We start from the raw sequence: 72089 nt of genomic DNA on the forward strand, positions 1-72089 counted from the left end.
GTAGCTCATCCAGCTGCTCAAGAAAATGAAGAAAACGCATACTCACTTTGTTCCCCGAGGTGTCCGGAAACAAGACACACCCAAAAAGCAGGAGCAACGCCAACCGAGTGTACCGCTGAATCCAAAGATGCTCTGTCTCGTGGGTAATATCTGGGTGCAATACCGCCATCTGATCTCTAATGAGTTCCAGGCTTGATTTTTGACGCCCGGTGCCACCGAATAATTCTTAATTATTATAAGTCTCAATTTCAACATTTTTAGATTTTTATTAACAATAAATTAAATTAAGTATGATTTTTGAAATTGGAGATAATAGTTATGTATGGGTTCCAGGCTTGATTTTTGACGCCCGGTGCCACCGAATAATTCTTAATTATTATAAGTCTCAATTTCAACATTTTTAGATTTTTATTAACTTAATAAATTAAATTAAGTATGATTTTTGAAATTGGAGATAATAGTTATGTATGGGTTCCAGGCTTGATTTTTGACGCCCGGTGCCACCGAATAATTCTTAATTATTATAAGTCTCAATTTCAACATTTTTAGATTTTTATTAACTTAATAAATTAAATTAAGTATGATTTTTGAAATTGGAGATAATAGTTATGTATGGGTTCCAGGCTTGATTTTTGACGCCCGGTGCCACCGAATAATTCTTAGAATTATTGTGCGCTACTGAATTTCAGTATTTTTAGAATGCTCTACATTGAACTACGCTAAAAGGCTCTACATTTTACTACGCTAAAAGGCTCTATATTTTACTTCGCTAAAAGATACTATATTTTACTACGCTATAAGGCTCTACAATATGAACATAACATTAACAATACAAATAAACAAAATAAATAATATTATTTAACAATATAAATTATTTATCAAATTTTAATACAAATTATATAAGAATACAAATTATTTATCAATTTTAAGCATTTTTGGTCACAAACATAATATAAATTCGGGTATATAAATCAAATATAACACAAACAATCCGGTAGCATTTTTGGTCACAAACATAACATAAATTCGGGTATCAAATAAATCAATCCGGGTATATAAAAGATACAAAATTAAACACAAACATAACATAAATTCACATGGAAACATGCTAAACAATACTAATATGCATGACTATACGAGTTTCGGCATAAACTAAATTGAAATACCTCGATGTAAATTTTTTGAATATTGTTGAAATTGAATTTTTGCACTCGAAACACGGTATCCAAAGCTTTTTGTGTATGTGGGACCTACACACCTTGCTCTTTATGGGACGGGTGGGCCCGAATTTTTTTTTTTATAAATAAAACGGGGGGTGGAGGACAGAAAGGAGCGAGTTTGTTTTTTAATGGAGGCTGTGTGAAATGTCGGGGAAGATGAAACGAAGAGCCTTATTTAATTAAGGCAATTCGCAGTATTGTACTGCGAATTGCCTTTATTAAATAAGGCTGGGCCCAACTCTTACATTAAACGATGTGTTTTGGTTAAAAAAATAATAAAAAACTACTTCGCTTTTTGTGACTTTTTTTTTAAAATATTAAAAAAGTAATTTTTGTACAAAAAAATTATCTTTTAAGTTTCGGACTCCCTGTATCGTTTTGCTCCATAAGGAAGTACAGAAAAAGCAATCCTTTTTTATTTTCTGTTATTTTAACAATCATTTTTCTCTTACCGAAAAAAGGAGAATCTATGGGACCTTGATTTAGGAACTATGAAAGCACCATTCATTAGCCACCTGATTGATCAGTACAGTCCACTTATAATGTGTCGTGCTTTACACGCGCTATGGATTTTGTGGGGTTAGGTCTAACAAACGAAAGAGATGCCAGCGTATTTATCCCACGGACAAAAATCAACGTTTTATAATTAATCATAGTTATTAATGAGTATTTCTTTTTAATTTATGAGTCTTAAAGTCAAATTACATAATGCAAACATTAAGTAGAAATAAAATTCTTCTTCCGATGCTAATAAATTGTACTGACTCTGCTTATTGAAATAATTGAGGTACAACCAAGATATACCAAAAAGAGTATATAATAAAGATGTGATAATTTCCAAAAGACAACGAAAGTAGAAATAAAGTCTCACTTATCAACTAAAGGTTATGATAGAGTGATAAATATATCTCTATTCTTTATTAAAATACGAAATCAAGTCTTGGAAATAAAATCGACTTTAGTAGAGAACTTTTCACCTCTAAGTGAGACTTTATTTCACTAATCTGAATTAATCGGACTCTAAAACAGATATCGGACCGATGCAAAACAAAAAAACCTTTCATATAACCCTCACTCTCGACCCTTTTTTAGCAACCAACCATAGCATAAGAACCTTTTAAAAAAAATTCTTTTTAGAGGAATGGAGTGGTGGAAATTTTGTAAGACTTTCTTCCATACTGTCAGACCTCTTTATAACAACATCCTTATATAAAAATATTTTACTATAAAAGTCAAGTTTTTCCGGAATCAAATTTTATATTCTGTTATAATATATATTTTTTCAATAACAACATTTCACTATAACATTCAAAAATATCTGGAACGAAGCTGTTATGAAGATGTTTGATTGTATTATTTGTGGTAAACTATAAATTTTTGGTGATAAGCACAAAGACCCTCAAAATTCCCAAATAATAAAATCATATACTCCCATACATCCACACAATACTTTCTCAAGTTCTCACCCCAAAATTTCCATAAAAACCGTGAGAAAAGCATGAGGAACAGAATCCATAATAAAAAGCTGAAAAGAAAAAAAACAAGATCCACCTCGAACACCCCTCCATCCTAACCCCTTCTTTCCAACCCCCCCTCCCCCCTCCCTCCCCCCAAACACATCCAAAATCACATCATTATTGCAAATTTACAAAGCTAAACTCATTTGTCTGCCTCTATTAAAGTAGACCTCCATTTGTCTTCCTCCTCTTCCTTCAACACCTAAATATCAAAGCTTTACTATAAGGGGTGAGGACAGCAAAAAAAAGACAAAATCCCATCTCAGAAAAAATCTAATCTTTCAAGTCTTTGCTCTCTCTATCACAATCCCATTTCTCAAATACACTCCTTTTTTCTTCTTCTACCTTAGTCTTCAGTTCATTTGTTAGAATTAGTCCATCCATCTGAATTTCCAAGAAGTAGAGATCATTGACCCCAGAAAAATTTTCAACCCCATCTCAGAAAAATCTAATCTTTTCAAGTTTTATACTGTCTATCACAATTCCACTCTCTAAAGAAGAAATTCTTTCTCCTCGTCCTACCTTATTTTAATCTGAATTTCCAAAAAAGGAGAGAACTTTCCCAGAAAATTTGCAACCCCATCTCAGAAAAATCTGATCTTTTTCTACTTTTCTACTGTCTATCTCCAACACCATCTGTTAAAAAGACTCATTTTTTCAGTTCAATTCAATTGGTCCAAAATCTTGTAATTTAGAATATTCTTGAAGGTCTAGTGAAATGAGGGAAGAAGATTCTAATTGGTTTGCTAAATGGGAAGAAGAACTGCCTTCTCCTGAGGAGCTAATGCCTTTGTCCCAAACCCTCATCACTCCTGATTTAGCCTTAGCTTTTGATATTCAAAACCCCAATAGCCCACTTCCCAAAACTCACCACCAACAACACCAGCAGACTACTCCACCACTAGGAGTTCATACACCTTCATCTCACCCTAACTCATCGGCCGAGTTTGACTCGGCCGAGTTGGGTGGCACTGCAGGTTCAGGGGGTGTTGATGAACCTGCCCGTACCTTAAAAAGGCCTAGGCTTGTGTGGACCCCACAGCTCCACAAGAGGTTTGTGGATGCAGTTGCTCATTTGGGGATCAAGAATGCTGTCCCCAAGACTATAATGCAGTTGATGAGTGTAGATGGCTTAACTCGTGAGAATGTGGCTAGTCATTTGCAAAAGTATAGGCTATATTTGAAACGTATGCAGGGACTTTCTAATGGTGGCAGTGGCAATGGGAATGGAAGTATACCGGGTTTATCCGGGGGAGGGATGGTGGATACAGCAACAGATCAACTGTTTGCTAGTTCACCAGTGCCTCCACATTTTTTGCATCCAGGGAGGGGTAATTCTGACCATTATATGCCGTTCGTGCCGGTGGCAGCAATGCATCATCATCATCAGATGGCTGCAGTTGTTGGACACCCTCCACAGCTTCAGCAGCAGTATAGGCATTTCGGGTCGCCACCAAACGGGCAGTTTGAGGTTCCATTCTTGTCGAGGCAGTCGCATCAGCAGGTTCAGAGAATGGGAACATCAGTGCATAGTAGTAGCCCTGTGGTGCCATCTTATGTTGAGGATTTGGAATCAGCTACAGCTGCTAATGGGAGGAAGGTTCTTACTTTGTTTCCAACGGGAGATGATTGATATTCAGGGTAACTGTTGATTTGTCATTTGCAATTTCCTGTTAATTTGTCTTAAAGATATATCTGGAGACTGGCTTTGGAATTATACTTAAGTCTTTGATTTAGAACCTTTTATTGGATAGGTGGTGTTTCAGTTTTTAGTATCTCTATATACAGTCATTTGTACTGGTCCTTATAAAACTGTGAATCCACTTTCCAGTCCATTACTGTCTTCAGGTCAAAGTCAGTTGTGTTTTTAAGAATTAGGATTTGGTGCATAGTGTCAGTGCTGAAATTGTTCACTTAGACGAACTTCTACAGGTGTAATTATGTTGTGGTTAGCACTGTGTTTCTCTTGTCAGCCTCCATGTTGCTATCTAATTTAACCCCTGTCGGCTACTAGTGATGAATAATGAAGGAAATGTCAATTTGGGAGCATTAATGTGGTTCTCGGAGTCAGTGGTAACAACATTGTCTAAGTATGCTGATCAATGTGGTTCTCTAAAAAAGCTGCTCTACTCCGTGGTTGCATAAGAAGCGCTCGACTTTCCTCAGTTCTGTATTTCTCATTGAGGTAAGCTGTTGTCTGTGAAGACATGATGGCAGCAGTCGCATTTAAAGCAAGATTGTTCGGATGAATATGAAATATCAAATAGCTGTTGGTAACAGGCTAACAGCATTGGGCAGCATGATGCAACTATCTTTGGCTATTTTCCCTAATCTTCTGATAAGAATTTATTTCTGATGTCTCCTGGTTTAGTGGCATGTACAGGTGAGTCCTGCTTGTTGTAAATTGAGTGATCTCATTGCGGACTTAAACACTTTGTTGAAAATCTCTCTGGTGCTAATGTTACTCCATTGTTTACTCCTTTCGGATGCTTATTGCTTTTTCCTGTTAGTGCTTGGCGGAACAGTAGTTGCCACATAAAATAACTGGATACATAGTATGTCTACTCCACTCCATATTGCTTCTATAGCTAAGTATGGGAAAAAGCACGAGGTAAATCTCCACTTCAAGATATGGAGCTGTTTATTTTTGTAAGTGTTCTGAAACTTGTCACTTAAAATGCGATTGTGTGAAACTACTTAAGAGCCTATAAGTTGTTACAAGGTAGGTATATATTGTATCATATTTCTGCCACCAAATTAAGGTTATATGTAACAAAGTTTATGTAGTAGAAGATCCTTTCTCAATCTTTTAAGATACTAAAGCTAGTTTGAAAATGCTATATTGCAAATGGATAGCTAGATAGCCTTTTAACTTTCTGAAGCTATTCATTCAGGGGTAAGTTTGACCATGTATTATTCTGTTTGTTTGGATAGAATGCATATCCTGTTGCAGATGCCAAAAGGAATTGGGGCCACCTGTTTTTAGAACCTGTGTCTTCAATTCTCTGGCTTGTAATGCATGAGCCTTGTGAACTCTTGTCTAAATTTATTGGTTTATTAAGTGTTGAAAAAGTATAACGAGTTCCCTTAAAGGTCGAACCTGTCAAGTTTAAATCTTGGATCCGCTTGTCTATCTTCCATTCTGTTTGTAAACTTTCACAATGCTGCTTTTGACATGCCTGATCAACACTGATTTATCTTTAGAATCATGTCTGGAGTTATTCTTATCCCATGGAAATGGATTTCTTTAGATATATTTGTTGATGTTGAATTTCAACTAGCAAAATAGTAGCACCAATTACTTCTATTTCACATTTTAAAACTATTTTCTTGCTGGCCATGTGCTGCTGCTCTGGCTGTAGCTTTTATATAATATATGTAGTTTGTATTGGGATTAAGAGTTGAGTTTTGTTTAATGCAGTAGTACTTTTGTTACCAAATCACTTTTGTAATAAGTTAACAACCCCCCCCCCCCCCAAAAAAAAAAAAAAAAACAAACAAGAAAAAAAGAAAAACCATTTCCAATAATTTTGCTTTTATGCTTCTAAACCTAGCTATCAGGGCTTCCTTCACCTTCTTTAGCCGAGGGTCATCCGGAAACAGTCTCCCTATTCTTCCAGGGTAGGGGTAAGGCTGCGTACGTCCTACCTCTACAGACCCCACTTGGTGGGATTATACTGGGTAGTTTTTGTTGCTTCTAAACCTAAATATTACATAATCAAAACCTAAACTATATGCCAAAAAGTTTTGTGTCCAAGAAAAGAATTCAAATATAGCTGCATTAGAAACTTAAGTAAATTTAATCATTACTAGAGATTATTGGACAAGATAAAGAGGAGAAAAGCTTAACCATTTTTAAATAGTAATCAAATGATGCATTAATTGAAGATGTGCCACCCCCTACAAGAGAGGCAGGAGTAAATATTTATTTGCGTATGTATACGGGTCTGATCCAGTAAGATTTGATTTTATATAAGAAAACCAAACGGCATGATTTATATGATTTTGAAATCAGCATTTGCATTATATTATATAACAGTTCATCCATTTATGCAATCTCTTTGATTTATGGAATCATTTTAAAATTAAGAAAAATGAAGGAGCGGACATGAATCTAAAAGGATTTGTTTTCCTCCTTGGTTTACAAATCCAGGAGACAAAAGGCAACTTGATAGATATTGCATAATCCTGTGTAACTTATATGAACAAAACAGATATTCATTTTAAGTACTAAATACATTTTAAGTACTGATATACATAATCCTGTTGCATTATTGGATTCTCAACCAGAGGCACATCCATGATTTAAATTTAATGGATTTAGCTTTTAAGATTTATAGCCTTAAACTCATTGTACTGTTAAACTTATAGGTTCAAAGTCTAATACTTATTGAGATTTTAATAAGGTTTTTACATATAAATTCATATTCTGTATCGAAAGTTACGGGTTCAATTGAACTCGTAATTAAAAGGACACATATTCTCAATGCACAACCAATTATTAGCTCATGACCCATGTGCCTTAGTTCCTTCAAGATCCGATTTAAAGCTCTTTAAGTTTTGAATCTTTAATGTTTAATTTAACTTAAGGTAAATGACTTTTAGCCGAGGTTGTGTTGGGACGAAGGAAGTTATTAATTTGTTTTTATTTATGAAAGGTCATTTTTTGTACGGAAGTCATTTTCGATAAAAATTAGAAAAATGACTTTCTTTACTTATTGGCAGATTCTTTACAATATTTAACTTTGAACATATTGTTAATCTCGACTACTCAAAAGTTTCATTTTAATGCTCTCTACTTTACTATTATATTATTATTAATATTTTTTTTTTATATATTATTTTCAACCGCCAACCAAATATTTAAAAGTATTTTGTTTATAAAGTATTTTCTAGGAATACAAAATTATCATGGAAAACGACTTTATAACTAAAATTTTACTTTTATATCAATTACTAACTCATCAAAAGCAACGAAATTAAAATAGAAAGAATTACAAGAAAATATACATGACTTCACACCATAATAAATGACCCGTATTTTTAAGTTTTACCCGACCTAACCCATATTGTATATATCTTGAAAGCACTAGCAAATTCAAAATCTGCGTTCTTACAACCATTGCTTCTAAAAGGTATGGAGTTAAATATGCGTTCTCACAACCATTGCTTTCACTCGCTCTTCTTCTCACATCTTCTACATGTGCTTCAAAGGCTTGTGTATTTTCTGCTTCTCCCCTTGTTTGCTGTAAGAAAATTGAAGACTAGAAGTCTATCATTGAAGGCGCCATTCAAAGCTTTGCTTTGGAAAATAGGATTTTTTGAGTTTGTTAGTTGTTTGAATTGAGTGGTTGTTCTAATTGATTGAAATCATCCAAAGGAGTTCAAAAAATAAATTTGAAGTGATTTGAAGTAGGTTTGAGCAAGATTTGAGTTAAATTTCAGAAAAGACGCAAGGAAGAAGACGTAGTCAACTTTTTGTATAATTATGTATAATCTTGTATAATGTGTATATGAGTGTATAAACACATCTTATATACTATTATACACTTTTATACACCTTTACACAAGCGTCTGTAGAAGAACTTCTTTCACGATTTTCAGTTACAATTCTTGTTCAAAACCAGTCCAAATCTCCATTAAATGTCTTCAAATTTTATATACAACCTCCTTATACTCTTTCTAACAAGTCTAAATAACACCCACTCCAAATTTCTCATAAAATCATATTCGGAATTTAAACCCACATCTAATTTTCACCACCCAAATGGATTTGATTTGTTGAACTAATATTTGAGTTACAGTTACTGATTCGAAAATTTACTTAAAAGCTTAGCAATATTTTTAAAAATTAAATAGTAATTTCGAGAACCTATTGGAGTTGAATGTTGAGTATTAGCCTATTATTTTTGGGCTAGTTGGTTGTAAATTTAAATATTATAAAATTAAAAAGTAGGGAGCCCAATTATTCTTATGTGAAATTTTTCCATTAAAATACTGCGTAAATTATTACGTTTCTTTGCAATAGTCGTGATCGATAAAACATACTTAGTAAATATCAATTGGTGATTGAATTAATAAGTGAGTTCGCTCCCAGAAATATAGCCATCCCTGCCCCCTCACGTCAATTCCACGAGCCTCTTATCCATTCTCATTGGACGACGACGGGGGAGACATTCGACTAATTAAACGTTTCACAATTAGGAAACTTAATTTAGTGTTATAACCTGAATTTTCCAACAAAATAGGCAATCTTGTATCAGGGTGCCTGTCTTTTTGTAGTTGGATCTCCAAGTTTTTGGAATGCTCCAAATTCGACTTGAGCATCTAAATCTGGGTCAAAGAAATCAAACAAAACATCAATATTCATATTTAGTGGAATTAGTTATAACGTTAAACTTTTTTTTTTTTTTTGGTCTCGCCTTTTGATAATTCTCAAGATTTCATTTTTTTCCACATTGGGGTACCCCCAAAAATATCTTTTATCCACATTTAGGAACAGTATTTTTCACCCTTGTACGGTCTCACTTGGGTCCTCTTCGACTCAATTATGACCTACCCCAATAATTGTGAGCTCCATATTGTCTCTTCCTGCAAATGAAAGATTTTATCTAAATAGGGTGCAAATTTTCAAAATCCGACGACCCAATTTCTCTCTTACAATTTCAAGATTTTCTTTACTGTAAGTATCAAATCCCTTACTGTTTCTTTGGTGGTTAAAGATCTCATAATTTCACCCCTATTTTTGTTAGATTAAATTGCATAGACGTCCGAAATCTGACTGTTAATGGAGGAGTGAGTATCCTAACTGACTCTATTGTTGCTAACCAATTGAACTATTCCACTCTGTTGGGGTATATACATGTATTAAATGGTATTGTGGAATTGACAATCTGCTACCCAATTAAAATTGTATGTACTGAGATTTAGAATGAAATTGCATATGCTGAGCTGAATTATTTGCTGGATTTTTATCTGAAATTAAGTGGGTTTGATTGACTTTTCTTTCTTGAATTATATGTTTGTTTGCTCAGCATTATATAATGTGATTATAACATTAATTATTTACAAGTGTTGGAACGAGAGAATCAAAATGGATATAGAGGGTCATATTGTTAGCTGATCCCAACTAGTTTGGGATTGAGGCGTAGTTGATTTTTTACTGGTTGAAGGTGCTAAACTTTAAGTATTTATATCCTTGAAATCTGTCTAAACAATTGAGAAAAGCTTTGAGATATTTCCGGCTATCAATACTAGAGGAAGTCAAATTGAATTGGGGATATCTCCAATTACTTTATATGAAAAATTCAAATAGGGAGGCTACAAAAGTTTTTTTCTCCCGATTGAGGACCTTTAAGTTTACTATAAAAACCTCATTGGCTTCTGTAGCATAATCAACTACCAGCATTGTTATCTAAACACTTTTGGACTTGAAAATGGACCTTAATTGTTGAATTTTCTAATTCAACCTACAGTTATAGAGCACTATGGTGCAAAGTTTTGCTTTTCTGAAAATTGTGCCTGTCATACTAAGTTGTTCTTTCTGCACCTTGCCTCTCTACGAACTATAACTATGACTGAGGTAATGAAAGTTTCAGTTTTAACTTTGGCTGAACAAGATTATATTCATGTCCAAATCAAAACAGAACCTAATTATCTTTAGTTAGGCGTCAAAATTGAAAAGACCTCTTATTCAATCATTAAGTTTGCAAACAAACACTCAATCAAATCCATTAGTTTTTCCACTCCTTTAAAAGCCCCATCTCTAAATGATTTTTTCTTCCTAATGGAACTTTAGGAAAAGTAGTGCACTTGTTCCTCTGAAGTAGGGAAAGAATTGTACTCATCAGTCCACAAATACACTTTAGTCAGACATATATTAGCCTTGTGAACGCCACACTCTTGTTAGGCACCACTAATCACAATACACTTTGAAATATCACTATAGCTGAAGTAAATCGATAGCTTCTTAATATGTTTTGGATTGGTGCTGATTTATGTAGTAGAATGTTGACTTTGAACATGCCTACTCTTACCCTAGTCCAACCTTTTGGTTTAACTTATCTTTTCTTTTATGAAACCAGCAGTCCTGAAATTATAGGGAAGTTATTTCTCGTTTGAAGAAACAATGGCATCGCCATCAGATCACAAGGCTACCATCATTGACGGTAAAGCAATTGCTCAAACTATTCGTTCTGAGATTGCTTCTGAAGTCCGACTCCTTTCAGAAAAGTATGGCAAGGTTAGTTCCCTGACATGTGTATCTTCATGCTTAAGCAAATGCATGTACGAAAATTTTCCTATTAATCTGGTAGTTACATCGTGGATTTTATGAAGATAATTCAAAGAGAGTATGTTCATACTTAAATGTGTATATGATGTATCTGAATTCCGAAGATGGTGAAGCAATGTCCTTCATCAGAAATTGTATTTTTTCGTGGGTTATGCAGTATTCTTGGTTGTTGTTGTTGTTGTTGTTATGCAGTATTCAAGTATCCAAATTCTTTGTTATTTTCAGGTCCCTGGGTTGGCAGTAGTCATTGTAGGAAATAGGAAAGATTCTCAAAGTTATGTGAATATGAAGAGAAAATCGTGTGCTGAGCTTGGCATTAAGTCTTTTCACATAGACCTGCTAGAGGACGTAGCTGAAGCTGAATTAATTAGCAAGGTCCACGAGCTGAATGCTGATCCTGATGTACATGGTTAGTCATTGGCGATATTACGAAGTTAATCTTTCTAGCCTTTTGCATTGTTATGCTTCTGTTGTTTGAGTGGGGAAATATAGCCTTTTTGTCTGTACTTGGTTTGGGCATATTGCAGATGTTATTTCGTCATACATGCTCCTACTTTTATTTTTGTACAACCTGGTTATTTTTTAGCCAACATTGTCCATGCCTGCGTAAGGTCAAAAAGAAAAATTTAAGGTCCTAGTAAAATATTTTGATACGAAATTTGCTCTGTTGGACAAACTCAATCGTGTTAATTGTTGGCAACATAGTGGTATCTATAGTAACCAGACATTATACATGCAATCTGCATATTGCTTTATGACATTGGTACTAAGTGGGTACTACATAATCAGTTAATATATTAAGTGTAATTTGACACATTGTTGAAATCCTCAGATTGGGTTTCTTATTTAATATGCTGTGTCGGGAAAGCACCGCCCATCTAATATCTCATTCCTACATTTTGGCTTTTGTAGGTCTGATTTCAACTTGGCCAAAACTTACCTGCCACAACTTCTATACATATGGGTGTTCTGGTGTTGCTGTATTTAGACCATCTATACATGACTATTTAAAGTAGGTTTTACCTTGGTAATATTAAAAAAAACTCATTCACTCTCAGTTGGTGGCTTTTTTCAAGTTTTGCCTGAGCCTGACTGCTGCATAGATGTTTAATTTCTCTCTTTCTCCATGAGTAAGCATTTTATTGCAAAGTTCTGCAAGTACATTTTTGTGAAGCAAATATGTGGGGTAGAATATCAAATGTCACATAACAAAGACAAGTGAACTAAAAGCACTCTGTGCATTGCTACAGGTATACTGGTACAACTTCCGTTACCAAAACACATTAATGAAGAGAGAGTTCTTGGTGAAATCAGTCTGGAAAAGGATGTAGATGGCTTTCATCCTCTGAATATTGGCAAGCTTGCAATGAAAGGCAGACAACCTCTGTTCCTCCCTTGCACGCCCAAGGTAATAAAGTGAGACACTTCATTGATTCTGAGAACTAATATTTTTGTTATGGAAGATAGAAACATCCAGTTCTCTAATTCTCCTGCCTAAATTAAGAATTTATGTTCATATCTTATACTATCTATATACAACAATCTGTTGTCTTCTAAAAGCACTCCTATCTGGTCTCTGCTAAACAGGGATGCATCGAGCTTTTGCATCGAAGTGGGATTAGCATAAAAGGGAAGAATGCCGTTGTGGTTGGTCGAAGTAACATTGTTGGATTACCAGTGTCTCTGCTGCTTCTGAAGGAAGATGCTACTGTTACTATAGTGCACTCACGCACCAAGGAACCAGAAAAAATCGTTCGTGAAGCAGACATTATTATTGCTGCCCGCAGGACAGGCTATGATGGTAACAGGAGCATTCATTTCTCCCTTCTCACCCTCTCTGGAAGCCTCCTTTTTGTACTCATTTTGGTTCTATTAGTTAATTAGTTAATTCCTTGTTTACTATTCCCTTGCAATGAAGCAAGTGCTGGTTTTTAGTTCATAGATGATTGGCCTCTGAACCAAGTTGCTAGCTTATTTTTCAGATCAAAGGCAGCTGGATTAAACCGGGTGCTGCAGTAATTGACGTAGGGACAAATGCTGTAGATGATCCTACTAGGAAATCAGGTTATAGACTTGTTGGAGACGTCAATTTTCAGGAAGCATGTGAGGTAGCTGGATGGATAACTCCAGTTCCGGGGGGTGTTTTGGACCAATGACTGTTGCAATGCTTCTCAAGAAACCTTGGATGGAGCTAAACGAGTTATCGAGAAGTAACACTTTCTTTAGCTCTTACACCTACAATAAGATGTCAAGGCTGCTAAGCTGCTGATATTTTCTTATATTTAAAGAAAACCATAATCTAGAGGTGTCGTTTTCATTCAAGAAATAGCAATGATACTGTTCCTGTGATGTGGAATTCGTGTTGGGAAGGTTATTTGCGTCAAAGAGCTTCGTGAAATCTAAACTTTTCACTAAACTGGTGAAGTTAAACACAACTTTTTGCTAGAGTAGCCTAAGGTCTTGAACTCTACAAGATTGTAGCAGTAGTTCTTTTTACAATTCACTTTGAAAATGCACTATACATCTAATGAAAAAAGGATCCCTTCTTCTGTTACCAACTTCAAAACCAATATGTTTTTATAAGTAATTCTTTTTTCTTTCGTTGATATGAACTTCTAATAATATAATTGTCCTTTGAAACCAACCATCCTCATGGCAGATATGTAGTCTGCTGGCTGCTGCTATTTCATTTAATCACTTCAACCAGAGGATTGTCCTTATTAGAATCTCGAACCGCAAACAAAATGTATCTTAGGCACGTGCATTTCCAACACAGCTTATGTGGCACCATAATGGGTAAAGATCACTTTTTAGCCACCGGCCGAAATTATTTACATTCGATAGTTTAAAAAGCTATATAAAATTTGTATATTATAACTAAAAAGAAGATATATATATATATATATATATATATATATATATATATTCGTTTATTACTTTGAGAGCAACTATACAGTGTCTAAAAGTGTTTTACGTAAGTTAATTAGGTGTTTATAGAGAAAATAAAAGAGAAAGAAAGTGACTTGGCTTATGGATTGAAAGAAAGTGAAGATTTCTCTTGTTTTCAGCCAATTATTCCAAAGCCAAGTACGCTTCATCTTTATGTGCTCATAATGTAAATTAAAAAAAAAAAAAGTTGAGGAAAGCTACCTAAGGGAGCTAGGCATGAAAATTCATCTTAATCTTGAATATGAATATGTCGAAGTCATCTTTTTATAGAATGAGATGGTGATCCCAATAACACACCAAAAGAAGGAATACAACCTCTAGATAAAAAGAAGAGAAATACCACCTGATAAAAGAGAGAAGAAAAACACCTGTAGATAAGAAAGCTCTATCATATCTTTTGTTCCCAACTTTGAACCGCACAATAAATTTTAACCATATAGTACACGCAAGTATCGGAACCTATTAGCCCGACTAATCTAGATTAATACTATTGTATAGGGTAAAATATGTTCATATTTAATGATTGCATGAGAAAGCGACACGTGGAGCCGAAGACAGAAGACAGTCGGGCCCGGAGGTAATGATCTCGCTTGTCATCGGAGAGAATGATATTCATAAAGACAGAATAAATGCTTGCCACCTGGTAGCATTCAATTAAGAATATTCTATAGCATTAAGTGCATAGCCCGTTACAGAGAATATGACATTTACTGCCCACCGTTACACAATCTTCAATGACCCTCATAATTGTCATTTAAGAGGGGCTTGATCCTATGACCTTGTTCCCTAAGTGTAACTATAAGTAGTGAGCTCTACCATCATTGTAATGACACGAATTGTCTGACAAGCATATAATATATTTTATCAAAAGCTCAATAACATTTTACTTTCTTGCTTATTTATATTGTTCTCACTGCCTCCGACAACTCTGCGCCCGGGACTAAGATATCTGCCGTTTTATTTCAATTTCAAGGCTAAGTCTTACATTTTTATCTAATTCATCTATTATTTTTTGGATCAAATCGTCTCACTTGTCTGTAAACCACGTTTAAATTCAACTGTATCGTTTTACGAGTAAACAATTTGGCGCTCACTGTGGGTCATAGACATTTGTATAATTGAATTGATCCCTGCATCTATTACTAACTTGTTTGATTCTTTGTCCTTAGCAAAAAATATTAAAAATGGCAGATAACAGTGTCAGTACCACACACAATGTTGAGGTCCAAGGAAATCAGCCTCAGCATGAAGATTCCATCAGCGATACCTGTAACGAGGGGAATGAGGTCACGCCGGTTCACGATGGGCAGTATCCACGACATGTTCGAGAGGCAACCCCTGATGATGCTGAAGATGAGCAGGTCGTTGAAATAGTAAGGATCCCGAGGGAACAACAAAGTGCCATTATGGGCCATCTCCTCCGGTAGAGCCAACAACCATTCAGTGAATTGCCTTGTGTTACTGAGTTTCAAGACGTTCACTGAATCCTTCACGATGTTTTGGTGGCAGGTACTAGTACATCGAAGCCTTAGAGAGACGCTGGACTCCAGACGAGCAGTTACGGAGATCTCTCATGGCAGGATCAGGTCATGACAGAATTAAAGCAGGCATTGTTGGGTGCTTCCAACAATGCAAATGGACAAGGTGCAGTTCCTCCCGGTGCTCCCGCGAATCAAACAATGCAGAGGGTCGATAACAACACCCCAAGGGGCGAATTCGTCTGTGACAGGACCGAGGGGAACGGTGGCGGATCCGGTAATAACAATGAGAATGATCCCTTTAAAATCGAATTCATGCGGTTCATGAGGGAAATAAACACCCGAATCGATCAAATTCCGGGTGCACCACCAGTGCTGAAAGGGCCGGACTCAAAGAAGGACACACAATTGTCGTTCAAACCAAGCACGACACCTGAATTGATCCGGAAGCGGTTTAGAATACCAGATATGCCGAAGTGTGATGGGACTTCAGATCCTCAGGAACACGTCACCACCTATACAACGGCGATGAAGGGAAACGAGTTAGCTCCCCATGAGATTGAGTCAGTCTTACTGAAAACGTTCGGGGAGACTCTTACGAAGGGAGCCCTAATATGGTATTCGCTTTTGCTAGACCACACCATATACTCATTTGAGATGCTAGTGGACTCTTTGATCAAGCCCTTATCGGGGCCCGAAAGGTGCAGGCCCGAAAGACCGACATATTCAGAATTGCACAAGGAGAATCCGAGTTGCTGCGGGAGTTTGTGACCCGATTCTAGAAGGAAAGGATGTTTCTACTGGTCGTACCAGACGAATGGGTAGCTAAACTGTTCACCAAAGGTCTCAATCCGAGAAGTTTCGATGCTTTCGGGAAGTTGAAAGAAAGTTTGCTTGAGTTCCACGACAACTTGGGCGGATGTTCACAACTGGTATGAGTCAAAGATAAGGATTGAGGATGATTAGCTCGGTTTCCCGGCGATGGCCATAGGTCAGGATTGGAAAAAAATAAAGAAAAATTAAAAGATGATTTCGACACAGATTGACGGTCTTCAAAGGCTCGTTTTTGGCCCTATGAACGGGACGAAGGACACGGTAGAAGTTATCGGTCGGCGGATAGATTCGCTACCGATAGGAGAACTAATCGCGACCGAAATAAAAGTTCATTGCAGGATAAGGAAACGTCAGGTTCTCGAGATTCTTTCTACCCCAGGCTTTTCGAATACAACTTCAACATCAACATAGTGGAGCTGGTGTCAGCTATGAGGAACATTAAAGAAGCATGATTCCCGAAGCCAATGAGATCCGATCCCAGCCTAAGAGATCCTAATTTGTGGTGCGAATATCACGGGACAAACGGTCACCGGACTGGGGACTGCCGGCATCTGCATGAAGAGGTGGCAACATTGCTGAAAAATGGCCATCTCAAGGAATTTTTGAGTGATCGGGATAAAAACAATTACGGCCGCAGTCGCGATAACACGGAGCCTTCAAAAACAGGAGAGGATCCTCCACGTTTGATGATCAATATGATTTTTGGGGGGAACGAGATTAATGGTGTGACATTTTCAGCGGCAAAAAAGACAAAGGTGTCGGTAACACACAGCAAGAGACTCTAGGAAGTCGTCGAGGACGACATAACTTTGATGGAAGAAGACATGGACGGACTATTGCTACCGCATAACGACACCCTGGTAATCTCTCTAAATGTCTTAGATTTTAAAATTATAACGTGTTCTGGTGGACCCAGAAAGTTCAGCCAATATTATCTAGTAGAGAGTGTTGGAGCAAGCTAAGCTTACCGGAAGTGTCATTCCAGCCATGAAACTTCTCGCGGGGTTCAATCTGACAAGCGTAACAACCTAGGGAGAGATCCTGCTGCCCACGAATACCGAAGGGGTGATGAAGACGACCCTTTTCGAGGTAGTAGACGGCGATATGGGTTACAATATCATCATGGGGAGACCATGGTTGCATGAGATAAAGGTTGTGCCATCAAAAATATCATCAGTTGCTGAAATTCCCAACTCCTGAGGAATTAAACAAAAAATAGGTGACCAACCGGCAGCAAGGGAGATAAATGCAATTTTAGTCTCTAGTAACAAAGGGAAGGAGCATGCGGTATAGCAATTATAGGAACCGGCGCCTGCTCCCGAGCCGAGCGAAGTCAACCAGGGGGAAGAGTCATCGGAATACTATCAAGTACCAAGGTATTTCCAGGTACTAGAAGAGATGGACGCAACAAAGTCCATAGTGGAAAAACTTGAACAAGACACATTATTCGAAAATTTCTTGCAGAGGAAGTTCCACTTGGGCACGGGACTGCACCCTGAACTCAGGCCTGGATTTATTGTATTTCTTAAATTGAATGTCGATTGTTTTGTATGGTCACATGCGGATATGAAAGGTATCACGCCAGAAGTGGACATGCACAAGCTAAGCTTGGACCCCACCATCCCTCCGGTAAGACAGAAAAAACATTCTATTGCCAGTGTCAGAAACAAATTTGTCAAAGAAGAGGTAACTCGCTTGCTTGATATCGGTTCAATCCGATAGGTAAAGTATCATGACTGGCTAGCTAACGTAGTAGTAGTTCCAAAGAATAATAATAAATTTAGAATGTGCATAGACTATAAGGATTTAAATAAGGCGAGCCCAAAAGACTCATTCCCATTGCCAAACATTGATCAAATGATTGATGCGACGGCTGGGAGCGATTTGATAAGTTTCCTCGATGCTTGCTCCGGGTATAACCAAATCAAGAACTCGGAGGATCAGGAAAAACTTTGTTCATAACGAACTTTGGCACATAGTGTTACAATGGATAGCTTTCGGGCTAAAGAACGCCGAAGCCACTTATCAACGGCTCATAATCAAAATGTTTGAGAAGCAAATAGGGAAAACTATGAAAGTTTACATAAATGATATGCTGGTTAAGTCTTAAAATGCAGGTGACCATATGAAACACCTGCAAGAGACCTTGACATCTTGAGAAAACACAACATGAAGCTTAACCTCGAGAAGTGTGCATTCGGGGTCAGCTCCGGTAAGTTCCTGGGATTCCTCGTGTCGCAAAGAGGGGGAATCGAGGTTAACCCTGATAAAATCAAAGATATCGAAGACATCCCGGACCAGCTATCAAGCGTAAAAGAGGTTCAAAGCTAATGGGAAGACTGGCCGCTTTTGAGCAGATTTATTTCCCGATCTTTGAAAAAATGCTATCATTTCTTCCTACTTCTCAAAAAGAAGAATAACTTTGAGTGGACATAGGAATGCCAGCGGGCTTTGAAGGATCTAAAAAGTATTTGTCAAGTCCTCCATTACTGTCAAAACTAGAGGAAGGCGAACAACTACTGTTATTTAGCAGCCTCGAAGGTAGAGATAAGTGCTATTTTGGTCAGCGAGGATGAAGGTACCCAATCCCCTATTTATTATGTAAGTAAAATTTTGACGGGAGCAAAAACTCGCTGCCTACATCTGAAAAATTTGGCCTTTGCCCTCGTAGCTGCCGCTCGAAAGCTAAAGCCTTATTCTCAATATCACCCGATGGTTGTGTGATCGGGTCCAAGCCTGCACTACTATTGAGTAGCGAGGATGGTCGATGCAGTTTTACCCAACAAGGTCGGGATCGAATCCACAGGGAGTTAATTTGTTTGGAGTTAAATTTATATCCGAGTCTAGATGTGGGTTATGCCCTTAATTACACTTCCACACATGTTTGGTTTGTTTTCTACTTCTACTTCTATTCTATAACATGCAATAGTTAAAACTAAGTACAATGTATTTGATGTTGATTTTCAAGGGTTTAAAGGGACTAGGGTAGTGACTTCCACCTAGGTGGATATCTAACAGGTAGCCAGAATCAAGGGCAATCATGTGATTAATTAGGGTCGTACTATAGCTATCACACCCGGGTACTCACTCTACACTTCTCGGTAGTTTGAGTGATTTTGCCCAATTTGGCTTTCTCAAGTCCAAATGGGTATTCATGCAATACAAGTGATATTAGCTCAAGTCGGGTATTACTATCTCTAGGTTTAACCTTTTAATTGGGGCTACCAATTTCTTAAGTTCACCCCAGTTCCTTGTTAGCCTAGTTTTCCTAGACTTAGTTCCTCTTTCTTAAGTAGAGACTAAGTCATAAAGGCATAAATCAGTGTTTGCAACCACGAATTCCATTGTTCTAGCAAGAACCAGGCTGAATACTACTAACCCAAACACATTCAAGACCTAAAACTCAAGACCTATCAAATACCCACAAGGGTTGGGTCACAACCCTAGCTATGAGTTTAGCTACTCATGAAAATAGCAGAATTCAAAGATAAAATTCATAACACTAGATTAAAAGATAAAAATCTAATATTGAAAGCTAATTCTAGTACACAATTGACTCAAATGGAATTTCCAGTTGTCTCACGTGCTCAACAAAAACATAACTTAACCTAAAAATTTCAAAAAGATTATACTAAGCTGAAATTTTCGGACAAAAATACCCCTGCGGAGGTTTCACAGCCGTGTAGTTCTTACCGCGGACGCGTAATACTAACGGCGCGCGTTCTTAACTTCTGGATCTGGGCTGAGGTTTGTTTTGCGGGCCGCATAATTTCCATCGCGACCGCATAGCTGAATTTCGCGGCCGCGTAATTCATCCGCGGACGGCACTCCTTATTTTTGCTTGAAATGTGAACTCTCTGAATCTCAGCCACCGCGGTCCGCATAATTCCAATCACGGCCGCGGTGAGACTTTCGCGGCCGCATATTTTTGGTGCGGACCTCGCTCAACAATTGGCCTTAAAATGCACTCTCTGACTCTTCACTTCGCGGACCGCGTATTTATGATCGCGGCTGCGTTGTGGCTTTCGTGGTCGTACAATATTTGTGCGGTTCGCGTTTCAGGTCTCCTGGCCCAGTCTTGGTTTTTGTTCCAGATTTGACTCCTTTATGAGTTGATTAAGCCTCCTTTGGCTCATTTTGATCAATTCCTGCAAGCAAGCATATTACATTAGTTTTCGGGAATACCTTCATGCATTTTAGGCTCAAAACACAAGTAAAAGAGAGCAAATAATAGGTTAAGATCCCCACTTATCAACTCCCCCAAACTTAAGCGTTTGCTTGTCCTCATGCAAATAAGGTAATTCCCACCTCCACTAAAACAAAACAGAAGGGTATTTCAGCTGCCCTAATGTGAATCAATCATGCATCAATTGGGACTAACAATTACCCTCAACAAAAATGAATTATCAACAACACAAAACCTTTTGAGTACTATAGTTCTAATGCAACACAAGAGCATCAAGAGTTGACTTAACGCACCAAGGAAGCTCGCTCTACTACGTAGGTCATTGTGGAAGCAAACTCTTCCTCCTCTACTTTCCATAAGCACATCTCACTTTAGATTGTATCACTCAAAACAAGGATTGTGGAGAAATACGCTCATCTCTTTCAAGGGAATTTCACAAGTCCGGCTCTAACTACCATAAGCTTGCCCCTTATATAAATCACCACTAATGTAAGCTCACTCAACTCGAAATCATATAGGACTTTTGCCGGAATGTAATGAAGGCTTTTGGATCAAGGTAGGACTTATTGGCATATGATGGTTTCATCTTTCCTTAAGCACCCCTTTTTCTCATTTCGGCTCATACTTTCTTGACTTTATGAGTCATTTTCTTCTTCTTTAGGGGAACTAGAGAGACACACTGTCACTCTTTCTTGCTCATGACGATCACTTTTCTCCTTTTCTAATCATTCCATGCCTTTCATCATTGCTTTCTTTGAATCCCTTCACTTTTCTATCTTATTCACTTTCTTTTTGGTATATTTCTTTTTGGCTTTTCTTTCTTTTCTTTTGCCTTCCCTTTTCTTCATTTCTTTTTGTGCTTTGTACCTTTTATCACTTTTATATTCCCCATCTCTCCCCCAAACTTATGCTTTTGCCAATTGTGAATGTTAAGGAAAGATCGGGTGCCAAGAGAGGGTCATTATAGAACGGATAAAAGCTTGTAACGTGGTTATTGAAATAAAAAGGGTTTCGGCTCAAAATTGTTGACTAGGGATATCATACTGGTAGGCTACGGAAGTTTTCAAGTTTCAAATTGGATCAAGGAGAGCCTACAATCATTTTTCAAGTCGAGCTACACTTAGAATTTCGCCTAGACAAACATTCAGGGCAAATTTTAGACTTGTTGGCGCCGTTTCCGGGGTCGATGCAGTTTTACCCAACAAGGTCGGGATCGAATCCACAGATTTGTTTGGAGTTAGATTTATATCCGAGTCTTGCTGTGGGTTTTGCCCTTAATTACACTTCCACACATGTTTGGTTTGTTTTCTACTTCTACTTCTATTCTATAACATGCAATAGTTATAACTAAGTGGAATGTTTTTTATGTTGATTTTCAAGGGTTTAAAAGGACTAGGGTAGTGACTTCCACCTAGGTGGATATCTAACAGGTAGAAGGAATCTAGGGAAATCATGTGATTAATTGGGGTCGTAATATAGCTATCACACCTCGGTACTCACTCTATACCTCTCGGTAGTTTGAGTGATTTTGCCCAATTTGGCTTTCTCAAGTCCAAATGGGTATTCATGCAATACAAGTGATATTAGCTCAAGTCAGGTATTACTATCTCTAGGTTTAACCCTTTAATTGGGGCTACCTATTTCTTAAGTTCACCCCAATTCCATGTTAGTCTAGGTTTCCTAGACTTAGTCCCCCTCTCTCAAGTAGAGACTAAGTCATAAAGGCATGAATCAGTGTTTGCAACCACTAATTTCATAGTTCTAGCAAGAACCAGGCTAAATACTACTAACCCGTACACATTCAAGCTCTAAAACTCAAGACCCATCAAATACCCATACTAGGGTTGGGTCACAACCCTAGGTATGGGTTTAGCTACTCACGGAAATAGTGTAAATCAAAGATAAAATTCATAACACTAGATTAAAAGATGAAAATCTAATGTTGAAAGCTAATTCTAGTACAAAATTGTCTAAAATGGAATTTCCAGCCGTCTCACGTGCTCAGCAAAAACATAACTTAACCTAAAAATATCAAAAAGATCTATTTATACTAAGCTGAAATTTGCGGACAAAACTACCCCTGCGGAGGTTTCGCGGCCGGATAATTCTTACCGCGGCCGCACTCTTGCTTTCACGGATGCGTAATACTGACCGCGGTCCGCGTTCTTAACTTCTGGATCTGGGTTGAGGTTTGTTTCGCGAGCCGCATAATTTTCATGGCGGCCGCGTAGTAGCTTTTTGCGGCCACATAATTCAACCGTAATTCTACCGCGGACCGCACTCCTTATTTTTGCTTGAAATGTGAACTCTCTGAATCTCAGCCACCGCTGTCCGCATAATTCCAATTGCGGCCGCGGTGAGACTTTCGCGGCCGTATATTTCTGGCGCGGACCTCGCTCAACAGTTGGCCTTAAAATGCACTCTCTGATTCTTCACTTGGCGAACCGCATATTTATGATCGCGGCCGCGTTGTGGCTTCTGCAGCTGCACAATATTTGTGCCGTCCGATTTTTAGGTCTTCTGGCCCTGTCTTGGTTTTTTTCCAGATTTGACTCCTTTATGAGTTGATTATGCCTCTTTTGGATCATTTTGATCAATTCCTGCAAGCAAGCATATTACATTAGTTTTCTGGAATACCTTCACGCATTTTTGGCCCAAAACGCAAGTAAAAGAGAGCAAATAATAGGTTAAAATCCCCACTTATCATTGTGGTGACCATATTTCCCCTGCAAACTATTATTCACAAACCTGAACTCTCAGGTAGGCTGGCCAAGTGGGCCATCGAAATGAGCGAATTTGACATGGAATATAAACCTAGGACGGCAATTAAGTCGCAAGTTTTGACCGACTTTGTGGCCGATTTCAGTCTGGGACTTTTACCTCTGTCTACCAAAGAAGCAGTAATGGTGTCGGAATCGATATTAGGAGTTTGACCTTGTTCACGGACGGAGCCTACAATGTGAAAGGGTTCGCGCTTGGCATAGTGTTAACCACGACTTTGGGAGAAACCCTAAGGCAGGCCATAAGAACTGTGCCTCTGACTAACAGTGAAGTAGAGTATGAAGCATTGATTGCAGGGCTCAAATTGGCCCAGGGCTGGACTCCGAGGTCATAGGAATCAAATGCGACTCCCAGTTGGTGGTAAATCAGGTGTACGGGATCTTTGAAGCCAAAGAGGAATGCATGCAACAATACGTAATGAAGGTCCAGGCTCTACTTGCTCGGTTTTGGGAGTGGTCAATCACGCATATCCCGAGGGAAGAGAATGAAAAAGCAGATGCACTAGCTAACCTTGGATCGTCCACATAAATGAAGGGATCTGATTCCAGTACGGTAGTACAGCTAATGCATTTGGTATTGGATGCGGATAGCTATTACGAGGTAAAAATGACTAATTTGGTCTGGGACTGAGAGATAAGATTATCGACTATCTCGAGCATGGGAAATTGCCTGAAGATCCTAAGGCATCTCGGGCACTGCAAACTAAAGTAGCTCGATACAGCTGCAAAGGTGGTCAATTGTACAGAAGATCTTTCCAAGGCCCGTTAGCCCAATGTTTGGGAACCTCCGAAGCTAATTATGTTATGCGAGAAGTCCATGAAGGAATCTGCGAAAATCATTTAGGCGCAGGTTCTTTAGTATTATAATTAATTAGAGAAGGATACTATTGCCCCTGGATGGAATAAGACGCCAAAGCTTATGCTTAAAAATGTGATAAATGTCAATGCTACGCACCGTTGGTACATCAACCGGCAGAGCTATTGCACTCAGTTTTGTCACCATGGCCGTTCATGAAGTGGGGAATGGATATCATCGGACCATTGCCATCGGACCTCGGTAAGGTAAGTTTTTTTTTTAATTTTAACTGACTATTTTTCTAAGTGGGTTGAAGTAGGTCCTTATCAAAAGATCGGCGAACGTGAAATGGTAGATTTCTTGTGGAAGAACATAATTTGCAGATTTCGGATACCAAAAGAGATAGCCTGTGACAACGGGCCGCAATTTATAGGCGCAAAGGTCTCAAAGTTCCTTGAAGACTTGAAAATCAAGAGGATCACATTATCACCCTATCATCCGAGCACAAACGGCAAAGCAGAATCAATGAACAAAGTGATTATACAAAATCTCAAAAAGAGGTTGGAAGTAGCTAAAGGTAAACGACCCGAAGAGCTGCCAGGTGTACTATGGGCGTACCGAAAAACGGCCAAATCGGGCACGAGGGAGACGCCTTTCTCTCTTGTGTACGGGGTAGAAGTCCCGATCCCGGTGGAAGTAGGAGAACCTACCCTGAGGTATTTCCTGGCAAACAAAGAAGCAAACAATGAAGCAATGTTAGTCAATTTGGAGCCGCTCGATAAACACAGGGACTTGGCGGGTATAAGGATGGGAGCCCAAAAGCAGAGAATAGAGAGATATTACAATCGAAGAGCCAATCTCCGTTATTTCAAAGTAGGAGACTTGGTTTTAAGAAAAGTAACTCAAAACACCGGGAGCTCAATGCGGGGACACTAGGTCCAACATGGGAAGGTCCCAACCGGGTTTCAGTTGTCACCAGGAAAGGGTCATACGAGTTAGAAATCAAGAAGGAGAAAAGTTTCCAAGCAACTGGAACATGGCACACCTCAAGAGATACTATTGCTGATAAACATTGCCTGTACTGAAAGTATGTACTGCACTCTTTTTCCCTTCGTCCAATTTTTGTCCCAATTGGGTTTTTCTGTAAAGGTTTTTAACGAGGAAGCAACGGAACGTGTATAACGAAGGAAGCTTCATCTTCAAAAATAAGACCTTAAAATGACAAGGAACGCAAACGACGGGTCACTATGGAACGGTTAGATAATATTTGGCTCGATAGTAAAAATTCCTACTGGGAAGTAAAATTTTCTATCGGACAAGGGTTACCCGACCGTTCATGAGTACAAGCTACTGGGGGGTTGTTAGACAGTCTTTGGCTCGATAACAAAGTTCCTAATGGGAAGTGAGGCTTTTTACCGAACTAAATATTATCTAGCCATCCACTAGTGAGATCTCCAAGATCAAGTCTTCTAGTGTTCAAATTCGCATTCTTCGCATTCAAACACTGGAGAGGGGGAGGGGGATGGTATGAGGATACTGAAACAATGCCTGCCACATCGACCGTAATACGAAACCCGGAAGCATAGTTGTATCATCGGGACCTGGGACTGCGCGGCCAGCCCCGTAGAAACAAGTTGTACAAACTAGCCACAAGTAATAGAAACTTCTTTTTATCACGACGAATGCTTATGTACTTTTGAAAATGTAAGGAATAAAGTAAAATCCTTTTATTTCTATCTTGTTTCTTTCTGAACGATGAATTAATTTTATCATTTGAAAGTTAAACAATTACTTCAAATGCTAGTGGCATAATAAACAGGAGACGTCCTCTTCAAGAGCACCCTGAACATAAGAGGGCCCTCTCTTATAAAACCCTCACGTTAAAGGGTTGATTTCAAAAAAATTATTACCCGAAATTCAAATACTAAATAGAACTTCCACGTTAAAGGGTTGATTTCAGAAGAACTTATGCTCGAAATCTAAAGACTGCCGGGGAAAAATATACCCGAAGCCTCGCATATCTCGTCACCGAAAGCTTGCGCAAACACTTAAACAAAAAAAGAGGCAAAAGAGCAAAACTTGCTCAAACACTTAAACAAAACACAGACGCAAAAGAGCAAAACTTGCTCGTATACTTAAACAAAAAGAGCGCAAAGATAAAATCTTGCACGACACTTGAACAAAAAGATACTTCTATTCACAATAAAATGTGCCAAACAACACACGTACAAAAGTGTAAAAAAGAAAGCAAAAATTTATGCTGTTGCGTCTCCGGGACCCGGAGGAAGAGAAGTATTTGCGCCCTCAGGAGAGGTGGGTAGATCCGCCGCCGGTTCGATATATTGGACTTCATCATTTTGGTCTTCATCATCGCCGCCTTCTCTTTCTTCTTCAATTCTCGAGAACTCAGAACCGAAACTAGAAGAATCAGTAGCATCAGGATGGACTGGAAGACCCCTTTCTGCGGTTAAATCCAGCTCATGAGCCTAAGCGATTTCTGCATCAAAGTCAATGACACCCGCTTTGGCCTCTTCCAAGGTTTTTCTCCTCATACTATACTTAGCATATATGTTTTCAACAATGAGGGAAGTCGCTCGGCGATGGAGTTCTTCTTTAAGTTGGTCGACCTCGGCAGAAAGGTTATCTCGCACGGATCTTGTGGTGAAGTAGCTGCGGCAAATGCAGTGCTGGTTGTTGGTTGCTAATCAACCGAAGACGGCACGGAACCGGTATTCAGCCTCACGGTACCGAGCACGGCAATTGGGATTGGGAAACGAGAGTTGGATTTTTTTCTACCATATAAATCTCCCCGAGAGGGTCGAGCCATCGTCCTCAGTTGGTGTAACTGACTCAACAGATTGAGCATTTTGTTAAGCCGAGGAAGATCATCGTCTTCTATGTAGAGAAGCCCCTCCTCGTTGACTTCTCCATCATCGTTGATCACCATGGTGTTTATGGCCGGCTCGGCACGTCGCTCATTGCATAACTTCTAGAGACGACTCGGGTGCGGCCTTCTTTGCCTTTTTATTTTTTCCCCCGGCTGCAGAGGAACGACTTCTTTTTGGTTGCTATTTTCCGGCTGGGGAATCCGAGAAGAAGTACTTGCACCAGAAGCAGGCCTGGAGACACCTATTCGGGTAAAAGCATCCTACAGCAGCCTCGCCGCATCAGCACGATTAGCCAAAATGTCCTTCTCGGGGACGACAACTGAGCCCTGGGGTAGACCTGAATTCAACAAGAGGAAAAAGGGTTAATTAGTTTTTCTTATACAAAATGGAAAACAAAGATAAGTCTAACCTACCATGATTTTTGGCCTTCCACCCATATTCAAGGGCTAGTTATTTCCACGTACGGGTCTCGGGCATAGTAACGTCCAAAATCTTTTGGACCCAGTGGTCCAAGCCTTCGACCCTCGGTGGAACCCACCGAGTCGCTGAAATTGGTGAAAGAAGAAGAATCAATAATAACATAGGATGATCTTTATCTAGAAGAAGAAACAAGCGATGAACTTACACGTACGGTTGCATAATTTCGGAAAGGATGATGTCGTGGCCGGAATGATATCCCTGGTGGCAACTGAAACGAACCGTTCTATCAATCCACGGACATCATCATCATCTATACTGGCTAGTAGGGCATAGATCTTGGGGGAATAAAGGTTCATTAATCGAGCTAGGGTTAGCTCCTCTCCCGTCTCCTAGTACAGACGCCGAAGACAAGCGACTGTCCTCCACACAAAAAGACTTACTTGTGCCAGGCATACCTGGTAGTGAAGGGATACATATCCTTCTTGGGTAAGGTTATCTGCTCCGCTAGATCAGGAGCGATAATATCTAAATCATGGAAATGGTAGTCTTCCTTCATAGCAGGAATGCTGGAAGGACGAATGGAAGAAGGGTACACGCTAACGGCCCACGTACGAGGGTTAACAGAAGGATACTTCTCTTCGAAGTCTTTTGTGTGATAAGACCTCTTGGGATGATGATGCTCACCATAGAAAGGAGCAGCATCATCAACTTTACCTTTGTTTTTTAGGAGCTAGGGTTTCTAGAAGAAGAAACCATTTGTATCAAAAAGGAAGAAAGGGTTTCTCAGAAGAAAAAGGTTAAAGAAAAGTTGAAGGCAAAGTGTGAGTTGAGTAAAGACAGTTTGAGAAAATTTGGAGGAATTATGATGTGTGAATGAAGAAGTTTGATGCGTATAAGCAAAGTAATAAGCGGCTAAAATCGTGGCCATAATTACCTCGATAACCGGCAAAAGTGATGCTAAATTTGGGGGGGGGGGGTGACGCGTGTGCTGGCATTAAATGCGGAGAGACGTGCGTCTAATCAACAGTCAGAAACTTTTCATAGAGGGTCAGAGAATTTCCTGCCAAAAAAGGTATATCTACCAACTTTCCGGTGACACAAAGTTACGCCACCAGAAAACAGGAGGACTATCTGCATAGGATAAAATATGTTCATATTTAATAATCGTATGAGAAAGCGACACGTGGAGCCAAAAACAGAAGACAGTCGGGCCCGGAGGCAATGATCTCGCTTTCCATCTGAGAGAATGATATTCATAAAGACAGAAATGCCTACCACCCGGTAGCATTCAATGAAGAATATTATATAACATTAAGTGCAAGGCCCGTTACAGAGAATATGACATTCACATTCCACCATTACACAATCTTCAATGACCCTCATAATTGTCATTTAAGAGGGGCTTGATCCTAGGACCTTGTTCCCTAGGTGTAACTATAAATAGTAAGCTCTACCATTATTGTAACGACACCTATATTCTATCAAAAGCTCAATAACATTTTACTTTCTTGCTTATTTATATTGTTCTTACTGTCTCCGGCAGCTCTGCGCCCGGGACTAAGATATCTGCTGTTTTATTTTAATTGCAAGGCTAAGTCTTATATTTCTGTCTAATTCATCTATTATTTTTTGGATCAAATCGATTCACTTGTCTATAAACCACGTATAAATTCAATTGTATTATTTTACGGGTAAACAACCATCACTACAAGAAACTTGGGCTATGGCGACATCATATAAATGTCGCCATAAGTCAATTAAATGTCATAAATTCATTTAATGACATTTATTTTACACTTAAGTCAGATGTTGGAAATTTCAATGTCGTTAATTTTACGGCATTTAAATTAGTGTCGGCAAAAAATCTAGTGACATTTATTTGACGTTTATCAAATGTCTATAAATCGAGCTCTTAACCTATCTTGTTTGCGACATACATAGAAATGTCGATAAATTATTTGCAATTTTTGACATATTATTTTAATATCAAAATTATTATTTATATTTATGATTAAGAAGAAAAATATTTCCTTTTTGTATATTATAGAGTATGGAGTGGAAAGCAGAAAATGATGAATCAACTATTGCTAATCTTCACAATACTACAAACGTTTTTATTCATTTCAAAAGTTTCAAGGGTCATACGCCACATACAATTCAAATAAAACAATGAATTACTTCAACATACGACTACATAACCATAACTTTTCTCTAATAATTTCCAAATACACCAACATAATTCAAAGCTTCAACATACATGTATTTTTTGATGAAGTGTTCCATGGTTTCGCCGAATCAGGGTTCCTTCTCATTAATAGATCTCACAACCTTCCAAATCTGGTGTATCCAAGATCTGAAATTTTTAAAAAAGTTAATGATTAAGGGAAAAGGTCATAACAATATTTTTAGCTCATATGAAGTAATAGTAATGTCACTAGACTCTTTTGCAAAAATATTCACCTTCCAAGATAAAAATAAAATAAACAACAAGAAAGACAAAAAAAAAAAACAAGAATTTCAGTAACCAAAATATCACAAATCTCATTGCACTCGAAAAGAAAAGGCCAAACGTACAGAACACGAGTAAGAGTAGAAGAATCTGATTGCGAATCGAGATTCTGAAAGCAATAGTTGCTGAAGCTTAGTCCTTCTAGGTCTGAAACGAATCAAAGGTTCAATCAAAAGAAATCTCTAGACTATAGATGGCAAATCTATGGCTATCAACAAGCAGTCAAAAGCAACCAAGAAACAAAGTACAAAAGATTGAGATTTATATTACTTATATTGAAGGGAAATCTTACAGGTGGATTCACATTGGAATAAACGAAAGGCGTGAAAATGAACTAATGAAGTTTCATAGTTCTTGATTGTTGCGGCTTAAAGAGTTGTGGAGGAATAGGGTTTTTTGTAAATAGAAGAGAAGCTTAAGGCCCATTAAAATATTTAAAGTTATTTTTTCTTGTTGGGGAAAAAATATTTTTGACAGTTATTATAAATGTTAGTAATTAAATGTTGTTATTTTTCTAATAATATGACATTTATATCAAATGTAAAAATATTTTTTGACATTTTCCAACAAATGTCGGTATTCTTATCACATTTTCTAACAAATGTCGCTAAATTAACTTCTTCCCAACATTTATAATAAGTGTCACTAATTAAATGTCGCCGTATCACATATTTGTTGTAGTGCATATGAGACTATCAAGGGGAAAATGCTCCCTACAAGAAATTCTCCATTTACAAGGCTCGAACCCGAGACCTCTAAGTAATAGCGGAGAGATCTCGTTCGTCCTACTATATCCCTTAGCAGAGGCAGAGCTAAGATTTTAACATTATGAGTTCTGAATTTTGCAACGATGACTTCAAGTGCTAATGATTGAACTCTAAATTTAATATTTAATTTGTACATATATAATAAATTTTTAAATACAAATATACTGTTTGAACAAAAGGTATTGGATTTTGCCGAACCCGTAGCTCGTCTTCTGCCTTCCCGTGTCCCCTGGTGGTAACTTTGTACTGCATATATTCAAAACTCATTTGAATTGTCACAGAACAGAAATTGTACTATCCTCATCTTGTTATGGTGCACGTACGTGTGAAGAGAAAGATTTGCAATAATTCTGGTACTTCCGCGAGACACCTATTCTTGTGATTTGACACTTTGAGCTTTGAATACCTTTATTTTATTTTATTGTTGTCAACTTTAAGCTATGCAATTTTTCGCTCTTTAAAATAAAATTTCCAACAAAAAAAAAAAGTTGAGGTCTCTAGCTTGATGTCAGCATCATGCAGAAGAAGAAAAAAGAAATCGAGAAAGCTAGAATTATGAAGAGTACGTCCATTTGAACAAATTAGATATGACACATGCTTCATAGAAGTGGCATTTCTGGAGGGGAGAAGGAAAATGAAATGAAAAAGACACCATCATTAGTTAAATTCATTTTTATCTGTATTTAAATTACATAGGCAGATAATGTAATATAATAGTTAAATGACATCGAAATTATGGTATTCACTATTTATGGATGTAGCGAACCAACGAACTGAAATCCAACATAGTATTATCAGTTAATGACTGGACAAAGAAAATGATACATCAAAAATAGAAAATGAGTTCCACTTGAGCTTCATCTCAACTTTAACATTTGTTATATAGATCCATTCGCCAAAAAAGCTTTGTCCAACTTAATCAATTTGATAACACCACCTAAAAAAGGAAATTACGGAAAATGAAAGATGATCAGTTTTTTGTAAATAAAAACGAGAGAGACGGAAGAAGACATCTCTCTATATATCCCTCTTGTAGCTGTCTGTCACTATATATTTTGGTCCAACTCTCAAAAACTATATTCACTCGACTCTTTTTCTAAATTTAAGACTCCTACATCATGCATGGCTCACGTAGGTAATAATTCTTAGATTCCTATCGGCCTATTTTTAATTAATTATCAAGAAAATCTTTTTAACTTTCTAAAATTTCAAATATTGAAACTCTATTTGTGATTTTTTTCCTTAATACCCCCATCCGTTTCAAAAAATTGTTCTTAGTTTGAGGCAAAAATTTTAATAAAGAAGGAAAGTTATAGCATTTGTGTGACCGTAAAACTTTTTAAACTTGTGGTTTTAAATCTGACATAAGTGAATTTATCCAGTTGAGTCATTCTTGATTGATTGAGACAAAACGATTCTCTCAATACAGCTTAACTACGTCAAGCCTGTATCGAGTAGTGAAGAAGTATAGAGCACTTTGGTTGGTTGTTGTGTAGCTATAAATATTTCATATTACAAAAATATTGAAAGATGTCAATCTTTTTGAAATAGACTAATAAGGAATTAGTGCCAATATTTTTGAAATAAGGAGTATAATTAACAAATCAAATGATCCCTTTTCCATTCTTTTGGCAATCAAAGAGTTCTCTTTGCATTAAGCATATAATACAAACTCATTGGTTCAAAAGTTTACATCATTATGCTCTTCGAAAAAGGAAAAGCTGAAAAAGTGAAGTGCATTAAGAATTCTTTTTTCATTAGATGGTAATAATTGAATGCTTACCAAAAATAAAATGAACAAAAAGTTTGCAAAGAAGATCCATCTATTGGTACGTTAACTTTGACCAAAAAAAGTTGTTGATGATTTTATTTTGAACCTTTCGGTACACGCGAGAAAATACCAAGAAGAAAAAGAGAGCTCAAGGAACGGACACTAAAATTTTTCGTGTAGATTTATAATAATATACTAGCAAGGGCGATGCTACATAGCCCTATGGGTGGTCGACTGACCACCTTTCGTCGAAAAATTACACTGCATATATATGTAAGATATTAGATTTTAGTTGTATATAACATATATTGAACACCCTTTATCAAGAATTTTTTTTACTTCATTCAAGTTTAACCACCTAAGATGAAATTCCTGGCTTCGCCACTGTATACTAGTATTCAGAATTTATGTTCAATAAATAGTGGAAGATAATAATAACAATAAATGATAATACAACTTTATTACTCCTTCCATTTCATATTATGTGTCGTGTTTCTCTTTTACTCGCCCCTTAAGTAATATTAATTAGGAAAGGGATTAGACTATTCTACCCTTATTTATGTCTTAAGATATAATCTTTCTTCATTAAATATTTATTCTATTTATGTGTTATCTCTATCCTCAAGAACAATTATTACTAAGGGTAAAATAGGTAAAAAACAATAAATTTTTTCTTGAACTTCTAAAATGACAAATAATTTGAGACAACTATTGTTAGTTACCATGACTATTAATAAGAGACGGAGGGAGTAGTATGGATGTTTATTTAGAATTTCGTCTTCTTACGACTTAAGAAGACCTTTTTCTTTAATAAGGAAATTAAAAGAACGTGCCCTTACAGTTTATTTATTGAGTTTTTGTTTAGTTATTGAGTTTAACTAACAGTTTCTTGAAAAAGGGAGAGAATTATTGGGCTCTTTCTGAGTCAAGAATGATTGGTTTATATATAGTTGCAATTAAAGAGTGTTTTATATCGATTTTATTAGTCTTGATTAATGTGACGTTGTAAAGCCATCAATAATTTAGAATAAACATCTATAAACTGCATTTTTAAAGATGATTTTCCTACTTTGTCGACCAAGGAAAAAGGGACAAAAAGAAATGGAAACTTGCAATTGTGTACTACTCCACAAAGTTAGGTTAGAAATAATTGTCTAATACAATTTATAGTAGTAGTAGTAGTAGGAGAAGTAGGAGGTTCGTAGAGTATGTTATCTTGGCTTGAACCATAATTCGATTGTCTACTAAAAATTAAAAAAAGGTATATAAAATGTAAATATTGTATCTGGATCTCCCACCATGTTGACCAAGATAGGAACAAAAACATTTTTAGGGAAGAGAAAAGAAAAAGTAAAAGAACTTCCGTAAATATGAAAAAGCTGGAATTTTATATAAGGGGGCTTAATTCCGGAATAATGTGAAAATGTTACTATAATTGCATATTTTTGAAATCGTCCTAAATATTTAAGAAAAATACAACATAAATAATATCCTGAGCAGTATACATTACATAAAATTACAATTGTCACAGGCATGTATAAGTCGTATCCATTTATTACAAAGCATTGAGCGCCATTATGGCTAGTCATCTGTCGTCCTAAAGTATTTTTCTTGAACTTTCGGAAAGAAAGGTAGTCTTGTGTGTAAATATAGCATTTTTGGTATAATCCACTCAACTCAACTAAAAAGAACAGTGATATGGATGTTTATTATATAAAAGTATTTTGGCTTTTCAGAATATTAAAAGGCGCTTTCTATACATGGAAAAGAAAGACTCAATCTTTACAGTTTTTAAAATACTTGATCAAATTAAAGCTATTATTTAATTACGTATAAATTTAATTTCTTGAGAAGGAAAGGAAAGGATGGTATATTGATTTATCGTTGCATTTGAAATGTGTCTTATATGTGTTTGACAAAAAAGTATGAAACCTTTTGTTAAACCAATATTATATAAGAAGATAACGGGTAAATCCTAGTTAAAGATAATAATTTCTAGATCTGAAATGTGTTTATGCGGATAATGCGGGGGTGCATTAAAACAGATTTAATGCAATGTACATTAAATGATACGATCATAAATGAGAGGAGAATAATGATAAGCAATAAATATGTTAAATGACACTAAATGTAAATAGAGAGAATGATTCACCCAATATTGAATGAAGTGGTAAGACAAATGAATACGGGAATATAGGAAGCTTTCTCGGATCTGATGCGAGAAATGTGGAATAAACAACAACTTGAATCTCCTTGGAAAGGTAATGTTTGTATTTTGCTCGAGAGTCAACTTTTCAAGAGAGTTCTTATCATATAGAATAATACATGTCCCTTTTCTTCTCTCTACCTTTCTATTTATATGAGACATGCCTCCAACCTAACCTAAAGTACAGATACATAGAATAATCAATGGAATATTCTCCTAAATATCTTATTACAAAACTAGCCGTTATTTGCTGGCTTGAACGTTCGACCTCGACCCCAATTAACAGTTCGCCAATAAATTCCTTTAATCTTGTGTACGACCTCGGCCTAATCTCCTCTTAGTAATTTATCCTTGTGCTAGGTTCCCTTAATCAGATTTTGACCCAAACACTACTCCCTCTGCCTGTCGAGGTTGTGTTTGGACAAGCTCGGTGGGCAGACTTCGCTAGTTGCAATTTGAGAAATTTGGGGCGTGTGGGTCAAGTAGTAAAGTTTTTACGGCGAGGTATGATGTGGTGCTTCGAGAGCCACATTTGACCGTTACTTCAGTTTGAAATGACATCATAACATCATGCGTCATTATGGTGCATGTTCCCGATACATTACGTCGCTTCCCGCGCTCTTTTCGTTTCGAAAATTAATGTGGTGGCGCTTTGCATCCTCGAGAGGTGCCTGTACACTTATAAATAGGGATGAGAACTCCCAATTTGGTTTGTTGCATTTCTAAACATTTGAATCTTCAAGTTTTCCCTTCTTCTTCTCAGAGCTCTTGCATCCTTATTTCCCCCTTCTTTTAACATCTTCTGCCATTATCTCCCTTTTCGTATATGCAATTCCTTCCCATATACGTGACAAAGGATGGCTAGTGCATCTTCTAACCTTGAGAGAACTTCTGATCCGTTCCATTGACGGTGGACATGCCTCTTCACGATGAATGAGAAGACATTGTTGCAGAAGACGAGAGTTTCCCCACTGTGGATGAAATAATTCCACGCTTAGAGAGGGCCAGGTCGGATTTCTCGAAACGGCCTGAAGAAGATCCTGAGACTGTTGTTTCTGAGATGAATGCGGCGGCCCTTGTTGAACTTAGGGCTAAATTTTGAATCCCAGACCATATCGACCTTATCCCGGCTGGTGACGATGTGGTACAAGTTCATTGCCTTTGATACTGCGCATTCTACGCGTATCCATTCATCGTGGGTTATTCTCTTCCTCTTCCTTCATTGGTGGAGGACTTCTGTCGCTATTATGGAGTCTGCCTGGCCTAGATCTCCCCGTATATCTATAAATTTTTCCTTATGTTGATAAAGTACGCAAAGCTGGCCAGCCGCGGGATCTCCCTCCGCCATCTGCTACACCTCTTCGCCCCAAGCTTTCATAGGGGTACGATGATACACCTCCGCCACTGCGGGACCATAGGATTAGTGGTGAAATGGACGATAAAACAAATTGTCGGTTTAGTTAATTTCTTCTACGTTAGGACGAAGCACGTGGTGGCGAACCCCAACGGATTCCCAGAGGAGTGGAACTTTGCTCGTAAATGTTTTTGCTAACTGGTTGTTTGTTGTCTCTTTGGTGGCTTAATCGTTCTTCCTTTTTTATACAGCCGAGAAGGATCCTCCTACGTTGGTCGCCGACATTCGCGACTGGGTGAGCCAAATTCTACCGCACACGGTGGGGATCCGTGATTGATCGCAGTTTAATAAGAAGTTTGGACATAAACCTTCTCCGACCGGTGAGTCAACTTGTTTCGATCTTAGTTGCTTCGCCCTTCATATACCGTTTTCTTTTTTGCTTCACCTAGTCTTTCTTTGTTGATAGGTCAGAGGTATCCAAGGAGGGTGAGGGCTCCTACTCCCGCTTTTTGTCAGTCAGGTGCCTCGATCGGATCTCTGGACGCTGCCACTGTAGGCTAGTCCGTTGAGATTACTATTTATTCTCGGACCCCAGCCCCGCGTAGGCCTATCCGTTGGGAGACTGCCTCATCATTGGAGACTCCAACTTCTCCAATTTTGCATTTAGTGGATGAGTCGTCTCAGAGCGAGGAGGAAGAAATTCCACTAAAAAGGCGGAGAATAAAGGTTGGCGATGAGGTGATAGAGAACGAAAAGACAGCAGGGGGCGATCCCGAGCTGGCCACGACCGTACCGGAGAGCAGGATGGCTTTGGACACAGAGACTGCGCCCCCTTCAAACGTGGAGATTTCTTCCTTGCTAGGGGTCACCGTGGAAGGAGAAGGGCGATCAGAGGCAGCTGAGGTCATTCCGAGGAGTGATCCGTCAACATCAGAGCGGGTCGACGTACCTTCTCCTACCAAAGAGAGGGGGAAAAATATGGCCGTAGATGGCGATGAGTCCTGTTCCGACATCGACCCTGAAGAGATACGGATGTTTGATGAGGGGTTGACTCGGGTAGAGGTGAGAATGGAGGGATCTACTCGTGCTATCGTCATTCCCTTGGATTGCAACTTGTTGACGAACACAGAGAGCGTAGTTCCTTCTTTGCTTCCTCTTTGCACTGGCGCCGAGAGCAGGACCTTATAGACATTCAAGGATGCCGATCTTTCGTTAGGAATATCCGGAATGGCTTTGAAGGTAAGTTTTTTCCTTTTTGAGTTTTCGTACCCTTTTCTCCTGTCCTTTCCAGTGTTTGTTTTTGTTGACTACTTTTTACTTTTTGCCTGTTCATCAGACCCTCATTTTCGAGATTGAGTGCGCCCGCCGAGAAGAGAAGAAGAGGGCTTTGTTCAAAAGGATGGAGTCTAAGTATAAAGAGTACTGTGCCAAGCATTGTGAGTTGTGCCGCCGATTCGGCGTGGATGGTATATTCTAGTCTCTTAGGGACGAGCTGAAGCAGAAGGATGATGGGCTCATGAAAGTCATCGGCAGATGTAGCGAGCTCGAGGGAGCGCTTAGGGCCAAGGATGACGAGCTCGAGGTGAGCAGGGGGGTTGCGGCCGAGTGCGTCGATCTTCAATCTCAAGTAGCATCCCTGCGGGCTGTGCTTGAGCAGAGTTCGATCAGGGCCAATGACCTGAGTGATGCGTTGACTGGAAAGACTACAGAGTTGGAGAGGGCCGAGGAGGTCAGGATGACGGCTTTGGCGAAGGTGGCGGCATTGGAGGAGGTCATCCGCGTCCTTAGATCTGAAAGGGCGAGTGAAGCGGAAAAAGCCGTGCTCAGGGAGGCATGGCTTGATGAATGGATTGGTGGGCTCGAGAGAGAGGTTTCAAGCCTTAGTGATCAAGTTACTGCTCTTGAGGCCGAGAAGGTGCGACTGTTGACCCGGCCATCCTCCTCTCATACTTCTGCTTTTCTCGACGTTCCGCGACACTTATACTAGATTTAGATCCATGCCGAAGCTCAGCTGGACATTCTTAAGAATTTGATGACGGTGGGGAAGTTTCCTGAGGTCGACTTTGAGGAAGCTCGTGTCAAGGCGCGTGCAGCTAGGATTGCTTGTGGTTATGACCCAGCTACTCCGAGGGACGGCGACAGCGATGATGGGGAAGAATTGGACGAGCTCGAGCAAGATGCTTGGTATGAAGAGGAATATCCTCAAGGCGATGGCGGAGATGGTGTTGTTGGGCGGGTGGTGAATAATTTCTTTCTTTTCTCTTTTTTTGCAATTTTGTGTACATTTTGTGGGCGTCTGTTTAGCCCTTGTAAAGGATATGTTTTTTCTTTTTGAAGTATGAAGTGTTGTCTTGCTTGTTCATCTTTGAATCTTTCTTGGTTGTGTTTCTATCGGTTGGTCGCTTTTAGTCGTAATGATTTTGATTTCGGCCATGGCCGAGGCAAACATGCTAATTTGAACGTAGTCGATTGCAAGTTAATTTAAGCGAGATCGCATGTGAGTTAATTCCAGTGGGGTTGAATGAGTTAATTCGACCGAGGTTGAATGAGTTAATTCGAGCGAGGTCGAATGTCACTTTAATTAATTCGAACAAGGTCGAATGTGAGTAAATTCGAGCGGGCTAGAATGTCACTTTAATTAATTCGAATAAGGCCGAATGTGAGTTAATTCGAGCGGGGTCGAATGAGTTAATTCGAGGGAGGTCGAATGAGTTAATTCGAGGGAGGTCGAATGTCACTTTAATTAATTCGAACAAGGTCGAATGTGAGTTAACTTGAGCGGGGGCGAATGAGTTAATTCGAGCGAGGTCGAATGAGTTAATTCGAGCGAGGTCGAATGTCATGTTAATTAATTCGAACAAGGTAGAATGTGAGTTAATTTCGAGCGAGGTCGAATGTCACTTTAATTGATTCGGACAAGGTCGAATGTGAGTTAACTTGAGCGAGGTCGAATGTCACTTTAATTAATTCGAACAAGGTCGAATGTGTTAATTTGAGCGAGGTCGAATGTCACTTTAATTAATTCGAAGAAGGTCGAATGTGTTAATTCGAGCGAGGTCAAATGTGTTAATTCGAGAAAGGTCGAATGTCCTTTTAATTAATTCGAACAAGGTCAAATATGAGTTGTATTGTTGCTTCAGTGAATGTAAACGGATTCCACTGTACGCTTGTTTTGCTTCTACATGCTTTGCAGTCGAAGCTTTTTGGCTTCTCTTTTGTCGTCTGGGAGCACGCCGTCCTGCAAATATGTGATAGTACGATTGCGCCAATCCCAAGTTAGGCTTATAGTTCGTACCTCGATTTGGTCGACCGACGAGTGGAGGAGAGTGACCACATTCTTTCCTCCGGTTATGCTTTTAGTGGCCGCTGCTAATTTGGCGAGGCCGTTTGCTTCGATATTCTGGGCTCGAGGGATCTCATCGAGCAGGAATTCATCGAATTCAGGTAACAGTTTGTAGATCTCGGCCTGGTATTTTTGCAATTTTTGTTCCTTGATTTGTAAAGTCCATGTGACTTGATTGACGACGAGCTGAGAGTCGCAGCGTAGGACGACTCTCTTTGCTCCGTACTTGAGTGCTAACTTTAGTCATGCAATCACGGCCTCATACTCGGCCTCGTTGTTAGTCATATCAAGGCATCTTATGGACTGGCAAATTACTTTGCCAGTCGGGACCTCGAGCACGAGTCCCAGTCCCGACCTCGTCACATTAGAGGCACCGTCAGTATACAATACCCATAGGTCATATAATTTGGGGGATGTACTGACGGCTTCCTTTTCGACTTCAAGCATTATTTTTGTGCTGAAGTCGGCGACGAAGTCGGTGAGCACTTGTGGCTTTATCGCCGTTCGTGGTTGAAAGGTTATATCATGCTCGCTCAATTCTATGGCCCATTTGGCCAATCTGCCCGACAGTTCGGGTTTGTGCAGAATACTCCTCAGGGGAAAGGTCGTGACCACCAAGATGCGGTGGCACTGGAAATAGGGTCTAAGCTTCCATGAAGCTACGACTGCCACCAGGGCTAGCTTCTCGAGGTGTGGGTACCTCGTTTCAGCGTCGGCTAGAGTTTTGCTAATATTATAAATGGGGGATTGCGTACCTTTGTTTTCTCAGACCAGGACCGCACTTACGGCCACATCAGACACGGCCAGGTAGACGAGGAGGCGCTTTCCAGGTTCCGCCTTGGCGAGTAGTGGGGGTGAAGATAGGTACGCCTTTAATTCCTTGAAGCCTTCGACGCAATCGGAATTCCATTGGAGTCTGTTGTCTTTCTTGGGTACGCAAAAAATTTTTATGGCACCTATCGGAGGATCTTGAGATGAACCTCAACAGGGCGGCTATGCGGCTGGTGAGCTTTTGCACCTGTTTCTTACTAGTCAAGTTCTCCGGTATTCTTTCTATAGCTTTGATTTGGTTGGGGTTGACCTCGATGCCTCGTTGTGATACTAAGAAGCCGAGGAACTTTCCCGAGGTTACTCCAAAGACACACTTCTCGGGGTTCAATTTCATACCATATCGTCTGAGTATGTCGAAGGCCTCTTTTAAGTGGTCGATGTGATCCTCCTTCCTTTTCAATTTGACCAACATGTCATCGATGTAGACTTCCATGGTTTTACCGAGCTGGTCTTTGAACATTTTTTTCACCAACCTCTGGTACGTCGCCCCCGCATTTTTCAGTCCGAAATGCATCACTCTGTACCAGTACATTTCCTGATGAGTGATGAAGGTGGTCTTATCCTGGTCTTCCTCTTCCATGAGGATTTGATTATAGCCCGAGTATGCGTCTAGGAAGTTGAGCAACCCGTGATCGGCCATTGCATCAATGAGTTGGTCGATATGAGGAAGCGGGAACAGATCTTTTGGGCAGGCTTTGTTTAGGTCTGTGAAGTCCACGCACATCCGCCACTTCCTATTTTTCTTTTTCACCATGACCATGTTGGCGACCCACTGAGGATACTTTGACTCCCTGATGGATCCGTTTTCCAACAACTTTTCTACCTCTTCGCGAATTGCGTCGTTTATGGTGGTATTGAATTTTTGCCTGATTCGTCTCACCGAGGGGTGGAATGGGTCGACGTTCAACTTATGTGTTGCTATCTCCTTTGGGATACTCGGCATGTCTGCATGGGAAAAAGCAAATAGGTCTACGTTATTTTTTAAGAATTGCCGGAATTAACTAGTTCTTGGAGCTTGTATCCGATGAAAGCTTTCTTCATGTGGTTGTTATCATCGAGACGGGGTCGAGATCCTCTATGGTCGACCCATTAGATTCTATGATTTCGGGGTCCCTAATAACGCCTTTCCCTTCACCGCCACCTGACCCCGGCCTAGTTAATTGCTATGCGGCCTCGGCTTTGTCCTTCAATTGTTCGGTGTATGTGCAGTCTTGGGCGATACGGTAGCATTCTCGGGCAGTGCGTTGCTCTCCTCGGATGCTGAATACCTCCAAGGGGTGGGAAATTTGATGACCTGATATAAGATGGAGGGGATGGCTTTCATGGCGTGTATCCAAGGTCGACCTATGATGGCGTTATATGTCGTATCTTGGTCCATGATGTGGAACGTGGTCTCTAAAGTGACGCTGCCAGCTAGGATGGGCAGCATGATTTCTCCCGACGTCCGCCCAACTACATTGTTAAAACCTGTTAGTGTGATGTAGTGTGGCACTATGTTGTCCTCGAGCTTCATTTGTGCGAGAACTCGAGGGTGGATGATGCACGTGCCGCTCCCATCATCAACCATAATACATTTTACATCAGTATCTAAGAAGTGTAAAGTAATGACAAGGGCGTCATAGTGAGGAAAACCCAAACCGTGTCCGACTTATCGAAGATGATACTTTCTTCGAGTTCGTCATATGGTTCACGAGTGATTGACCGTTTAACTTTTTGGTGGTGGTGAACTTCACGCTGTTGATTGATGCGTCGTCGCCCCCTCTCATGATCATTTTTATGGTTCAAGCTGGGGAAGGTGGCTTGGGTGGTCCCTGGTGCTGCTCACGTCCTCGGGCGAAGTTGGCTCTCCCTCGGTCGCTCATCAGCTCTTTCAAGTGCCCTTGGTGAAGCTTGTTTACGACCTCTTGTCGTAGGGAAATACAGTTCGCGGTTTTGTGGCCCCACTCCTGGTGGAATTCGCAGAGGGCATTTGACTTTCTGGTGCACGGGTCGGGCCTCATCTTTTGCGGCCACTTCACTTTTGGGCCGAGCTTCTCTAGTGCATAGACTATCTCTGAGGGGGAAACACAGAAATTGTGAGCAGATAATAAAGGGGCATACCTCTCTCACTTCGATGAGTTCCCGTTCGTGGCCTGGATGGGTCTTCGTCGTGGCGTAGAGGCGGCATGAGGGTGCCTCTGACATAGGGCTGATGTCTTTTCCGATTAGGTCGGGGTCCCGCTATATCTCTCATGTTGTCATTTCTTCGGTCCTTCCTGGATTCGTCTTGTACCGAAGTTAGCTGTTGGGTTGGCCTATTTAGATCATCTTCGTCGGCTCGAACCTCGGCGCAATAAGCGTTGTGTATCTCGTCCCAAGTGGTCAGGGGATATTTCATGAGGCGGCTCAGTAGCTTTCTGGTCGCCCTCAAACCACTTCTGTTCAGACCGTTTTGGAAGGTTGCCACGGCCATCCCTTCCGATACGTTTAGTAAGGTCGTCCTTACTCGGTTAAATCGAGCGAGGAAGTCCCTTAGTCCCTCTCCAGGTGATTCTTTGATGGCAAATATGTTGTTTAATCTCGCCTCCGGCTTTTTTTGCTCCGGCATGGGCTGTTACGAACTTGTCGGCCATTGCATCGAATGTTTCAATGGAGCTTGCAGACAGCTGTAATACCAAGTCAATGCGCCCTCGGTGAGGGTTTCTCCGAACTTCTTCAACAAGATGGAGGATACTTGCTCTTTGGCGAGGTCGTTGCCCTTTACTGCGGGTGACGTAATGAGTCACATAATCTTCCGGGTCCATTGTGCCATCGTATATTTTCAGGTATGGCGGCATTTTGAAGGTTTTGGGTATTGCGTGTGGTGCGAATTCGTCGCTATATGGTTGTTCAACAAACCGACCGACGTCTCTTTTTGTTAGGAGTTTTGGGGCGCCTGGTATTTTGTCTACCCTTTCTTGATTCTCTTTCATTTGGTTGCGGAGCGTTTTGTTCTCGCTCTTCATCTCCTCCATTTTCTTCAGAATGGTTGTGAGGGTGTCGTTACTTGCATCACTAACATTGTGTGTGATACCTGTTACGGGAGGGGCGTGCTGCTCGTCTGCTGCCGATGTAACGCAAACTCTTGCATCTTCTCAGTTCGACCTTTGAGCGGGCTTGTCAAGAAAGCTGGTCAGCATGTTCGTCAACCATGCCTCGAGCAACTTTTTCACTGCCGGCGATGCCTCTTCCGTTGTGGATGTAGAGGCCCCTTTACCGTGTGAGGTCATGATGCTGCCGTGAGGAGGGGGTGAGCTGTTTCGCCTGGGTGAGGTATTTAGTGTTACGTCTTCACCCTCCGTTTCATCGACTTTGTTGATAGTGTGAAGGAGATTGGCGGTGAGGTCGGCTATTGCTTTCCTCTTTTCCTCTCCGTTCCCTGCCATGTTAGATTTGTGCACACAAGGAAGTATAGGGTTTTTGCGTTTTTATTAGATCTAGAAGAAACTAAAATTTTAACTAGAGAGTTTCCCACAGACGGCGCCAAATTGTTTGACCAAAAAGTATGAAACCTTTTGTTAAACCAATCTATATATATATATATATATATATATATATATATATATATATATATATATATATATATATATATATATATATATATATATGTATATATATATATATATTAAAACTATAAAGTTACCATATATAATTGACTTTGTGGTTAAGCCAAGTGGCAAACTAATAAATGTCAATAGCATATGGTAACTTTATTCTATATATATATATATATATATATATATATATATATATATATATACACACACACTAAAGGATAATTTGAATTTATATATAAATTTTAAATTTAAAAAAAAATTATCTTTTGTTACCATGTTATCATACTTAATTCGGTTAATGATCATATGCAATTATATTAGGAACTTTTGTTATCTTAATTCAAATTATGTAAATACTACTTCACCTCTGGAAAAAAAATACTCCATATAACTATAAACTCTTTCACATTTAAAATCCTATAATTATAGTTCTTTAAAACATTATAACTAGATTTAAATAAAGCGAATTTCTTTTAAAATAAATGTAATATATAGGGTGCACGTCTATGTTTATCCAGATAACAAAAAAAAGTTTAAAAATTGATAAAACTTTACTTATATATACAATGAAGTAAACCTACATGCTGGAGAAAGAAATATTACAAAATCAGTCAATATTCAACACAAGTTGTTTTTTTACTTTTTGAAAGATGTTTGTTTAAAGAGTTAATTTATATAAATGGACATAAAACAAATAACAAATCTTTCGCTATATAATTGCTATCATTAATTTCTATTTAATACCTTCTAGGAATTGAAGGGTATAAGCGGAAACCTCTTCATTTAGCTGCAGTCAAACCAACATTTGCAAGGGTATAGTATTTTTTTCATTGAACAATATTAGTTTTGAATCATTAGATTCTGTGAAAGATTTTTTTCTCGAATTCAAAAGGAGGGATAGTGGTTTGTAATTGATAGTTTCTGTAGCGATTTTCAAGTGTAACAAAAAGTATATTTAAATAAAAATTGGTATGACGTGAAATAGTTATTTCTAAAATATAAATAAATTATTTCGAAATGGGATTATTTTTTAAATTATAATGTCATTTTTAAAATAAAAGATAAGATATTTTTAAATTTTAATAGAGAGTTTTTAAAATAATTATTATAGAAGTCAAATCATGGATACAATCAAGAAGCCGAAATCTTATGGATTATTACATAAATATCCGGCCAGATTTATTGTTTACTTTTTATAGCTAATATACATAGATGATATATCGATTACACACGATTATACACCTGTTATATATGAATTATGTATAAATTACACATCCTCAATTTTTCAATTTAAATGGTTGGGTGAGTACCTGTTTAGGTTGATAAGATAAAGCCAAAAGAAAAATATGACAGAATTTCAACCAAAGACTAAAAATATAAATAAAGTTCTTATGTAGTTTCTATTAAAAACTCATCCTTTTATTACGAAATAAATTAATTTTGTGTAACAAAAGAAAGAAAAACATAAAAAATAAGATAAAAGGAAGTAAATATAGAAAAAATGTATCAATAATCTAAAAACCAAAAATAAGAGACGACAACGAATTTCTTCTTCTGTTTCATCTTTGTTGAGCGTAAAAAATTTGAAAGTCGATCTAATCGATTTCAAATATTTTTTTCAACTCAAATACATAGATTATAAGATAAGGATATCTTAGAATATTTTTTTATTTACATTGTGTATCGTTTTTAAAAAATCACTATTACTAACAAACTGATATGATATTCGAATTTGAATTTAATTGTAATTTAAGTAGTTTGCATTGAGTTAAGCCAAGTACGTTATCGAGAAAAAACTGCTTGGCAATTTTAAGACATATATGCAATGTTATATAATAACAATCAATTAATCTAACATTTAATGATTCAAAGAACAAAAAATCTGTATATGTATAGGGTATTCAAAATTTAAAACCTGTGGCTAGAGATATCGATAAACTCAAGATGGAGTCATACTGAAATAAAATTTCACCGGCCAGAGAACCATTTAAATTTTTAGATAGCCGATTAAAGTGAATTTTAAATTAAGGATAATATCTTCACTTGCATCATTATCAAAATAATCATCATTGAAATATATATAATGTTTTAAAATTGAAATTGCAAAATAGAATTATTTTTTTAAAACACAATAGCATACCAAATAAGAATTCAAGTCGTAGTAAAAGAGTTACATCGTAACCAAAGAATCGTTCATATTGTGCCAACCTTTGTGCTTTGCCAGAGCTCATAAGTACGAGTATATTTCGCTTTGTGACTATCTTTAGGTTCCAATGACACCAATAAGAATGGAGCAAAAACAAAATTATCACTATTGTTTAACCAAAAAATAGAATTTCGGTTAAAACTAGAAATTAAGAGAAAAAATCGGGTTACTGATAATCAGGAGACAAAAAGAATAAGAAAATTTTGAGAATAAGAAAGCAGTAAATAAGTTTGTATTTCAATGTAATCTCAATGATATTTCGTGTCCTTACAAATGCTGAGATCTCCTCCTTTTATAGTTGATTTTTCTAGAAAAATGTATAATGTCTCCGTATTAAAGAGGCAATTATGAGCATTAAATGACATTAAATGAAACGTTACACAATCATTCCTATTCAATGCTGATTCGCTAACGTATTTGACATTCAATACCGAATTTAGACTCCTTTATGCTATCAGATTCATATCTTCAATTCCTTCTGACCTCCTGGCTTTAATTAAGTTAAATAGATACGAGACTCGTATCATTTGAATAGCATCTCGTGCCTATTTAACTCTCTTCTTTTCGTATCTGATGTCGCCCGTGCCCCTCAATTGATCATCATGTTTTGACCATTTGACCAGTCCACGTGTCATGCCACGTCACCTTCAATATAAATTCAGTTTTTTCCCAATACAGATAGTCCCTCCACTTTCCATTTATTTATCAATTAAATATTTGGGAAGTGGATCTTCATTAAAAAGGGAATTTTTGCCATAATCAATGCTATGACAGTGTCGACGCTTCAATTGTCTCTTCTATTTAATGCACCATATACGTGTCACCTTCTCATTAGTTCTGCGATTTTGCAGCCTTTTTCTAAGGCTTTTTTAACTCCACTATTCACGAAGTAATAGTTGCCTTTATTATAGGCTTTCCATCATTACACTTCTTAATTATCGACGGTTGAGTTTATATATAAACTTGCCCCCTCTTTCCTTTATCTTCTTCTTCACAAGCTTTTTACCAAATTTCTTGCTATTTACTTTACCAAATTTCTTGCTATTTACTCTTGTTCACTTCTTCTTCAGTTCATACCTTCTGTTTATATCTTCTCACTATGTCGTCTTCGGATCCTAACCCTAAAAGAGTCCCAATTCTTGATAGTTTCCCCAATGCTCCTGCTAGATATAGAAGAGGTAGAGGAGGTGTGCTTCGTGGTACAGGGTCGGTTCGTGGTGGTACCTCTGGTTCCATCATTCCTTCTTTTAGTTCTGGCAACATCTCTAGAGGCTCTCTTTCTAACAAATCTTCTTCTAAGGGCAAAGAACCTTCTGAGTCCAACCAAGAGCCTCTGGTTGAAGAAATTGTGCCAACGGATTTGTCTTTCGAACATGACAAAGAATCCCTTCGTGACCAAGTGATTAAATTAGAGAGAGCTGATAAATATCCCTCTTTAATTACTGAACCTTTGATTCAAATTATTCGAAGAGATTGTCGTTGGAGAGGTGACACCCAAATAGTTATTCCTACTCCACATCAAAGAATATCTTCTTATAGGGTTGGCTTTTCTTTCGTTTACACTTATCCCTTTACTTTGGGATTTATTCCTACTATTGACCCTGTCATTCTTGATTTCTGTCGTTTTTTCAAAATTTGTCTGGCTCAAGTTGGTCCCCTCGTATGGAGAGCAGTAGCTTGTTTGAGGTTATATGTCAACCAAAGCTGATGTGTACTTAGTNTCTGTATAAGATCCATCAGGAGTGCCTTCATGAGATCGTCGTGGGGAACCTCGTGGAGAACCTCGTGGAGAGCCTTGAGGGGAATCTCCCTGAAGTTGTTGGACTGTCTGAATTTCTGGGTTTCCTTGAATGTTGTCATTGTTGTTCGACATGATTGATGCAATCAAGAAAATTAGATTAAGATATGCTTGATTATCAGATTCCCGGTAACGAAACCAATTTGTTTAACCAAAAAATAGAATTTCGGTTAAAACTAGAAATTAAGAGTGGGTTACTGATAATCAGGAGAAAAAAAGAATAAGAAAATTTTGAGAATAAGAAAGCAGTAAATAAGTTTGTATTTCAATGTAATCTCAATGATATTTCGTGTCCTTACAAATGCTGAGATCTCCTCCTTTTATAGTTGATTTTTCTAGAAAAAGGTATAATGTCTCCGTATTAAAGAGGAAATTATGAGCATTAAATGACATTAAATGAAACGTTACACAATCATTCCTATTCAATGCTGATTCGCTAACGTATTTGACATTTAATACCGAATTTAGACTCCTTTATGCTATCAGATTCATATCTTCAATTCCTTCTGACCTCCTGGCTTTAATTAAGTTAAATAGATACGAGACTCATATCATTTGAATAGCATCTCGTGCCTATTTAACTCTCTTCTTTTCGTATCTGATATCGCCCGTGCCCCTCAATTGATCATCATGTTTTGACCATTTGACCAGTCCACGTGTCATGCCATGTCACCTTCAATATAAATTTAGTTTTTTCCCAATACAACTATGAGATCTAAGAAAAAGTTAGCCTTTTTTCATATAGTGTTTCATAAACAATATCTAACGATTATCCATAATTATCTAGAAGGTTTAAATTTTAAGGTTATTTACATATAATTCAAATAGCTCACATATTTAACATGGTTAATGTCAAATATCAAAATGGAGTCATACTAGAAAGAAAATCACTGGCTAAAGAATTTTTTAAATTTAGATAGCCGACTAAAATGAGTTTTGAATTAAGGATAATATTTTCACTTACATTGTTATAAAAGAGTATTATTGAAAAATAAAGTTTTAGAAACCTAAAATATAAATAGAAAGAATTTTAGAAAATATCAACACACGAAATAAGAATTCAAGCAGTTGTAAAAGAGTCAAATTGTACCCAAAGAGTCCTTCATAGTCTCAACCTTTGATTGTTTTGCCATAAATATGAGTTATTATTTTGCTTCGTGACTATTTTTTGGATCCAATGACACCGGCGAGAATGGTACTAAAAGAGAAAAATAGAATTATAACTAGGAGATTTGAGAAATGTTTAATCATTTTCATGTAGTGTTTCTTAATTAATATCCAATGATTATCCATATTTATCGAGAAGGTTCAAATTTTAAGATTTTTTTTACGTATAATCCAAATAACTCAAATATTTAACATGGTTAGTGTTCGCGCATCTGCGCGGGTGCTAATACTAGTATTATATAAGAAGATAACGGGTAAAAACCTAGTTAAAGATAATAATTTCTAGATCTGAAATGTGTTTATGCGGATAATGTGGGGGTGCGTTAAAACTGATTTAATGAGATGTAAATTAAATGATACGATCATATATGAGAGGAGAATAATGATAAGCAATAAATATGTTAAATGACACTAAATGTAAATAGAGAGAATGATTCACCCAATATTGAATGAGGTGGATGATTCCTCTCTCCGATAATGATGTAAGACAAATGGATATGGGAATATAAGAAGCTTTCTCGGATCTGATGCGAGCAATGTGGAATAAACAACAAATCGAATCTCCTGGAAATATAATGTTTGTATTATGCTTGAGAGTCAACTTTTCAAGAGAGTTCTTATCATATAGAATATTACATGTCAATTTTCTTCTCTCTACCTTTCTATTTATATGAGACATGCCTCCAACCTAACCTAAAGTACAGATGCAGAGAATATTCAATGAAATATTTTCCTAAATATCTTATTACAAACTAGCCGTTATTTGCTGGCTTGAACGTTCGACCTCGGCCTCGATTTACAGTTCGCCAGTAAATTCCTTTAATCTTGTGTACGACCTCGACGCAATTGTCTCTTGGTAATTTATCCTTGTGCCAGGTTTCCTTAATCAGATTTTGACCCATATAATATGTACAAAGGAAAGCATGGTACGTATATTACCAGGACACTTGCAACTGTGTACTACACCACAAAGGCAAAGATATATCGTATCAATATAATTACTGTAGTACTACTAGTAGGAGGGATTTGTCCACTATGTTACCTTCACTACAACCAAAATTAGTTATTTCTAAATTAAAAAGGTATACTCCTCTTAATGTTTCTTGCTCTCCAGCTATGTTGAATAATTTTGGGTTTGTGTTTTTTGCAGAAAAAAGAGAAAAGAAAGTATACTTAATATCTTCGAAAGGCGTCATAGCACATCGAATTATATTTCACCTTAGACTTAATTGTGAAATAACATATTAATCTACTATAATTGCACAAATTTGTAATCGTGATAAGATTGTCTTGATGGCGCTATAGGGCACTATTTTTGGACTTAGAGGTTGTTTGGCTAAGCTTATAAGCTGGTCAAACTGGCTTATAAGCATTTTTTGGCTTATCTACGCGTTTGGTAAAATTAAAAGTGCTTATAAGTTAAGTGCTTATAAGCCAAAAATAAGCCAAAAGCCATAAGTTGGTCTCCCCCAACTTATCAAATTTCAGCTTATAAGCACTTTAGGTTTGACCAAAATATTTACTATTCTATCCCTAAAATACTTCTTTTTAGAACAAAACTCTTTGTATACCCAGTTCTTCAGCTGCTTATTATTAATTTCAGCACTTTTATCCAAACACGTAACTGCTTATTTTTTAAATCAGCTTCAGCACTTAAAAGTACTTTTCAGCACCTAATGCTTATCAGCTACTCTAAATCAGCTAAGCCAAACGGGCTCATAGCCAGAAGCAGACTAGGCACGTTGTACTTCATGCCGGACTAGACTCTTCTTTGTTTGAGTTGTTCGAACATAACAAATAGGTAGAGAGAATGCATAGACCTATCCCCTTGGTACAAAAAAGTTTTTTCCCGGTATAATATAATATAATTAACGAGTAAGGTAAAAGGAAAATATATCAAAGGCTTTGCCTACAAAGAGAAGGGGGAGTTGAGGACTTATAAGGTCAATATTTTTAAGGTCATGTACGGATTTATTAATCCAAAAGGAGAATGATTGTTAATATATCATCTGGTATAATTTATAACTACTTTACGACAAGTTAAAATTTAGGTAAATATGGTACAATAACAAGTGCTAACACAAATTTTTAATACCCGCGTGAAATTAAATATGACATATACAGTCTTACATTATTAGGTCTATGATAATAATGAATATAATAATAAGCAAACCATTCAAGAAAATCCTGTCATAGCATAGCAATGATATTTATAGTAACAAGTTTGATTTCACGAAAACCATCAAGGGCAAATCCAAATCCTTGACAGTAGGGCTGGCAAGTGGGCCGGGCTCGGTACTAAACGGTCCTAAGTGAGCCGGTCCTAAGTGGTTCCGGGTTTCACGGGTTTTTTGTAAGAACCAGTCCGAGACCAGGACAACGAACTAATAGTTTCGGGCTAAGTAGGCCGGTCCCTGGCTTAAGTGGGTCCAACGGATAAACTTTCTATTTTTTTAATTTTTTTTTATAGAAGTTAGAAAAGAAAAGACGGTAATAAAAATATCTAAGGCAATGCGTTACAATTTTTATTATAGCATTAACAAAACATGACAATATCTTTCTTAGTCTTCCTCCCCCCTCCCCTCCTCCCCTCCCCCTTATGGAATGAGCACAACAAGGTGCTAATACCACCATTGAGAAGAAAAAGAAACTAATCAAGATGTGCCAAAATATAAGTTACAGATTAATTTACATGGTATCTCTTACAAACTTCATAAATCCATTAAGGTCCGGAGGAATTTCCGTTTGTGGTGACGGAAAAGAAGCTTGGTCATCACCGCTTCCGGGCGAAGCAGAATCCTCCGCAAGTTCAGCTAGCATTTCTTCGTAAGCTTCGTCTACCTCTGGTTGTGATTCAGCAAGTCCAAAATTTCTTCTTTCCGAACGGATCCAATCTCTGAAAAGTACTGATTTTTCCAAGCTCTCCCTCATAGACGCACTATAATCACCTAGTGAAGTCTTGCTTGACTGAAAGCACTCTCCGATGCCACTGTTGAAGCTTGAATAGTTAAAATGTCTCGGGCCATCCTTGAAAGAATCAGAAAGTATTTTTCTTTGTCCTTCCACCATTCCAAAATATTAAAGGATCCGTCGGGATTCACTTCCTCAATTCCCTGTGACAAATAAACTCAAGCTCATTTAGTTGTGAAAAATCACTAGTACTAGAACCTTGAGAACCCCTGAACCCAGCCCAACCAGTAAGTGCTCTTACTCCCGCAGTTCTTTTAGATGATTAGAATCAGAAGAAGAAGGAGTTGGAACATTTGGTCTAGCTGATCTAATGCAACTTGATAATCATTATAAATAGTTTGAGCATTTATTTTAATTGAGGCTATTACTTCTGGAAGTTTAGACTCATCTTCTTCAAGTGCTAAACCATTATAAATAGTTTCATACCAAAATTGAGGACCTCCTAATTTCATAGTAGGATTTAACAAGGCAACAACACCATAAATAGGGGGAATAGGGAAAAAATATTTTTTAAACTTTTTTCTCATAGAATCAATAGCTTGTACATAAATTTCCCCACCCTCTGTAAAATAAGCAAACAAATTTGCAAGTTCTGCAATATAAACTAAACAGTTAGAAATAGTAGGATAATATTGCCCAGAAAATTCATTTGTAGCAATATGAAAATTTTCTAAAAAATCTACAAGCATTTTAACATTAGCCGACTCCGCATTTGTAAGGTGCTCTTCACCATCACTTACATGAGCATTAAACGTTGAGTTTATGGGGTTTCTATATTCATATGCAACAACTAAGCTTTCATACATGTAATTCCATCTAGTTGGACAAGGTTTAGAAACCTTTCTTTCTCTTAGGCCAAATTCATCGCATCTTTTAAAATATTCTCTAAGTCTACTTCTACGGTTTAAATAAAAAGCCAGTTAAGAGCCATTTTAACCTTTTCAACTTCAACATTTAAAATTCTCATACCATCACCTACAATTAAATAGCAAATATGACAAATACATCTAACATGAAAAATGTTACTAAATGCAGGATTTAGTGTAGTGGTAAGCAAAGCTACAACATTTGTGTTACGGTAGCATTATCCATTGAAACTGACATGATTTTATCAATAATGCAAAAATATCTACAAATATCCGTAACTGTGCCAGCAATAAACTGTCATGTGGGACGTAAATTAATTATTCTATAAGCAATAATGCGCTTTTGCATTATCCACTCCTCATCAATCCAATGACTGGTAACAGTAAGGTAATCACAATCATTACCGCTTCTACCAATATCAGTTGTAATAGCAACACGACAATTTATATGAGTAAATAAATAGCACAAAGATTGTTCATATTCATTTTTATATTTATAAATATCGCTCTTTACGGTTGTGCGAGAAAAACCTTTATAAGTAGGATTCCAAAATTTTCTAATATAATGCACAAAGTGAGGAAAACTATAGGGTAAGCACATAACAGTAACCATTTTTGTCAATTCTTCCCGATCTTTTTTTGGATCATAATATAAAATACCATCGGTAATAGTGTTAATGCTCAGTTGAAATTGATTAGACCCGGTACTAGGGTCAACCTGGCTAGGAGTAGGCAAACTTGACCCCTCGGCCAAGGCTTTCATACGAAGATATTTGGCTTTATCTTGAGGGTGTATCAATATGTGTCTTTTCAAAGTTCCCGTCCCCCTCCCCCCGTCAAAATATTTAAAAGCTAACTCCTTGCCACAAGTTTTATACTTAGCCTATTTTGTGGGATTAGTTGAGTAAAAAAAGGTCAAACAATAGATGTTTCTGTCTGTTTGGACGTTGTCTAGAAAAAGTAAGGGTAGTAACAGGAGGGTCAGACGGGGCATCATTTGGATTATCATTAGTTGGGTTAACTTTAGGAGCAAGACTAGTGGGTGTATCATCATCCGGTTGCGTTTCATCAAAATCTATTTCTTCCTCATCATTTTCATCAATAGTTGGATTACCATAATGAGCATTATATATTCATTGTTTAATTGTTCACCAACTCCAACATTATGCAAAAATTGACTCTCAGTAAATTGTAATAAACTATTATCACTATCAAGAATAGCAGGTGTAGGACAGTTATGGGGTTTGGGTCGGGGAGCCGGGGGAAGTGGAGGAGGAATAGATTGGCCACTAGATTCACCACTCTTGGATTTTCTCTTATTTTTACTAAATATTTTTTTTAAGGAATAAGTCATCTTAATTAATCAAGCAATACAAAGTAAGTAAAACAAACAAAACTATAATATTAAAACTTAAGAGTTGGAACGAGTTTACCAAATTGACGAACAACTTATTGAAAATTAATTATCGTTGAAGACTTGAAGACTTCAATTCACCAACTTCACAATTTTTCACAAATTGCAACAATAAATTAAGCAATTATAAAAGAAAATTAGAGACAGATTGATGATTTTGTGAGAAAAATGAAATAGTGGGGGTATTTATAGTTGAAAATAGGGAAAAGTGTAATTATAAAAAGTTTGGGGTTAAAACAAAGTTGGAGGGTTAAATGGCTATTTTGTAAATAGCCAACGGCTATTTTGGCAGAGAAATGGCTACATTTTAAATGCCCTAACGGGCAGATTTTTTGACAAACTTTTTCCTTAATGAAAAATGGTAGGAGCAAGGAGTGATATATGTGTCATTGATGTTTTTAACACAAGAAAAAACTTCAATGATTTCACTTAGGAATAAACAAAGGCCAAGAAACAACAAATACACAAGTGGCTTTTTGGCAACCATAACCACACCATGTTTCCAAGTTGATTTAGGCTATTGTTTTAATGGAATTTAAAGCACACACCTATTGACTCCACAGCCATAAGAAGAAAAAAAAGATAAAGAATTGGGAAAAAGGGAGAAGAAAACAAAAGTAGGATCAATAGATGTTCCTACCTCTTGTAAAATTGTCCTTAAAAATACAAAGATTGACAACCCCAAAAGCCATTCGATTATGTGCACCCAAATACTTTAGGTAAAGATGAAACAACCGACAAAAAATCCAAAAAAGAAAATAAACAAAACAAAACTTGATTGAAAGAAGAACTCATGGTCACGTCTGATCTAATCGTCTAATAAGAAACCTAGTCAAAAGATAAAACTTTTGCAGGGTATACTCTAGCTAGTTCCATTTGGTAACTATATAGGAACGCTTTTTGTGCTTTTTTCTTTTTCATTACACTTGCTTAGGCATTTTTTGTGGCCCAGATTTTTGTTAACAATTAGCTCATGTCCTAAAATAGGAATTTTAGTCTAGACAATGGGTGCTCCACCTTTCCCAACTCTGCCTGCCATGGCTTTCTTTCTTGTGATTTTGTCTATGTTACCCGGAACTCAATTATGTTGTCGTACTCGTATCAAATCCTCATATATATATATATATATATATATATATATATATATATATATATATATATATATATATATATATATATTAGAGGATTCGACACACACCTCGCAATATTTTTTAAGGATTACAGAAACAAAGAATTTTGTAGTTGAAAAATGAAAAAACACATATTGTTGATATTTGAGGCTATTTTGAAACACGTGAAGTCACTTTCTTGGACACATGCAATAAGAAAACACGCAAATATTTCTTTTAGAAGTTGTGGTGTTTTCCACCTTCAAGTTAGCTTACCATTGAATCACAAGTTGACCCTCTTGGCAAGAGGGTGGTAATGGTATGGCTTTTAAGTTGTCTGTCTCGTTAGTTGAGCTAATGCGTCGTATATGTTGAGGATTACACACAAATAAGTCTACTTAACAATATATATTGATTAATTAAGCCTGGTGATTTATCAATTAATTATCACTAGTCTTGTATTTCTATCAAACTTCCCCTTTAAATTAACCAAAACAGTTTGAGATATTCTATTTCGCTCGGGACTTGGTTATTTCGACCCCAAAACGACCAACACGTATAGAAGAAAACCTAAACCTATTTTGTAGGGGGAGAAGCGACTTTGAGAGAAAAATACAAGTACGGAACACTCGGCAGCACAGAATTCATCAATTCTTCCATCCTTCATCTAGTATTCATAGCTTTTATGTTTAAAAATGATATTTAGATTATTGTTATGAACATGAGTGGCTACGAACCTCATTATTTGATTTTATCATATTAATTAATTTATTTAATTATATATTGTGTAACTAACAATAGAGTACTCTCTACGAATTTATAGTTGATCTCGAAAGTTGGAACTATAAATTGCATATAGGATTGAATAGAGTAAGTTCTTGAATCCGGGCATCGGAGAATAGATTCATGATTAGGATAAACATATTCTAGTTACTTTACTTGATTATTTTTGCAGGAAATATACATGCATTCTTGTCAGGTTTGATTTTTTAGACATATAGTCTTAGGTTGGCTTGAATAGACGTGCGAAGCGTCGAAATAACTTCGTGAGCATAATAAATTCTACTAATCAACTAATTAGATAAGTCAAGTGATTGCATCAACCTGAAAAATGCAATAGGATAGACGTTAATCCTATAACCCTGGAATATCTCCATCTCATTGAATTCTTCCCAAGTGTCTGTTTGCTCTACTTGCGATCTTATTTTCTTACTTGCTTAGTAGTTCGTAGTAATTTAGTTATAAAACTCATAACCATCTTTTTCACACTCACTTGAGCATTAAATATATAAATAGCTTAGATTGGAAAATAGTTAATCACAAATCCTCGTGGGAACGATACTTTCTTATCACTTTATTACTTGTCGACCGCGTATACTTGCATGTGCATTTGGACCTAATAAGTTTTTCGCGACATCGCCGAGGATTTAGAAATTAGCTATTTGTCTGAAATTAGTTTTTATTTAGTTTTGTTCTAGTGTTAATTTATTTGACTGTTTCTGACTCTACATGTGTTCACCTAGAGTGCTAAGAAGAAACAACAATTTGAACAACCTTGCTCCCCCTGATCCTGAACCTGAAAGACTCTTCTACAGTTTAAGGAGGAAGGTGGAATAAAGAGCAAGAATTGCAAAGTTGGGTATTGTAGTCCAACCACAACCAATTGAGATGGCAGAAAATGAAGAAAGACCGATGATTGAGGCTGCAAGGCCTAGTCTCGTGTCAGGCTATCGTGAAGCCTGATATAACTGAGCACTTTGAGCTGAAACAGTACATGGTGCAACTGATTAAATCCACAGGGCTATTTCTGGGGTTGTAAAGTGAAGATCCCTAGAGGCACATACATAATGTTTTGGAGATTATAGATACATACAACTACCCGAACGTCCCCAAGGACTATGTCAGACTGACTTTGTTTCCCTTTTCTCTGTTGCGGGAAGCAAAGGAGTGGTTGAACAAAGAGCTAGCTAACTCAATCCGAACATTTGATGATCCAGCACTGAAATTCCTTATCAAATTCTTTCCCACAAAGAAAACAAAGTCACTGAGAAGTCAAATTTTGGGGTTTCAACAAAAAGTGAGACTCTACTTCAAGCTTGAGAGAGATATAAAAAGCTACTCATAGATTGCCCACATCACTGTCAGACTGATGAAGTCCTGGGTCATACTTTTGTTGATGTGTTAGACGAAGCATCCAAGATGAATCTTGATTTAACCTGTGGAGGTAGATGCATGGCTATGCAGTACACTGAAATCCAAATCCTACCGAACAATTTCATGACTAATGATAACAATAGCAAGGAGATGGGGAACCATGGAGAACACTTAAACAAAAGGCAGCAGGTGTTATTGATCTTGATGATTTCTCTGCCATGAGAGCAGATATTGCAAAGTTAGCCAATCAGGTAAATAAGATGACGAGGCAACAAGCGCAACAAATGCAGCAGGTGTAACAAATGTCTATATGTTGTCAGATATGTGGAGAAAGCCACCCGAGTAACCATTGTCCATTGAATCCTGAATCCATTTATTATGTGGGGCAGCACAACAAGGGTCCGATGAACCAGAATACTCAGCATGGGAACACTTATAAAATAAACTGTAGAACCCATCCCAACTTCTCTTGGGGCGTAATCAGAATAGTAACAGACCTCAAGGAAATTTCAATGTACCAAAGACTCTACCACAACAAGCAGAGGATACTACTAATGAGTTGTTAAAGAAGCTCTTACTTGATAATCAACAACTTCGAACAGATAATCAGCAATTGAGGACTGAATTCCGAAATATAGAGAGGCAGATTGGGCATTTGGCTGCACAAAAAAAAATACTCGACCTACAGGGGCCCTTCCTAATGATATAGATAAGAATCCTCAGGTAAATGCTGTGACTTTGAGGAATGACGGAGAATTAGAAGAAGTCCCAAAGAGAAAGAAAGAAAAGTCACTCCTAAAGTTGAACTAGTTCCTCAAACTGTGGGAAAAGCTGAGAAAGAAACTTAAGAAAGTGAAAAGACTCTTGTTGCAAGGCCACCACTTCCTTTCCCACTAAGATTGAAGAAGAAAAGTGATGACAGGATGTTCAACAAATTTCTTGATATGCTGAGCCACATTCAATTGAATCTCTCATTGGCTGATGTGTTACGTGAAATCCCAAAATATGCTAAGTCTATCAAAGATATTATGGCTAACAAAAGGAGGTTGGCAGAGTTTGAAACGACTGCACCCACTGAGGAGTGCAGTGGTAGAGTACAGAGTAAGTTCCCGCCTAAGTTGAAGGATCCAGATTGTTTTACAATCCTCTTGGAGATTGGAAAATACGAGGTTGGTAGAGCCTTTTGCGATCTGGGAGAAAGCATTAATTTGATGCCACTATCAATGTTCAAGCAGCTCGATCTTGGAGCTCCCAGGACTACTACTATAACTCTACAACTAGCAGACCGGTCATTAGCAGTGCCTGACGGAAGTTCATCTTTCCCACTGATTTCATTATTCTTGACTATATGGTCGATGAGGAAGTTCCAATGATTTTGGGGCAGCCATTCTTGGCCACAAGAGGGGAACTTATTGATGTTAGGGAGGGAAGCTAAAGATTAGAATGCATGATTGACGAGCGTAAAACACAACACGAAATTGACGCTCGCTAGTCAAAGATAGTATAGTTATGATTATCGTCTCCACGGGGATTAGATTTAAACAATGTTCAAGTAATTTCTGGGTTAACTGCTATTCGGGATGATCACAACTTGATTTGGAATGATTACGAACTATGATTAACTGCTAAAGTAAAGCAATTGACAATTGACTGTAAAGAACTAGAGATTAGTAGAGTTGGTTTCATATCAAAATGAGAAATAAGGGTGTTGACATGATAGGTGCAAGACTGCTATTCTGGATATGATACTGTTATATTTTACTCTTGAGGTTCTATCGATTCTTGCAAATTCAATAGGTGATTAGCTTATTCTTTAGATTCCGACTCCTCTCTCGATTAAATCTAAATCTTTCAAATAAACTAATGTGAAGTGTGGTGAAACTTGCAAGAATCTATTGGTAGGACTGATCTAGGAGAAACTTCTCGCGAATATTTCTCAATCTTAATCTAAACGGTAACTCAAAAAAGCTTTCTCGATTACTTCAAAGAATCATCAAAATAAGCTGAGGCATACGCTCCAATGATATTCAATAAGATGTTCCTCTTTCGATTAAACACTATAAAGAAAAAAATCACAGCTCTATTAAAGCTCCTCCAATAAATTCAAGCAATTTAAAGTAGTCAAATCAATAAACAACAACCAAGTCACCAAATCATGTCAAACCCTAAGGTAAACTACTCCATAGATATGGAGAAAGTCATGAAAAATATATTTAACAGAGTAAGAAAACATCAATCCAATATTACAATCCAAACTCCCATATTGAATTGATGGAAAGATGATGAAATCTTGTGTCTTGTAGCCGCCAATGCTCTCCCAAAGCTTCCAAGGTTAAAAAGTCGCCTAAAAATCATATTTTGGTGTATTTATACAATGTAGGAACGGACCAGGACGAAACTATCCTTCCCAAGCCAAAGTAGGAGAAATACTCTCTAAAATTTGCACATGTGCGGTGCACGGCGCGCCGCCCCATGCGGTGCGCCTGTGGAGAAGTTCAGAGTACACTATGCAGGAGCTTTGCACTAGCGCCCCAGGGCGCATGGTGCGGCGCAGTAGTGCATTTTTATTGCAATCTTTTTTCCCACTTTTTAACATCTAGACTTGGTCCTCGACTCCCAAACGTGATCCCGACTTAATTTCTTGGGCTTTTACTCATACTTCAAAGCTGCAACTTGTTCAAATTAGCTCCAAATGGTCTTAATAGCTTGGAATCATTTCCTACAAGTTATAAAATACATAATAAGCACAAATCACCATTATTTAAGCTCAACCATAAGTAAAATGCAGTGATTAGAGAGCAAATTATGACTAGAATACGGGTTTTTAGCCTACTATCAACATCCCACACTTAAATCATTGCTCGTCCTCGAGCAATCAAACTGCACTTCACATAGAGATGACCTTCTCATCAGACAACATCCCTAACGCATCATGCCAAGAATTTTTAAAGCATACTAAGCACCCTATCATAACATACTAGCCTCAAGGCTCGACTGAAAAGCACCACGTATTTTTCAAAAATCCGCTCACTTACTCTAACACAGAGGCCAAAGACATTACCTTTCCTTCGCAAATCATGTGCCCTCACACCAAAGATAGAGAGTAGTTCCACACACAATAAAATTCAAGAACAAATAGGAAATCAAGATAGAAAGAATTAACCCAGTCTCAGAAATAAAATTCATACGCCACAGAAAATGTAATATAGGCTTGCCCATAGTGTAGTACTCTACTAATTTGACCTCATTCAGTCAAGGATCAAGTAGGACTTTATTTTGGTTGCAATGTAGGTTGCGGGACGGGCAGGATACATATAGATAATAGTGACTACACCTCCCTGAGAACTTTAGTACATATACATTAACAATTCAAACCTCATATTTATGTTGAACCAAACCCCAACCTTCATAATATAACTACATCAAGCTCCCAATATCATTAAGCACAACCGAGATGAGAACTACCACTAGCAAGGAATTAATTTTTTTCTTTACTAAGTTCTGATTTTTTTCCAAGCAAACTCACTTTGCTCTTCTTTCAACTCCCTACAACTGGCTCTCATAATTTTTCAAACAATGCACCTTTATCTTTTTTCAATAGTTCCAATCAAAAACTCGACCATACCTCAACTTAGCTTTTACAGGCTCATAACAAAATCAAGTTCTCAAGAAAGGTAGAAGGTTCAAACAGATAGTCAATTCAAACAAGGATCATGCTTGCAGTATAATTGTCAAAGAAGTAGGATTACAGGTTCAAAGGGGCTAACTACGATACACAACAATTAGGTGGGTAAAAGGCATATATTTGGATCAACACCGAAATGACTATATCACTTCCTAGGCTGAACAAGACTACTATTTTTCTTTGCTAACACACGGGGCAAGTTCTAGACATCAACTGACATGCACAAAATAACAACAAAATCTCTCACACACGTCGGCACATAACTCACTTAGGACCGGATCTATCCCGACTCTCTAGTCAAAGCAGTTAAGCAAAGTGAAAATCAAATAATTTAAGGCACTTATAAACGCGTCAAGAACTGAGCCTAGGCATCACAACTAAGGCATTCACCACTCTCAAAGCACAACAAAGTCACAAAAATTGCCTCCATTTAATACCATAGCACAAGACTTCAAATTTCCCAACAAAAGAATAACTAACTACACCCGGTTCAAGCAAAACCCTTGAAAAAAAATCGTGACACAAAGAAAAATCAAGGGGTAATTGTTACAGTACCTAAGAGAAAATAAAAAATATATTTTTTTGTTCGACTTTGATCCCTCAAGAAGACAATCAAGGAAATTCATCGTCGGAAAAAGTCAAGAAAAAAATTTCTTCAACCAATACCAAGAAAGCAAACACACTTGTACATATTTACATCCCTCACCCACACTTTAAATTGTGGCATATCCCCATGACACACAAATAAAAATCAAGAGATAAAGGAACTCCCCCGATTCATCAGGGTCTGAAATTGAAGTCGGGATTTCCTTTGCACTCCCGACCCAGTGCACACATCCATGCTGAGAGCTTCTTTTCGACCTTCTTTGGGTAAACCTCACACTTATCAGTTTTACTCTCTCCAGTTTTCTCCTTTAGAGCCCTCATTGCTCTTTCCAACTTGAAGATCACCCTTTCTCCCCCCACTCTGAGTATGAGCTTCCTTCCTTGAATGTCCAGAATTGCTCTGCCAATAGCCAAGAAGGATCTCCCTAGAATCAGCGGGACCTCCCTATTCTCCTCCATGTTCACCACAATGAAGTCCACAGGGAACACAAATTTGTCCACCCGAACTAGCACATTTTCCACTATTCTTTCAGGTATGTTGTGTCTGATCTGCCAACCGGAAGGGCACAGGTATCGACCTGATTTCACCAATCTCTCACTCCAATTTCCTGAAAATAGACAAAGGCATAAGGTTAATAGAAGCATCTGAATAACACAAATATTTTTCAAACTTAGTACTTCCCAAAGAGCAAGATATAGTAAATCTCCCTGGATCTCAACACTTTTGAGGGAGCTTGTTTTGCAGAATGGCACTACAATGCTCTATGAGCTTGACAACCGATGTCTCCTCTACTTTTCACTTTTTTGACAATATCTCCTACAAAATTTTTGCATAAGCTGGTATCTGTGAAAGGTATATTTACATGCACCTGCTTGAGCACATTTAGAAAGCGCCCGAATTGTTTGTCCAGCTTCTCTCTTCTCTGCTTCTGCAGGAAAGGTAGAGCGGGTATATATTTACTTTCTTCAATCTCCTCATTTATTGCATTCTCATCTTCTTCTTTTTCTAAGCTCTAGTCTTCCCTTCTTCTTCTTCTTCAGACCATCATCCATACTCATATCACCTTTTTGAATGTTGCCATTTTTCTGCTCCTCCACAATCTCGACCTGTCCTTCAATTAACTCATCCTTTTGTTTTGCTATGGGATACTCCATTTCGTTCCCACTCCTCAAAGAATTATCTCTTTTAAATCAACAGGGAGAATTCCTAGAACCCTCTCATACAATAGATTAGTTAGTTTCCCCACCTGTCTTTCCAAGTTTTGAATGGTCGTGACCTGTTCTCTGATAGTTGTGACATGGGTTTCAAGCCTTCATATGTCTCAATAATAAAGGCCTTTATTAGATCTTCCATGCTAGGCTGATTAGACTGTGGAGGATGATATTGCTGTATTTGGTGTTTTTGAAAACCTGGAGCTCCCTGTCCCTAAGGTCTGGAGTTATTTTGCTGCCATGCGTTTCCACTACTACCGGGTGAACTCCAAGAAAAACTCGGGTGCCTTTGTCCCATGGAGTTAAAATTGTTTTCACTTTGGTAGTTGCCTCTGTCAAAGCTCCCCACAACATTTACTACTTCGGTTGAAGCGTGACACTCATGTGTAGGGTGTCCCATTCCACAAAAGTCATATGTTGCTTGCGGCTCGTTCTGTACCTTGGCCAATGTTAACTTTCTTATCTCTCTGCCCATGGTGTCTAACTGGGCTTGCACTGATGTGTTAGAGTCTACCTGGTGAACCCAAGATGATTTTCTTCTATCATTACACTCATCAGGCCATTGGTTAGCATCTTCAGAGAGCTCATCAAGAATTGCAACAATCTCCTCAGGAGTCTTCTTCATTAAAGGACCTCCAACTGTAGCACTCAGAGTTCGTTGTAAGAACGGTGGCAGTCCATCCCAAAAGTCTTGGAGTTGCATCCACAATTCAATTCCATTATGCTGACACTTTCTCACTATCTCTTTGAATCTTTCCCAAGCTTTGAAGACCGTTTCAGTATCCTTCTGGTAGAAATTGTGGATTTCCCTTCTGAATTTCACTATTTTTGCAGCTAAGTATTTGTCAAGAAATATTTTAGTCATATCTTCCCGTGTTCAGATCAACCTAGTTGGTAAGCTTCGAAGCCAGTGCTTTGCGTCATCCTTCAGTGAAAAGGGAAATGCCCTTAAGTAGACTGCATCTTTTGACACTCCATTGTACTGAAGGTGTTCATGATTTCCTCAAGGCTTCAACTTGGTCAAATTAGCTCCAAATGATCTTAATAGCTCTAAATCATTTCATACAAGGCATAAAATACATAATATGCAAAAATCACCAATATTTAAGCGCAACCACAAGTAAAATGCAGCTATTAGAGTGCAAACTATGACTAAAATACGAGTTTCTATCCTACCATCAATAATGAAGAAATCATATTTAATGTGTACAAGGCGCTTACTTCCTAAGCATTATGAGAATTTGTGCATGATCTTTGTGGTAGAATCAAAGGTGATAGAGCAAAGTTCTTATGTGGAGCCTACTGGCATGAAAACGAAAATCGTGTTAGAAGAAGTGGTGCTGCGAGCTGAATGTGTAAAGGTAAAAGAGGAAAGATGAGATCCTCCTAGAGCACACAAGAAGGCAAAACCCCATGGAAAGAGGAGGAAATGAAAGCGCCAGCATGAGCAGAGTAGCAGAGTCGTGCCGTGATGATAAATAAGACGCTTGTTGGGAGGCAGCCCATCATGTATTTTAATTAGTTTTATTTTTATTTTTATGTTTTGTTTGTTTTTATTTTGCAAATTTGGGGAAGTCTGAGTACCCGAAGTTGAAGCTGAGGAGCATGTTTGAGCTTAAGTGTGGGATCATCCCGGCCCATAATATTGAGGATCATGTTGCTATATAGGCCCTAGAGGGTCTCAGGGAGTATTTTCCATCCTTGTTTTAATATTTTTCTCTATGATCATGCATCGAGGACTATGCATGTCATAGGTGTGGGATGGGAAAATTTCTTTCTGAGTCTAATTGTATGAAAATATTTTCTCATCATTATTTTTCTTTATAACCCATAGTTAGAAGTAGTCTAGTTTAGAGTAGTAGGAAAAAAATAAAAACAGAAAAAAAAATCAAAAAAGCTCGGACTTTTTCCGATGATGTATCTTTTGGACAGTTTTTTTTAATGGATTAAAGTTCGATTAAAAAAAATACCAAAAAGATTTTCTTTGGTTTTTGTTAGGATAGTTAGGTAGTATCCCTTGGTTTTTCTTTGGACGCCGGTTCTTTTCCAATGGTGTAGTTTGAACCAGGTGTTTATTTTTATTTTTTAGGAGTAGGATTAGAAGAAAACTGAGTTGCTCTGAGATACCTGTTGACATGTTTAGTGCTGACACATTAGGCTGGCATGCACTTTGTCTTCCTGTATATTTGATTTGAATTGCAATGGCTAAGTAAAATGAATAGCCTACTCTGTGATGCCTGTTCTCAGTTGTTTGACTTGTATGTCATCTAGTGAAATATTACTTAAAAATTTTCAATTGTATATGCTTGTTTGACTTGAGAGTTGAATAGAACCATCTTGGTTGAGCCAGGTAGAATGTGTGTGTAAGGATTTGTAATTTTTTATGTTGTCCTGTGTAGTCTAGAACTTGCCCCGTATGTTAATCGAAGCGAAATCATTAAGTTGTGCTAGTTTAGGAGATGATGTAGGCATTTTTTGCTTGATCATATATGTGTTTATCACTTACAAATAAAATTTTCACGTTGCTAGCCCCTTTGAGCCTATAGGGTTTAGGGTTATGTTGTGTATGGGTTGTGGCGAGTGAATTGGTTGAGAAGAATATGTGCTTGATTCTTGAGTGTAGTGTATTAAAGTGCTTAGGAGGGTTATTCACTATTCTTAAGTGTATCCTACCCGTCCCTTATCCTACATTACAACCCATAAAGTCCTAATTGATCTTAGACTTGGCTAGCTTAGATTTGTGGAGATGTACACTACAGGCAAGCTTATGGCACTACCACGAGATACACATGAACTTCTTTTTCAAGAGTGAGTGACTTTTATTTAGTGGTGTGATGTCCTTAATTTATCTTCAACGTTATAATTGAATGTGTGGACTATTTCTATATTCACTCTTTTGTTTGTTGGTGAGGGCACTTGATCTCCCGACAGATTTGTAGTGTTGTAAACTTCTCTTGTTGGGTGAGTGCGCAAGTTGATGGTGCTTAGTGGTAACATGTCGGCTCTTGAGGTAGGATGGTTGTGGATAGGTTGTTTGAATTGGTTGAATTGCATTGTGTATACTTGGGCATTTTAAAACGGGAAGAATGTGAATTTCGTATATTCATGCTTGATTGCTGGTATCGATTATAGTCAAACATAGATTGTATGATTGAAAATAAATTTGCATTGCTCTTTCCTAGTGAGATGTACGTTGTTGAGGTGTAACTATAGTTACGTTTCTTGAGGGCGAGCAAGAGTCTAAGTGTAGGGTGTTGATATTCGCCTTAAATTATGTATATTTATATGCATATTGCCTCGCATTTTACTCATGTTTCGAAGATTTCGGATGTGTAATGTAATAACTTGTGCTAATTTGTGGTATTTTTATGTGTAGAAATCACTCGGAGAAAATGTGGGATAAATGTGCATGATTTGAAGAAAAAAGAGAACGAAATGGAAAATTGGCACAGTGTAGCACCCAGGCTAGCGTGGGGCGCTACATGTGGCCCAAATTCCAGCAGGCCAAAATTCCAAGTGCCAGGGCTAGCGCCCCATGCTACCCTGGGAATTGGTAACAGAAATTTGTCCTATTTCGCCCGAGACTTGGTTATTTCGACCCCAAGACACCCCCAGCTTGTATAAAGGCAAACCTAAACCTATTTTTGAGGGGAGACGCGACTTTGAGAGAAAAACACAAGTACGAAACACTTGGGAACACGAAATTCATCAATTCTTCCATCTTTCATCTAGTATTCACAGCTTTTATGTTTAAAAATGATATTTTGATTAATTGTTATGAACATGAGTGGCTAAGAACCTCATTATTCCGTGATTATGTGTCACTCTTAACTATTATAATTTGGGATTATTTTGCTTGATTTTATCATATTAATTTATTTATTTAATCTTGCACTTAATTATTCTATTGTGTAGCTAACAATAGAGTACTATCTACGAATTTATAGCTGAACTCAAAAGTGGGACCTATAAATTACATATAGGATTGAATAGAGAATAGATTCGCGATTAGGATAGACATATTGTAGTTGCTTTACTTGGTTATTTTTGCAGGAAATATACGTACATTCTTGTTGTCACGACCCAATTTCCCCTCCATTAGATTTCGTGACGGCGCCTAGTCTTAAGGACTAGGTAAGCCTAATATTTACAGAAGAACAACAATAATAAATAACATCTTAAAATTTTTCTGGAATGAATCCTTTATACAATGAGCATATTTCCAAAATCCGGTAATACAAGTCATAAGCTCTACAGAGTTAGCAACCACTTCTATATAAACTGTTTGGAAAGGAGTGAAAATAGTTGAATACAAGTAAGAAGGTGACTCCGAAGCCTGCGAACGCAGTAGCAGGTTTACCTTGAGTGTCCTCAGCAATGGTCCGCACAACTACTAATGATTGACACTTGGATCTGCACAACAAAAATGTGCAGAAGAGTAGCATGAGCACACCACAGCGGTGCCCAGTAAGTATCAGGACTAACCTCGGTGGAGTAGTGACGAGGAACAGTCAAGACACCTACCGGACTAATAAACTGTACAAATATAAGCATAGGAACAATGGAACATGATGTATACATATAAAGACTACACACTATGGCTAACAATACAACAATCACAGTAAGGGAAGAAAAATAACAAGTAACAGCGGAAATACCATAATAATGACATAGAAGAGAGAGCGAAATCACAAACCCACAACCTAAATTACAAATACAGTAAAGGTAAGCAATAACTCAGAACCTATGACAGTGTTCACATCAAGTCTTATCCAACAGACTCCACAAAATACCGAACCTCGGACAACTTACAGCTCACGGGTCCCAATACCTGAACCCTAACACTTGGCATCCTGTGCCCCCATCACAACTCATGGTCATGCTGATAACTCACTTACTAACTTGAGCTACTCTCACATATATGACAAGTAGACGAGGGTGTACATCTATACTCAGCAATATCAGGAGAACTTCATATCCAATGAGAGTGTTCAACTACGTGTATGCTTGTGCAAGCATTTTAACATAGTTCCTACCAGCTAATAAGCATAAGGAAAAGAACGGACGACACGTAAGATGTTTTCTCACAACTTCCACGAGATAAAACTCATACAGGTAAGCATACCACCACACAATATCAAACAACAAGAATGCCCCTAGGCCATCACAATCATCACAATCAATCCCTGACATAGCCCACCTTGTCTCGCCACGTGTGCAAATAATAACATAATAAGTGCCCGCCTTGTTTCGCCACACGTGCATCATAATGTTCCCACCTTGTCTCGCCACATGCGCAACCCACATATAAGCATATATATATATATATATACACACACACACATACATACATACATATCCCGCCTTGTCACGCCACATGTGCAATATGTCAATAGCAGCAATAGCACGACAGAAACCTCATGCAACCCCATAACAATAACCGCACGGCAGAAACCTCGTGCATCACAATATCAACAACCGCACGGTAAAAACCTCGTGCACCACCAAAAAAAGTACCACAACAATAATGACAATATATACAAGAACACGACAAGTAAATCAACTCGAGAACTTTCGATCACAAGGAGATGGTAAAACTAGCTCACAAGGAATAACCACAATAGAGAATACTAAGCGTAATAAGAACAGCTCAACAAGGGAGAAAATAATGTGAAGCAACAATCCCACAATATGTAGTTCAACAACAAGGAAACTAACACAAATCAAATAATTCCAAATACGGATGTAACCTAAATATAGGATACCTAAACTTCTTTTATGGTTGGGCAAATTACGAAGAATATACAACAACTTCAATTAAGGATGTGCAGCGGAAAGATAATCATAATCTCAATTAAGACTAAACAATTACAGGAGAGATAATAATGGTTTCGAATAAAGACAAGCAGTTATGAAAGATAACATGAATATACAAGAGGCAAAAATCTTCAATTAAGCAAAAAAAGAGTCAAATAGGTAATAAGAATGAATCATAAAGCAATTAATTCCAATTAAAGCATGTAGAGGTGAAACTAGTAAATGGAAGCTCAATCATATCAAGAATAACTTCATACTCAGAGAATACAAGGACCTAAGAACTCTAAAAGGACAACCTTCCTCAAATAAGTCCGAACACGCACTCGTCACCTGGCGTACACGGACTAGAATCAACATAGAAGACTCAAATCCTAAGGGGAAGTCCCCCACACGAGGTTAGGCAAGATACTTACCTTAATCTGCCAATTCAATACTTAATTTAGCTTTTACTTTACCAATTCATCAATGCTTGGCTCAATCTAGCCAAAAAAACGACTTGAATACACGAAACAATGCAAGAGAAAACAATTTCAATTAACAAAACTATGATTCTTATACAATATGCAAAAAGTCAACTCCCCGAACCCGCACCTCGGAACTCGACAAAATTTACAAAAACTGAATACCCATTCCAATACGAATTCACCCATATGAAAATTATCTAATTACGACACCATTTGGTCCCTCAAATCATCATTTTACATTTTTAAAAGATTTCACAATTTTTTCCCAAATTTTCCATTAGATTCTCATGAATTTGATGTTAAGTCTAAGATATAATCACAATATATAGTTGGAAATTGATTAGAGACACTTACCCAATGATTTGGTATGAAAATCTTCTCTCAAAATCGCCCACTCTCGGAGTTAGGGTTCAAAGAATATGAAAAATGAGCAAAAACTCGAGTTACACAGCTGAAAACAAGCTGCAGATGTCGCATTTGCGATCCAGGGTTCGCAATTGCGAACCCTTGCAAAACCGAAGAAAGCCTTCGCAATTGCGAACAAGGAAGAGCTGGAAAAGGTCGCATCTGCGACAAAAAGTTCGCAATTGCGAACTGGGCATCGCAATTGCGGTTGATATGTTCGCAATTGCGACCATACCAGAAGCAGCAGTTTTTTCCGATACAAAAATGAGCATAACTTCCTCATACGATGTCCAAATTCGATGATTATTTTTTCCATGGATCCGTAATTACGATACAGATCTAATGGTTCAATAAAAACTGAATTTGGAGCTCATTTTATTAATGTGGTACCCTTTATTCCCAAAGAAACGACGTTGAAACATCAAATAAGAGCGCAATACAACCTGAAACACACCCGAGGCCCCCAGGACCCCGTCTACTCACACAAACAAGTCATATAACCTAACACGGGCTCGATCGCGGTCTCAAATCATATCAAACAACGCCGAAATGACGAATCACACCACGAATCGAGCTATGAGCTTCCAAATCTTCCAACTTCGAAAACTTGTGCCGAAACCGATCAAATCAACCCGAAATGCTGCCAAATTTTGCAGACAAGTCCAAATAACATAACGGAGTTGTTCCGACCCTCGGAATCGCATTCCGATCCCCATATCACAAAAGTCAACTATGGGTCAAACTTCTTCATTTTCCAAACTTCAACTTTTCCAACTTTCGCCGAAATGCCTCAAATTACCCTACGGACCTCCAAATCTGAATCCGGACGCACGCCTAAGTCAAAAATCACCATACGAAGCTGTTGAGATCACCCAAAACCCATTCCAGGGCCGTTTACTCAAAAGTCCGATTCCGGTCAAATTCTCACCGTTTAAACTTCCAAAACTAGTTTTCTTCTTCCAATTTGACTCTGAATCATTCGTTAATTGAATTCAACCATGAAGGCAAGTCGATACACATATTATGAAGCTGTTCAAGACCTTAGGCTGCCGAACGGAGCTTAAATTCTTAAAATGACCGGCCGGGTCGTTACATCCTCCCCCTCTTAAAACCAACGTTCGTCCTCGAACGTGCCAAGATTCGCCTCGAAGTCCTCAAGTTGTTGAATGCACACTTCCAACATACTGCCGCGGGTGATCCCACGTCACCCCAATCCACATAAACCTGGCGAAATCATCTCAACTGAAATCTAGCCTTTCTATCAATACCAATAAGCCTTAGAGCCAGAATTCTCACCTTCCATCCACTTCCAAAGACCCGATTCTAAATCCATACCCGGTATCAGTCTCAACCAGCTACATCAATTCGTGCCAACACCCATATAGTACAACCTTACAACATGACACATCGCACATAGACCCAGAGTAACATTGTTGATCACAATGTTCGCTCGAAACCAAATTCAGTACCGGCCCTAAGCCTCATATTCAATAGGGACCCGTTTCAAACCTCCACAACACTGGCGATGATACAATAACCACGAAAGCCACATAACTAAACACTCGAATCACCAAATCACAGCTAATACCAACGGGTACACACCCCACAAGCTAAAACTCAAGAAGCACAGAACGAAAATGATTGAATATGGAAAGGGAAAACACATAAGGGAACTATTAAACAAGCCCGACAAGCACAAATTTTTCTATCAATGCTAATCTACAAAACAATCTAACAAGAAAGAATTAAAGCATATAAAAGTATCATGAGGATCTCACACTGATATAACTCCCACCGCGGTACACAGCCCGGTCTCAACACATCAAATCACATGAAATCACGAGGGTCTCGCCCTCAACTCTGAATCACAAGTAGGATATACATCAAACCAATTGGAGCCTCTCGCTAAATCAATTCTGGCACAATTTACAATAAGTGTTGGCTCCCATACTGGTGGAGCATAAACATCATGGCTCGTAGCCGAAAATACTCATAAATCACATGAAGTCTACCGAAAAGGACAATAGGAATTTATTACTAGTCTCATAACTCTCAACAATGAATTAACAGACGATAGACACGAGCGGTCACTCATAAATCCTCCCAACAGGGCAACACATAAACGAAGTGCTAATCATGAAACGTGCCTATAAGTGGAGCAACAAATAGGGAAACTCGCCCCGATAAGCAGAACTGCAATGAGCTACGGATGACGCTCCTCTATAACAAGTCAAAATCACACCTAAAATGACATCATCTGGCGTAGCGGCCTTAAGCCTACTATATGAAGCACATCAACGGGCCGGGCCTCCCCCTCTTGGGCGCCCTCTACTCGCCTGAATACCTCGCTGTGTGATGTTCTACACGTCAATACCACACAAGAGGGGGGTGATTTGTGTGGTACCTAATTTTCGCACTAGAAGAACCTGGTTCTTCTAGATGTACTTACTATGACTGTTTGCGGAATTAAGAGTGCATAAAGTAAAGAACACATAGATT

At 38.0% G+C, this 72089-nt stretch overlaps 1 protein-coding gene, 1 long non-coding RNA gene and 1 pseudogene across 2 annotated transcripts; 2 read left to right on the forward strand and 1 right to left on the reverse strand.

Moving 5' to 3' along the window:
- The first annotated feature begins 2860 nt into the window (after positions 1–2860).
- On the forward strand, positions 2861–5946 carry LOC109238967 (transcription factor PCL1-like). The gene has a single exon (XM_019405464.1). The coding sequence runs from the start codon at positions 3456–3458 to the stop codon at positions 4368–4370; it is 915 nt and encodes a 304-aa protein (XP_019261009.1). The 5' UTR covers positions 2861–3455; the 3' UTR covers positions 4371–5946.
- A 3271-nt stretch (positions 5947–9217) lies between these two features.
- LOC109238968 lies at positions 9218–13244 on the forward strand (annotated as a pseudogene).
- Positions 13245–29449: 16205 nt separating this feature from the next.
- LOC109238965 lies at positions 29450–30245 on the reverse strand. Its single transcript, XR_002069828.1, has 3 exons — positions 30163–30245; positions 29936–30017; positions 29450–29714 (listed from the first exon to the last, which is right to left on the reverse strand). It is a non-coding gene; the product is annotated as an uncharacterized LOC109238965 (long non-coding RNA).
- Between the last annotated feature and the right edge of the window lie 41844 nt (positions 30246–72089).

Source organism: Nicotiana attenuata, unplaced genomic scaffold (genome assembly GCF_001879085.1).
Source record: "Nicotiana attenuata strain UT unplaced genomic scaffold, NIATTr2, whole genome shotgun sequence".
In the NCBI taxonomy this organism is placed as follows: Eukaryota; Viridiplantae; Streptophyta; class Magnoliopsida; order Solanales; family Solanaceae; genus Nicotiana; species Nicotiana attenuata.

What these genes read in the sequence shown, in the direction of transcription:
- LOC109238967 (XM_019405464.1), top strand. Translation starts at nt 3,456, where the DNA reads ATGAGGGAAGAAGATTCTAATTGGTTTGCTAAATGGGAAGAAGAACTG.